This window comes from Sarcophilus harrisii, chromosome 2, assembly GCF_902635505.1.
Source record: "Sarcophilus harrisii chromosome 2, mSarHar1.11, whole genome shotgun sequence".
Lineage (NCBI taxonomy): Eukaryota > Metazoa > Chordata > Mammalia > Dasyuromorphia > Dasyuridae > Sarcophilus > Sarcophilus harrisii.
The window spans coordinates 462,290,080-462,362,168 of record NC_045427.1 but is presented as its reverse complement, the minus strand read 5'-3'; the positions used below and the strand labels follow the sequence as shown (position 1 = coordinate 462,362,168).

General features: G+C 34.8%; 1 protein-coding gene across 3 annotated transcripts; it reads left to right on the top strand.

The window, feature by feature from the left end:
• Positions 1 to 29,240: 29,240 nt before the first annotated feature.
• Positions 29,241 to 63,231, top strand: SHCBP1 (SHC binding and spindle associated 1). 3 transcript variants are annotated; one of them, XM_031954411.1, is made up of 13 exons: positions 29,241 to 29,416; positions 32,750 to 32,917; positions 33,382 to 33,497; positions 38,172 to 38,380; positions 41,203 to 41,295; positions 45,637 to 45,870; positions 45,950 to 46,115; positions 46,413 to 46,533; positions 52,629 to 52,760; positions 53,395 to 53,513; positions 59,460 to 59,546; positions 59,781 to 60,012; positions 62,864 to 63,231. In XM_031954411.1, the coding sequence occupies exons 1-13, from the start codon at positions 29,341 to 29,343 to the stop codon at positions 63,196 to 63,198; spliced, it is 2,088 nt and encodes a 695-aa protein (XP_031810271.1). In that variant the 5' UTR covers positions 29,241 to 29,340; the 3' UTR covers positions 63,199 to 63,231. The 3 variants fall into 3 exon arrangements, with proteins under 3 accessions (XP_031810271.1, XP_031810269.1, XP_031810270.1); XM_031954409.1 differs by having other exon boundaries at positions 29,247 to 29,416; positions 59,871 to 60,012; positions 62,864 to 63,198; XM_031954410.1 differs by lacking the exon at positions 29,241 to 29,416 and adding an exon at positions 29,618 to 30,022.
• Positions 63,232 to 72,089: the final 8,858 nt, after the last annotated feature.

Sequence of the window (72,089 nt, the reverse complement as noted above, 5' to 3'; positions counted from 1 at the left end):
CTTTGAAGAACAGTAGGGTAAGGAGAGTGGAATTTGTTCTCTCACTGGGGATTCAAGACAAGAGTCTCATTGGATAGATTTACAGAAAGCAATTCCTGGACTAAAATCAGCTGAAGTAGAAGTGTATAAAACTTCTAGTTCTGTTCCTGAGATCCAGAACCTCAATAATCTAGTCATCAAACTATCAAACTCCCTTTAGAGCACCTATATCTTACTTAGAAAGGGGCAAACAATAAGTGGTCAAAGTGATAGAGAAAATCAATTTAAGAGAAGACTCTACTATGCTGGTCTATGCAAAGATAGCTATCTGAGATAGATAGACCAATAGGTCAATAGAGATAGATCAAGAGGTAAGTAGTTAGATAGAGAGACAGACAAGGTAGGTGAATAGATGATAGATGAGGTATAATGAATATATAGATAGATGATAGATCTGTAGAATAGATCTACAGGTAAGATGGATAACTAGAACATTTATTAAGCACTTACTCTTTGCAAAAAACTGTGGGAATACCATTATAAACAAATAAAAACTCCCTCAAGGAGTAATGTTTTAGTGGACATTATGTTTTAGTAGAGGAAAATAACACACAAAAAAGTTGCTAAAAGAGAATGGGGAGAGGGTAGCAAGGTAGAGAAGTCTAGAGAGTCAGGAGTGATGCTCTGAGAGGAGTGTGACTGACTCAGGCACCTCCTCAAATGGAAGTTAAGGAATTTCATACTAAGTTACAGTATGGATTTGAAATGTTAATAATAGTGCATAATTCTATGTTTGCTTTAAGGTTCAAAAAGCACTTTTCTCAAAACAACCAAAAAATTAGAGATCAAGTATCATTTATTCTCATCTTACAGATAAGAAAGCTATAACTCAGGAAAGATAAGCAGTTTGCTCATAATCATCCAGCTATTAAAAGCTAGAGCCACCATTAAATTCAGATATTCAAACCCTTTGTTGTTATTTTTTAGTAATGTCCAACTCTTCATGACTTCATTTGGCAGAGATGCAGAGTGGTTTGCCATTTTCTTCTCCAGCTCATTTTTACACATGAGGGAACTTGTGCAAATAGGGGTAAGTGATTTGTTCAGAGTCATCCAGCTGTTAATTCAAGACTTCCTGACTCCAGGCCAGATGCTCTATCCACTGCACCATCTTGCCGCCCTTTTAAACTCTAATACCAGTGTTTTTTCTACCATACCCTGCTACCTTCAAATAAATCATTCATCTCCCAACTTGAATCTCAACCCTTTGAACTTCTACACCTCAGCCCCAGCAGTCTTCTTACCTATATTGTCTTCTGTCATATCTCACTCGTCTCATTTGAGTTCCTTGAGTCTAGCATGATACCTTGTACACAGTTCAACAAATGTTTGTTAAAGGTCTAAATGAAGAAACAACTATCTTTCCTTCAAACATTTTTTGCTTGTTACTCTGTCCTTTTTTTCCTTAAGCAATTCTATGAAATCAGAATCCCATAAACTCCCAGTCTCATGGATTTAGAGATGAAAGGGTTCCTAAGGGCTTTTTCATTCAACTTTCAAATGAGGAACCTGAAGCCCACTTAGCTCATATGATTTGCCCAAGTTCACACAGATAGCAAATGGCAGAACTCAGATTTGACTCTTCTTCTGACTCAGGGGTTAAATCTGACCCCTAATTTAACCTTTCCCCACCTTTTACTGTGCTACCTTTTTACTTTGCAGTAGTTTTTAGGTATTAAATGAATTCCCATTGAGTGAATGCCCATCATTTGGAGAATGGCTGAATAAGTTATGGTATATGAATGTTATAGAATATCATTATTCTGTAAGAAATGATCAGAAGGATGATTTCAGAAAGGCCTGATGCTAAATAAAGTGAATAGAACCAGGAGATCATTATATACAGCAACAACAAGATTATATGATGATCAATTCTAATGTACGTGGCTCTTTTCAACAATGAGGTGATTCAATCCAGTTCCAATGATCAGATGACTGAGAGAGCCATCTACACCCAGAGAGAGGCCTGGGGGAACTGAATGTGGAACTCAACATAGCATTTTCACTTCTTTTGTTGTTATTTGCTTGCATTTTGTTTTCTTTCTCATTTTTCCCTTTTTGATCTGGTTTTTCTTGTGCAGCCTGATAATTGTGAAAATATATATAGAAGAATTGCATATTTAACACATATTGGATTACTTGCCATCTTGGGGAGGCAGTAGGGAAAAGGGAGGAAGAAAAAAAAATTGAAACATAAGGTTTTGCGAGGGTGAATGATGAAAACTATCTATGCATATGTTTTGAAAACCAAAAGCTTTATAAAAAAGAAATTAGCTAATATAAAAAATGAATTCCCACTTTTACCCGAATTTCTGTCAAGTACTGACTTGAACTCAATAAGAAGGATGGTAACCAAAAAGAGATGATGAGGAAAGGAACCTCTTTTCTTTTTTTCTCACTTTATCTTAGTGGACATTTATAAAAGTTTTGCTTGTCAATGCTAGGGAATGAAAAGAAGAATCTAGCCCAGCTAGATTCTGGGACAGAAATGGGAGGATGCTGTAATGTGAGATGCTCAGTGATGCATGTTTACTGCCTAATATAATTTTAATCAGAGAATCAGGGAAATAAAGAGAAGCAGTCTGCATTTACATCTTGCCAGTTGCTTTTGGGCCAAATCTCAAGTACCTTGGACAACCTCAACAGTTTGCCAATGTTTTATGCTCAGAAGGTTTGCAAATGTGACACTGATGTCATTTTAGTTTCTTTGCTTGTTAGTCCTTGAGACTGTCAACTTTTAATTCCAGAAGAGAAATAGCAGTCAGACTTGGTTCAAATTTAGCTGAAGAAGGTGAACTTTGACACTCCAAACCTGTTAGAGGAAAAAGATAACATTTTCTTGATTTGGTGGGTTACCATAGAAACTATTGGATAATCACAGAACTAATTTGGTTGATAAATTGTCTAAACTATTGAGGATCCATAAAAAGATTCTTTTATTTTTACATTTTCAAATGATAAATGTAACCATTAAGAAAAATAAACACTCAAAATAACAAATAGAATTGTTAGCTGATATGCGGAAGAAGGATTTTCTAGCCATTGATTCCATGTTTTCTTTGGAATTACATCCTCACAAAGACAGTACCTGAGTTTGCAGCTTGTGTCATTGTAGGAGTTGTTGAAAAACACTGGGGAAATCTCATAAAGAACAAGACACAGGGTTGGAGAAGCAGAGGAGGTTGCCTGGAAAGGAAGGCAAGAAAATGGCAGCTGTATCATTTGCTCCACAATGCTGTGTAAACAGTAAGAGCTAAGATTCAGGGTTTCCAGGCTCATCTAGTTCCTGTACTAAGAAGCCAAGCATTTCCTAGTTTGATGTTCTTATGCTGAGAAGCTCTAAGGTCTTCAACCTACTGCTGAATTAGGTCTGCTACTGGATTAGGTATTTCTCTCTCTCTCTCTCTCTCTCTCTCTCTCTCTCTCTCTTTCTCTCTCTCTCTCTCTCTGACTCTCTCTCTCTCTCTGTCTCTCTCTTTGTCTCTCTTTCTCTCTGTCTCTGTCTCTCTTTCTCTCTCTTTTTAATTAAAATTTTTTATTTTTCAAAACATATGCATGGATAATTCTTCAACATTATCCCTTGCAAAATCCTGTGTTTCAATTTTCCTTCTCTTCCCCCACACTCTCCCCTAGATGGCCAGTAGTCCAATATATATTAAACATGGTAGAAATATATGTTAAATCCAATATATGCGTACATATGTATATAATTATTGTGCTGAACAAGAAAATTCAAATCAAACCTGTAAAAAAAAGCAGAATAAAATGCAAGCAAGCAACAACAAAAAAAAGTGAAAATGCTATGTTGTGAACCACACTCAGTTCCCACGGTTCTCTCTCTGAGTGTAGGTGGTTCTCTTCGTCACTGAACAAGTGGAACTGGTTTTAATCATCTCATTATTGAAGAGTTGATCATCATATAGTCTTGTTGTTGCCATGTACAATGATCTCCTGGTTCTGCTCATTTCTCTCAACATCAGTTCATGTAAGTCTCTCCAGGACTCTCTATAATCATCCTGCTGACCGTTTCTTACAGATCAATAATATTCCATAGCATTCATATACCATAATTTATGCAGGCATTCTTCAATTGATGGGCATCCACTCAGTTTCCAGTTCCTTGCCACTACAAAGAGACCTGCCACAAACATTTTTGCCCATGTGGGTCCCTTTTCATCCTTTAAGATTTCTTTGGGATATAAGCCCAGTAATAACACTGCTGGATCAAAAGGTATGCACAGTTTGATAACTTTTTGAACATAGTTCCAAATTGTTCTTCAGAATGGCTGGATGTATTCACAATTCCACCAACAATGTATCAGTGTACCCGTTTTCCCACATCCCCTCCAACATTCATCATTATCTTTTCTAAGATCTCTTCAAACTCAAAAATCTTAGGATTCTATGATATCTATGATATCCTTCCTAAAATTTTAAGATATTAGTTAATTTGATATGTGAAAGTGGAAGCCATTTGAAATGGGTCAAAGAATTTAATGCCTGTTGCAATTCTGTTATTGTCTTGTTATTCTATTTAATTTGTCATAGTTATTGAAAAGTCATCTAGTTCAATTCTTTCATTTTGGAGAAAAGGCTATCGAGGCTTGAAAAATTAAGTGATTTGCTTAGGGTGATATTAAACATCTTTGTTTTGAATTTGTAGTTATTTTTTGGTGTGACCTAGGAAAATAATCATGACTGAAGAGTTCAGAGGTATGGAACCAAATGAACAAATAGAACAGCTGTACCATAGACCTGAGTATAGTTTAATGGGCTCCGAGGGCTATATATAGGACATTTTAACAAAGAAGAACCAGATTTTAAAAAATTTTCCTTTTTGGTCCCTTAGAATCCAGCCTATAATCTCAACTACCTGGGAAGATGAGGCTGTTGGATCTCTTAGTGTGGGACTTTTGACGTGCATTAGGGTAAGCCTATTGACTGTCTGTACTAAGTCTGCCACCAGTATGATGGCAGGATGGTCCTAAATTTCTCTCAGGAGGGGCAAATTGGCCCAGATTAGAAATAGCAGAACAAAACTCACATGCTGATCAGCAGTGAGTGAGATCTACTCACCAGAATTCTGATTTTAATGAGCAAGCAAAAACCAATAAAAGCAGGGAATAGAATGTGAAATTTCTCTTTTGTCCCAGAATAGTCTTTTCATAATTCTCTCCAATTTCAAGTGGATCTATACATCATTTTAACACATTTTCTTTCTCCTTTTTTCCTCCCCTCTCCCTCCAAATACTTTCTTTGTGTTTCTCTCTCTCTCTCTCTCTCTCTCTCTCTCTCTCTCTCTCTCTCTTTCTTTCTCTCTCTCTTCTCTCTCTCTCTCTCTCTCTCTCTCTCTCTCTTTCTCTCTCTCTCTCTCTCTCTCTCTCTCTCTCTCTCTCCTTTCTTTCTCTCCCTCTTTTTGTCTCTCTCTCTCTCGATCTCAGTCTCTCTGTCTCTGTCTGTCTGTCTTCTGTCTGTCTCTCTCTCTTTTATGTCTTATTTCCCTGTTCTAGTGTTTCTAAAAGGTAGGAGAAGAAAGGAAAGTTTGCAGAAGAGGTAATAGCAGTAGAGTAAATAACTTGGAGACATGTATTTAATTCTATGCTTCAGCACTTATTAACTCTAGAACCAAGGACAATTCCATTCATCTTACTGGACTTGATTTGTAAAATAGGGACTATTTGTGATAGATACTTATTATACTGATGATAACATTTCTTTGAGAAATGAAAAGGTTGAATTGGAAATGGCTAGGAATTTTCTGGAGGAGATGACTAGGAATTTCCTGCAGAGATGCTCTTAGCTCACATGCTGGGGTTTGGGTAGCAAAGGTCTTTCAATAGAAGAGTAATTACATAACATGGTGGCTTCTGGTTGTTTTTTCAACAACAAATATATTTTATCTATTGCTAGTTGATCACATTATACAAACATAGTTGCCCACTATTTTTTCTAAAATAAAATTTTATTAATATCTTTTAAAATTTTCTCTAGATTTCCCCTTGTGTCTTTTCCTTTTCCCCTTCAACTCATATAATTAGGAATATTTTTTAAAAAGAAAGAGTAAAAACAAGAAGTAAAATTAATCAAAATAAGAAAAATCTGCAAATATGCACAATATTCCATACCCATGGATTTCCTATCCCTACAAAGAATTGGGGAGCAGTATGTTCTCATATGACTTCTATGAGGACCATGGGTTTTTTTTTTATGATTTTTCATCATATTGTTTTGTGATCATTGTCTTTTCACTTATCATTTTGTTCTCATTGTATATATTGTTTTCTCAGCTTTGGTTAGTTTGTTATTCATTAAGTCAAGTAAATCTTTCCATTCTTCTTCGTATTAGTCATATTTGTCATTTCTTACAACTATAATATTTCATTGCATTTGCAGATCATGATTTGTTTAGCCATTCCCTAATTGATAGGCATTGTACTTGATCAATAGATCCTTAATTAAAAAGTAAGCATCAGGGATTACTAGATTATGTGACAAAAAAGATAGAAAACTAAACACTTTCTTTGATTCCCACAACTTCTCAAATTTTATCAAAAAAAAAAAAAAGGTGTAAAAGATAAAGTAACTTCAGCTGCCTCCATGGTCTTGAACCCTGGAACCCAAACAGAGGATCAAAAAAAAGCATAAACTGACATGTATCTCAAGTTCATATAGCATCCCCTTTCCAAATACCCATCGTGCTCTGGGCAGCCCCTGACGTACAACCCCTGAGAAAACCATGACTAGAGGGAATGGAATCAGAAGGAGAGCAAAAGAGTAAAATAAGGGGGAAAAATGATGTTACCAAAGATCTCAGGAAGAAGAAACTCAAATACTCTTGACCATAAGTCGAAAAATCAGTAGGGAAGACGTTAACAACAGAAAGAAATAGAACTTGCAGATCTAGTAGACTAGTTCAGGTGTCTATGAATAAATATTGAAAAATAAAGGGAAAAATTCATCACTTGATGACATAGAAGATTCTATGGAATTTGAGGTGAATATGGAATCACAATATGCTTAGTTTTTTAAAAAATGGAGGTTATGGGAATGGAAATTATGGTCGTCACCACCAAAATAATTAATAGAAAAAAACTAAAATCCATGGTGATAAATGTCACCAAAGAAACAAAAGAGAGAAAAATTGAGGACAGTTTCAAAGAAGAGAAGCAAAATCCAGTAGGCAAAAAAATTAAGCATTTTAGTACATACATAATTTAATAATATATATACTAAATAACAGGTCTGCCAGAGAGATCTGATACAAATTATTATCCAGATTTTACAAATAAGGAAACTTTGACTCAAGCCCAACGCTATCACATAACAATATGACTCAAAAAAACATAAACATCCTAAAACAAAAAACTCACAAGGAAAAACTGATCTATAGAATCCATTGAGATTTATCTGTTCAATTTGAATGAACAAAACCAATAAATTAATCAATAAACATTTATTAAGTGATTACTTTGTACCAGACACTGTGCTAAGTGCTAGGGATACAAGAGACAAAAGACAATTCTTATTGTCTTATCCTCAAAGAGCTTACAATCTAATGCAGGAGAAAGCACACAAATAAATGTATATAATGCAACTTATATACAAAATAAATAGAAAATAATTAACAGAGGAAAAGGATTAAAATTAAGAGGGGTTGAGGAAGGCTTCCAGTAAAAATTGGAATTTAGCTGGGACTTAAGGAAACTAAAGAGTTGGTGTAGAGGAAGGAGAATGTTCCATGATATAGGAGACAATTTAGAGAAAATGCCCAAAGTGGAGAGATGGAGTATCTTGTCTGTGGAACAGTCAGGAGGCCAGTGTCACTGGATCAAAGAGTACATGTTGGGGAGTAAGAGTAGACTGTGAAGATAGGCGAGGACTAGGCTATGAAGAACCTCAAACACCAAGTAGAGCATTTTATATTTAACCCTGGAGCCAATAGGGAGCTGCTTCAGTTTATTGAATTGGGGAAGGGGGAATGACACAGTCAGACATATATTTTAGTAAAATTACTTTAGTGTCCGAATAGGGAATGAATTGGAGTGGGGAGAAACCCATGAGCATGCTGATACAATAATACCTTAGGAATGAGGTATCAGGGTCAGAGGAGAGGAGGAGGCTTATTCAAGAGATGTTGAAAAAGTAAAATTGGCAAACCTTGACAACCAATTGGATATGGGGTGTGGGGGTGATGAGGTGTGAGAAAGTTGCAAGGTCTGAGGTACCCCAAGGCCAGCTGGCCAATCTGTTGGTCAGAAAGCTGTCAAACTCAATGATGGAAGCTACCCCACCCCTACCAGTCTTCAATTGTAACTCTAAACCATAATATTAGCAAATCAGCCTAATCTTTGTTTCTCTTTCCTATAAAATGATCTCCTTAATTCTGCCTCTTTGTTAGATTCCTTGGAACTTTAGCCTGCTTCATTTGGCATCATAATTATCTCCCTGATTCTGACTCTTCGCTAAAATTCTCTTGGAAATTAGCCCACTGCTGACAGTGTAATAAATCTTTGCTCCTTAACTTGAAGACTAAGTATATGAATCCTTTTGCCAAACCCACTCACTACCCTAACTGGGGGGACCCTAATCTTGGTGGAGTATCCTTCTCAACATTTTTAGTGCCTAATGTGGGCCCCCCAAATTTTATATCCTTGTTAAGGTAAGCCCTTTTCAGCCTGATCCTATAGTTGAGTTTCTAGGAAAGCTTGTCTGGGTCGTCTGAGCTCCAGGCTCTGCAAATTTTCCTTGACCAGGATTTCTTGGACTTGGAATCTCTTGCCATTTCTTGGTAAAGTTCCTTCTTGACTAAGGAACCTTTGCCACCTTTTTCAACCACCCTGGGATGCCAGAGGAGGGGAAGTGCTATAGAACTAGGAATTCTTAGGCTGTTAGCAAAACTGGGACAATTCACTTCTATCTTTAAACCTATTGAAGGGGAACTGAATACTGATCTCTTAGATGACTCCCTCTTTTCTACTCCCCCAGGGGCAAGAGATCCCCCATTTGTCCCCTCATGCAGGGGACCCAAGAATCCCTTTCTGGGAACATCCCCTTATCAAGATCTGAATCTTATATGCAGCAATATTTCTTCAACTCAGTACTCTTTCCTTGGACCCTCACCTCTTAAACCAGTTTCTGAAACCTCCTGGCCCCTCACTCCTTAGTCCCTCTCATACTAGGAGCAGGATCCCTTTTTCTCTCCCTCAGGATCCCTATTCAGCCACCTCTTTAAATTCTGTAGCTTTCTTTTTGTTGTTATTGTTGCCATTGTTAGCAGACTCTCAAGGTGGAATAGTCAGAGTACATGTGCCTTTTTCAATGTCATACCTTTCCCAAATTAAGGAAAAACTTGGCCTTGCCCTGAGGACTCCACTAGACATTGAAGATTTTAAAGCCATCTCCTTCCAAATTGATTTTACCTGGGGAGATGTTAACATCATTATCTTCTCTTTTGCACCATAGAGGAGAAAAAGAGAATCTGGGATCTAGCCCAGAAGTTTGGGGAAGATATAAGTCTCAGACATAGGATTGGATTATCAGAAAAGAAGCAGAGACACAAAGAGACTGGATTATTTTCTAATCTGCCTCATTGAAGGCATAAAGAAAGGAATTAAAAAGCAAACTAATTATGAAAAAAATTAAGGACGTTACCCAAAGAACTGAGGAAAATCTTGCTCTCTTTCAGGAGTGCCTTGTGGAGGCTCTAAAGGAATACACTAACCTGGATCCCACTTCTCCAGAGGGGACCACTGTCCACAGCATGCATTTCATTAGTCAGTCTGCCCCAGACATTCAGAGGAAGCTGCAGAAGTTAACCATGGGTCTTCATTACCAACAGATAAAACTGTTAGAAATAGCATCCTGCAGGGGTTCTCAGACTACAGCCTGTGGGCCAGATGTGGCAGCTGAGGACGTTTATCCCCCTCACCCAGGGCTATGAAGTTTCTTTATTTAAAATCCCACAAAACAAAGTTTTTGTTTTTACTATAGTCCGGCCCTCCAACAGTCTGAGGGACGGTGAACTGGCCCCCTATTTAAAAAGTTTGAGGACCCCTGAAGAGTCTTCAATAATAGGGATCAAGCTTAGGCAAAGAACAAAGGCAGAGTCAGGGTGAGGATCACAAAGAAATCTCAAATTTTAGTTGCTGCCATATCCAGGAACCATGGGGGCTCTTGCCTCAGATGCCATGGCCAGGATTATCGGTTTTACAGTTGTCCTCAGAGGAAACCCCCCAGACCCATACCCTAAGTGCTACTAGAAAGCACATAGAAGAGAGACTGCCCACAGTGGGGTCAACCCACCTCTACCCAATGCCATTCTCTGGTCTCCTTAGGACTAGGAGCAATGGTGCCCAGGGTTTGACCAGGCTCTCCCTCACTCCATCACAATGCCCGAGCCCAGGATAATTTTGGATGTGGCAGGTAAATCCATTGAATTTCTATTTGACTTTGTGGGAGGCTCATTTTTTTGTCCTGCCCTGGTACTCTAATTCTATCCACTCTGCTCCTTTCAAGGGATGGGAATTTAAGGAAACTCTTTTGAGACCTTCTCTCTACCTTGTCAGTTTGGGGGCCTGTTATTCACTCTTTTCTTATCATTTCTTCCTGTCCTGCCCCTTTTTTGGGTCATGGTAAAATTGAGGACCCAGCTTTCTCTTCTCAGACCTCTGGGTACATTTTTTGTGCTTCTTTCAAAGCCCTCCCATGCTCCATCTGAAAGCTGGGGGAAAGTAGATTCCTCGGAATCCCTGCTCCCCCAGCTCTAGTGTACCGCAGGGATCCCAGTGTGTTCCCTCAAAGGCTCCAGTACCCAGTTAAACCAGAGACCAGAGAGGGATTGAAACCCCGATTGAAAAAATTTCTTAAGCATCTCAGAGCTATAAATGAGACAGTTAACTTTCTAGACTCCCAAGATTTCTTTGTCTAAAGCCTACATTGCCTGGTAGTCTATTAAATATTTAGGCCATGAATTAATTCCCACTGCCTGTTCACTCTCAGAGGAGAGGAAGGATGAAATCTTGTCACTCTCTGAACCTGCCTCAAAGAAAGTTAAACTGACCTCTTCTCCAGCATTAGCCCTGCCTGATTTAAATGGGGAATGGAAGGCAGATTACTTTGTGGTGAGCCTCAATAGCACCTTGGAGGTTAAGCCACTCCCCCTCCCCCCAGGACCTCTGCCCAGAATGTATTGCCCTCACCAGAGATTTAGAATTGGGGAAAGAAATGGAAATGAACATCTATAATCACTCCAGATATGCCTTTTATGTCTTGCACACTTAGGGGGCTATATGGAAAGAAAAGGGATGTTTGACAACCAAACATTCCTCCATTAAGTATGTAGGGGAAATTCTATGATTACTGTTAACTGTCCATGAACTTAGAGAGGTTTCTGTTATGTTTTGTAAAGGACACCAGAAGGGGGATTCACTTCAGGTCGAGGGAAACAGGCTTGCAGAGTCAGCTGCCCAAGCTGCTATCTGGTAGTCTCAATGGCACCTTTGATTCCCCAACTCCTCGACTCCTACACTCCCCCATATAGCTCCCAAGCATAGGCATTTGCCTTTTATTTCTCCTTTTTTGGGGGGTTTCAAACAGTCTCAGGCCACCTTCTAGCCCCAGAGGTAAAGCAGTGGAAATTTCTTTTTGGTTTACAACAAACCACTCACTTGGGAAAGAATGTCTTCCAATCCCTTGGAATGGTCAAACAATTAGACAAGTCCACCTCATCTTAGCTTTCTTTTTTGTGGTAAGTGTTATTCTCCATTTTATTCAAGATAGTTGTTTTCTCTCCCACTACTAGTAAGCTTTGTATCTTCCAGACTCCAGGCCTTGAACTTCCCAACCTGAATACCACTGGTTACCTAATGCTAAGGCTCAACCCTGCCTAGATGCTGCCACCATCTCTAAGCCTCTCCTCCTCAGTCTGGACTCAGACATGCAGGCCAGCTCTACACCCCTTGTTAGCCTGAAGCAGCTTCAAAAGAGGAGCTCTCTGTCCTTTTGCCCCAAAAGAATTTGGGTTTTGATCACTCAGGGGGGAATGATGAAGTGTGAGAAAGTTTCAAGGCCTTAGACCCTAAGACCAGCTGGCCTTGAGAGTGTCACAAACAATGCTGGTCAGTTTGTTGGTTAGGAAACTTTAGAACTCAATGATGGGAACTGCTCCACCCTACTACTTTTCAATTGTACCTTTAAACCATAATATTAGCAAATCAATCCAATCTTTCTCTTTCCTATAAAATTATTTCCTTGATTCTGCCTCTTGGCTAGATTCCCTTGGGATTTTAGCTTGGGGAGAGGGGTAGAGCCAAGATGGCAGAGAGGACACACTTTTCTTTCTGACCTCTTCCTCCAACTCTCAAACTAATTAGCAAACCTAGCCTCTGAAGTAGTTCTGGACCAGAAGAATCCACAAATATTAGGATGCAACAAGTTACCAGCAGAAGATAATTTCGAAGATCCTCAAAAAAGGTCTGTTTCAATCGGGCATGGAGGGAGGTGGCCAAGCACAAGCAATGCACAGACCCGGGGTGATGTGGGCTCTGCATGTTGGAGAATCTGCGGGAAGGAATCTATAGCAATGCTGGCCACTCTGGCTGACTACAAGCCCATAGAGCAGCAGTTATAAAACATCCAACACAAACACAAAAGATCAATAGTGAACCTCAAAATGCCAGAATTTCATGAGACTTGGCCACATTCACCCAGCACTGGAAGTCAGTCAGTGCAGCCATTGACGCTTGTACTGGAAGCTTGGATAATCTCCCTTGCTCTAAAAGCAGATCTCAACTTTTTAAAAAAATCAAAAAGAACTCTGACCACAGATAGTTTTTATGGTGAAAGAAAAGAAGAGATTTCAAACCCTGAGGAGACTAAAAGCAGGTCGTCTCTACATGAAACCCCAAAGGGTGATATAAATTGGTCCCCATCATACAAGGCTCTCCTAAAAGAAAGTGAAAAATATCTTAAAAGAGAGCTAGAAGAAAAATGGGGAAAAGAAATGAGAATTTTGCAAGAGTGTTTGGAAAAGGAAACAGAAATTATCTGAAGAAATTCATTATAAAATATACTTAGTGAAATGGAAAAAACATACAATTCCTTTAAAAAAAATAAATCTGGCAAAGTGGAAAAAAAAATAACTCCCTGAAAAACAGAATTTGTGAAATGGAAAAAAAAATCCAAACAAAACAACTCATTTAAAATTTCAATTGGACAAATACAAAAAGAACTAAAAAAATAAAGTAAATGGAGAAAATAATTCACTAAAAATCAGAAGTGAGCAAATGAAAGTGTACTCAATGAAACATCAAGAATCAGTCAAGCAAAACCAAAAAAATGAAAAAATAGAAGAAAATGTAAAATACCTATTTGGGAAAACAAGTGACCTGGAAAATAGATGCAGGAGAGACAATCTAAGGATTATTGGACTTCCTGAAAACCATGATGAAAAAAATAGCTTAGACATTATTTTTCAGGAAATCATCAAAGAGAACTGCCCTGATGTCATAGAATCAGAACGTAAAATAGTCATTGAAAGAATTCACCAAACATCTCCTGAAAGAGACCCCAAAATTAAAACTTCAAGGAATATCATGGCTAAATTTCAGAACTAATAGAGTAAGGAAAAAATACTGCAAGTAGCCAGAAAAAAACAAACAAACAAACAATTCAAATACCAAGGAACCACAATAAAGATTACCCAGGACCTAGAAGTTTCCACCTTAAAGGATCAAAGAGCCTGGAATCTGATATTCTGAAAGACAAAGGAACTTGGAATGCAGCCAAAACCAAACTATTCTGCTAAACCGAACATTTTCTTTTTGAGAAGAAGATGGACATTTAATGTAACAGGCGAATTCCATTTATTTCTGATGAAAAGACCACAGCTGAACAAAAAATTTGGCCTCCAAATATAGAACTCAAGAGAAGCATGAAAAGGTAAAAAGAAAGAACTTTTGAGAACTGTATCTCTATTATGGGTATACATAGAGAGTGCATGTATAATTTGATTTTGCTGTTATAATATAAAAAGAAACTAGAGGTAGAGAGGGATTTATATCAGAAAAAGGAGAAAGTGGAGGTAAAACAAAGGAAATTACATCTCATGAACAGGCAAAGAAAACCTTTTATAATTGAAGGGAAGAAGAGAGGGAGATGAACATTGTGTGAATCTTAACTCCCACCAGATTTGGCTCAAAGAGAAAATATTAGATATGATGGGTTTCACAAAGAGAAACTTCTCTCATCTTATAGGAAAGTGGGAGAGAAATGGGGAAAAGGGAAGGGATAGGCTAATAGAAAGAATTTTAGCCTGTTTCAATCAGCATCACAATTATTTTTCTTGATTCTGACTTTGTTAAAATTCCCTTGGAAATTAGCCTGCTGTGAAGCAGCATAATAAATCTTTACTCTTTCTTTAACTTGAAGAGTAAGTGTTCAAATTCTTTTGCCAAACCCAGAACACTACCAGGGATTATTGGGGTATTTTTCTCTTCCACAGGGGAGTGAGATATAGTGAGGAGAGTAGGATAATTCCTAGATTGCAACCTTGAGGGACTGGGAGGATGATATTACTGTCTATGGTAATTGGAAAGGTGGGAGGGGAAGATTTGGGGGAAAGACAATGAGTTTTATTTTGGACATATTAAGTTTAAGATGTCTACTGGACATCTGGTTTGAGATGTCTGAAGGTAGTTAGAGGTGTGAATTTGGAGATCAGCAGAGAAATTGGGTCAGAAAAGGTAGGTTTGAGAATTATAAATAGACATGGTTATTAAATCCATAGTAGCTGATGAGATCACCAAGTGGAGAAGAAGAGAAGAGAAGGGGACCCAGAAGAGAATCCCAAGGGATATCCAGGAATAGACAATAAAAAATTAGCAAAGGGGACAGAGAAGGAACAGTCAGGTAGGAGGAGAATGAAGATGAAAATAAGTGAAAGAATTTGAATGACAGAAAGAGGGACAATCTGTGGAGGAGACCTAATATAATGGGATCACTTAAAAAGTAGAGGGGTTAGGCTTGGCAAGGAGTAAGGCCATTTCATTGTTTGAGATGGATGGGAAGAAAAAGTGACAGAAGGCATCTGAGTGATGAGTAATGAGCAAGAATGGAAAATAGGAAGCTCTTGGTGAGTAGCCTTATTTCTCCCTCTCCTCCCTATCCCCCCCTTCTCCCCTCCCCCCCAATAAAGTAGAAGGCAAATCTCAGTAGGGAGGATGGGGGTGAGTGACCTATGTAATGTTTGAAGAAAATGAAAAGTTTTGAAAGACTCACTATGGAAAGTAAGCCATTTTGAAATTTTTGAAAAATATTAAGGAAATAATATTTTCCTGAACCTGAAATTTATCAGACTTTTCCTTTTAGAAAAGTGAATAGGGAAAAAAGGCCTACAATTCCAATAGACTTATGATGGAGAGAACCATTTGCACCCAGAGAGAAGACTCTGGGGATTGAATGTAATTTACAACATAGTATTTTTCACCTTTTGTTGTTGTTGTTTGCTTGCTTTTTGTTTTCTTTTCCATTTTTTCCCTTTTTGATCTGACTTTTCTTATGTAGCATGGATAAATGTGGAAATATATATAAAACAAAAAGAGAGAAATGAAAAAAAGACCTAGTTCCCCGAAAACGAATCAAGGTGGGATAACTAAGCTTACTTCTTCCCTTTTCAACTCCCTAAAATGATTGATGCCCTGACCCTTCTGTAGGCAGTGTCTTCTTGTTCATTTAGAGTAATGATATTGATTATAAACAGGAATAAAGTCCTTTTGATCTTTGAGGTGAGTGAACAAGGAGGTAATCCAGTAGTAACATGTTAACCTTAAACTGTATTTTCATATATAATGATCTTTTCTTTATTCAAAATTCCTATAAATATTACCTCATATCATCTTGGGGTAGGGAGATAATCTGAGAACCCCAGGGTGCTATGCCTATCTGTACATTTCCCTTTTAGATTTTTAATGCTTGGGTTTAGAACAATGCTAAAAAAATAATTTTTTTTCCTGGTAGATTTGTGCCTAAAACACATTACAATATTTAATATTTGTTTTTTTCCCCTTAAACATGTTTTAGACACCATTCCAGACTCTGGAGATAAAAAGACCAAAATCTGGAAAGTTTCTGTTCTTTGGAAGGATGCAAAATGGTCTCAGATAAATACATACAAACTATATATAAAATAACTGGATATTGTGTAGTGCAGTGCAATAGAAAGAAAACTGAATTTGTTGTCAGAGACTTTAGGTTCCAATCTAGGGCAACCCTTATCTGCAAGGGTTAAGTCTAGATGTCTCTAAATTTAAGATGTTAAAGTGGATAGAGCATTAGACTTGAAATCAGGAAGACTCATCTTCCTGAGTTAAAATCCAGCCTCAAACCACTAGCTGTGTGATCCTGGGCAAGTCACTTAACCCTATCTGCCTCAATTTTTTCATCTATAAAATGATCTAGAGAAGGAAAGAAAAAAACCACTCCAGGATCTTTGCAAGAAAACCCTAAATGGGGTCATGAAGAATATATATAATTGTAATGACCAACTAACAATAGAAAATAATTTTAAGAAAGAAAAAAACAAAATACAAAGCTCGTTCCATATAATATCTCATTCTTTAGCTCTCAACTTGCCCTTCTGTAAATTGAGGGAGCTAATTTAGATGATCTTTAAAGAGCCTTCCAGTTCCAGCTACTAATCTAAAGCTAACTATTAGACATCTATGGACAAAATGAGTAGAGAGCTGTGTTTGGAATAATGTAGATCTGAGTTCAAATTTCACTTCAGATACTATTTGTGTGACTAAAGTCATTCAACTTTTGTCTGCTTCTATTTCCCCATCTGTAAATGGAGAGGAAAAATAGCTAAATGTTATTGTTGTTAAAATTTTCATTCCAGTAAACAAACGTATTAATAACCTGCTACAAGAAAGACTCTCTGCTAAACATTTGCTTTGTGGAGTTGAAAGAAGGAAAAACTAAAGATTCAGAATAGAGTGAGCTGAGTCCAGTTTTGGCTCCCTGTAAAAGGAAGGCAGTGAGAGGAATTTGGTATTTCTTCATCTAATCAGAAAGGAGAGGAGACCAAGAAAGATGCAGTCAATCAGACTTGAGTTAGCAGCAGAGTAGTGAATTTAGAAGTGATAATCTTATTGGGGAAGAGGCATCTTGTCATGTGGAGCTGAAACCAGGCGAAGCAGCAGATGCAAAGTTGACTAAGTCTCAGAGAAGGGAAATAATTTATTTAAGTAAATGCTATAGTCAGGTTTCAACTCTAATTCTTCTGTATAATAAATATTTAATTATTGATCAATTGATTCTCACTTCAAGACCAAGCAGGGGAGATAGGACACAGACCAAATAAGAAAATACAAATTTGAATCAAACCCTAGAATTCCAAAAAAAAAAAAAAAACCAAAAAAAACCAGATCAAATAGGTGCAATTTTTTATATGGGTATAGCTTGTTTTATGCAGTAGCCAGGGTCCTGAAAAAAAATTATATTATAAATGTATCTGTTAAATTCACCATCTAAAGTAACCTTGCAAGAAATTGTTTTGTAAGAGAAGAATCAATTTGAATTGTGAAAAATAAATCCCCTTCTAATTTATATGTAATGGATCTTTTACTTTTTGGTTTATCAGTCTATTCAGAACCATAATTTAAACCTCCACCAATCCATCTCTAGGTCAGACCACACTAGGTGATGCTTAAGTTCCAAAGCAAAAGGAATTTGCCCCTATCACTCCATGACTGGACTATTGTAATAACTTTGAGGCTGGCCTTTCTGTCTCTTTCCATTCTAGTCTATCTTCTATTCAGCTTTCAAAGTGATCTCCTTAAAGCATAAAACTATGTCACTACTTGGTCCTTTAATGGCTCCCTGTTACTTCTAGGATCAAATATAAAATCCTCTTTGGCTATTAAAGCCCTTCATAACCTTAGAGTCTATTCAGACATCAAAGATGCCAAAGTGATCCACTGTATTGGGGCCATCACCAGTCATTTTGACTTTTGTCCTGCCACTGGGCTTTGATGATGAAGGGAAGAGTTTGAGAACTTTGTACAACTTTGCCTCACTTAAATCCAATTCATGAGCAGTCAAAACATCAGTCCATAATGTCACGAATTCTCTTCAAACAACAATTATTAGACTATGGGTTCCTTGAGAGAAAGGACAGTAATTTTTTGTATTTTTCTTTTACTCCATTACTAACCACTATGCCTGGCACATATTAGGTGCTTTAAAAATGTTTCTCCCTCCCCCCATCCCCCCTGACAATTTGGCAATAACCACAACATAATAGAAAGCACAATCATTTCCAATTGCTGACACCATTTAGGAGTTTAGTGTCCAAAGCTGTTTTACTTAGCAACTTCCTGTCTAATCTTAGCAAAGCAGGTTAGAGAGTAATAATGAACAGTCTATTCACACAGCTTTTACAGTAATCCTTATTGTTTTTATTGCCTTCATGTCCAGGCCAATAGTATTTACTTTCTCTCAATGTATCTCTCTCTGTTTTTTAAAACTTTTTTTTGTTTTTGTTTTTGTTTTCTTTTTTTTTTTTAAATTAAAGCTTTTTATTTTCAAAATATATTCATGGATAATTTTTCAACATTAATCCTTGCAATGTCCATCAATTGGAGAATGGTTGGGTAAATTGTGGTATATGAATGTTATGGAATATTATTGTTCTGTAAGAAATGACCAATAGGATGAATATAGAGAGGCTTGGAGAGAATTACATGAACTGATGCTAAGTGAAATGAGCAGAACCAAGAGATCATTATATACGTCAACAATGATACTGTATGAAGACGTAATCTGATGGAAGTGGGTTTCTTTGACAAAGAGACCTAATTCAGTTTCAATTGATCAATGATGGACAGAAGCAGCTACACCCAAAGAAAAAACACTGGGAAATGAATGTAAACTGTTTGCATTTTTGTTTTTCTTCCCGGGTTATTTTTACCTTCTGAATCCAATTCTCCCTGTGCAACAAGAAAACTGTTTGGATCTGCACACATACATTGTATCTAGGATATACTACGACATTATCAACATATATAGGACTGCTTGCCATCTAGGGGAGGGGGTGGAGGGTGGGAGGGAAAAATCGGAACAGAAGTGAGTGCAGGGGATAATGTTGTAAAAAAATTACCCTGGCATGGGTTCTGTCAATAAAAAGTTACTATAATAAAAACAAAACAAAACAAAACAAAACAAAACAAAAACACATTAATCCTTGCAAAACTTTGTGCTCCAGTTTTCCCTCTCCTCCCCCCACTCTCTCCTCTAGATAGTAATATCCAGGATATGTTAAACATGGTACAAATATATGTTAAATCCAATATAGGCATACATATTTAAATAATTATCTTTCTGCACAAGAAAGATCAAATCTAACAGGAAAAAAATGGGAAAGAAAATAAAATGCAAACAAACAACAAAAACAATGAAAATACTATGTTGTGAACCACACTCAGTTCCCACAGCCCTCTCGCTGGGTGTAGATGGCTCTCTTCATCATAAGACCATTGGAACTCATTATTGAAGAGAGCCACGTACATCAGAATTGATTATCAAACAATCTTGTTGCTGACATGTACAATGATCTCCTGTGTACCTCTTTTTTTTCCCTCACTCCCATTATTGCTATTGCCAGAATCTCTGCATCAGTGTCCCTGACCTTTTATTCAGATTTGCTCATGTTCTTTACTCAGTGCATTTTAAAAATTCCAGGGTTTCAAAATCTCTCTATTTATGGTGATGTCACTAAACATAAAGCCTTCTTGATCTCTTCTAGGAAATAATTCAAGAAATGTCCATGAAGTTCTGAGTAAGGTTCTCTTAGCCCTAAGGACTGTGGAAAATGGAATCCACAAACACATCCCTATTGATGTGTTCAAAGTCTGAATCCCATTTTCTTAAGGTAATGCTTACCTAACTTTAATGCAAAACAACATTGTTGAGCAGATATCTAGTGATTGAAACCTAATTTGTTGTAAATCTATATTACAGGAAGTATTACTTTAGTTCTATTTTAATTTGTATAGCAATCAAACCCCTTTTCCTTCCTCAAGAATTTCATACATATGTAATATGCATAATAAAAAATGTAATATTTCAAAAGTTTTGTTTTTATTGTTGGGAGTAGGGCTCTTTCCACTTGCTCAGGTCATGACCTTTGATAGATGCAAAACCAACAATTTTCCCTAGTGGGCAGCTTTCAGATGATTGTTTTCTCCAAACATTCCTAGATTGTTCTTTGAAAATCAGACACACAATCCTTTGTAAGGTCCATATTGAAAGTCATACTAACTTGGTATGATCTTCCAGAATTTGGTCCTCCAATGGTATAATCTCCATGAACTGAGGACCAAAGTCATGATGAGGAATTGGAGAAGGACTTTAATCAAGATAATATGTAATGAATATCTAATATATTAAGTTCAGAGAAGTAGCTGAACTAAATTAGTAAAAGAAGTTTCCTCCTTGGCTAGCTCTCTGCATTAATAAATGGTATGACCTATTTATTATGCCTTTGTAACACACACACACACACACACACACACACACATATATATATATTATGCCTATGTAACACACATGTATATGTGTATGCATATATATTATAGCTATTTGTGGATATATTGTATATATATGTTTGTTTTGTGTGTAACTAAGAGGCATGCTACACATAAACTTTTTATTATTTATTTATTTATGCTATTATATTATTTTCACTAAATGGAACCTTTATTAAATAAATCAAAATATGATTTATTGAATGTTTTCAGAAACCTATTTGATGAATGAAATAAGATATTTGTGTTTAATAATTTACACCTATTTAATCTGTTTCTTGATAAATCTAATCTATGTATATTTGTGAATACTTATACAAATGGATATGTGACACCTACATAATAGTATGCTAATATTTCTCAAAATTGTATCCTTGGTTGAAAATGATATTGTATTTGAGTGATATCTCAATCAATCAATCAGTATTTATTTAGTGTCTATTTTATGTCAGATAAGGTGCTAAGTACAGGATATTCTGATATAAAGAACGAAATAATCTCTATTAGGATGCAAGTAGGTTACATTCTAATAGGGAACACATTAAGTACATATAAGAAATACAGCATAAATATAAAATGAATAAATACAAATATGTACAAAGTGAGCAAATACTAGCTAATTTGGGAAGGAGGGAACTAGCGTTTAGGGGAGTCAGGAAGGTTTCATGAAAAAGATTGCTGTTGAACTGCATCTTAAAGGAAGAGAAAGATTCTGTGGTAGAGTCACCACATTGCAGACATGTGGGGCCACTGAGATGGGAGATGGAGTATTCCTATGTGAGGAACAGAGTTTGCCTCAATCTAGAGTTCAGGAGGGGCTGCAATATTCAATGAATCTGTTAAGTTAGATTGGAGCCAGTTTGTTTGGGTTTTAAAAGCTATAGAGAAGAATTTATCTTATAGGCAATAAGAAAATTATTTGAGTTGATTAAGGAGATTTGTGGTCAGCTGTGTGTTTAAGGACAATTACATGGATGGGAGTAAGGTTGAATGTGAGAATAGGGCAAATACACAGACATCTAAATGGAGGATCAGTTTAAACTATAAATTTAGGATACTTTTGCTTATGAAATGCTAGCACGCCCCCATGTGGTTCTAAAACATAAAACATACTTTTTTTTTTTTTAAAGTATTATTGGCAACATAATGATGATTCTATTTCCACAGAATCATTTTTATTTTATTTTTATGGAATCAGGAACTTTCCCTCAAATAACTATAAAGAAAACAGTTATAGTCTTCTGCAGAAAAAATGGCAATGGTGCCATTAGAATTTATTAATAATTGTGCTAACTTTTTTGTATCAATTTCACTTCTTATTAATATGCCTTTCCTTTTTTCTTGGTCTAAACTATTTCCTCGTAATCCCACCAAATTCCTGTATCTATCACTTAAAGCCTCTTTTTTTCATGAATGGTCAATTCAGGTATTATCTCCTCAACTAGTCAAATTCTAGAGAAAATACATCCTGGGGTTGGCATCAAAGCTATAATAAAAGTAGTTTATTTATTAGTTTTACTAAAACCAGAATTTTCTTTCGAATGTCTAAGAAGCAGATGATATCACCCATGAAAAAATTTGTTCAGTTTAGAAAATGAGCCAAATCTAATGAGATGAAATTTAGGACTTCTAGTCAACATGGTTGACCAAAGGAGAGGGAGGTTGCCGGACTCCCCTACATCTACACCAGCAAATTACAGAATTTCATGCCAGACAAAATAATAATAAAAAAAATACAATGAGAAACTACATAAGTAGTGTATTTCACCTCAGAATTGTCCCTCCCTGCCCAAAAAAAAGACAGTTGAAATCCCCAAAGACAATAAGAAAAGGATCTCTCCAGCAAAGGAAGTATCAGCACCACAAGATGGGGCGGATCCATGTAGTTTGTCAGATTCTTTACCTATCAGGGGACGTCACTGATCAAGATGCTGACTGGAACTCAGACTGGGACAGTCCTGGTCCAAGGGCTCTGAGGTTTCCTAATATTCTTTTCTGGAACACCAGAGAGGACTCTGAAGATCTAGTGCTCACTCTCTATTTCTTTTTTTTTTTTTTTCTTCTGCTTTTCTTTCTTTTTTAATTTTATTTTTTTATTATAGCTTTTTATATACAAAACAAATGCATGGGTAATTTTTCAACATTGACTCTTGTAAAACCTTCTGTTCCAGCTTTCCTCCCCTCTTCCCTCCACCCCCTCCCCAGATGGCAGGTAGTCCCATACATGTTAAATATGTTAAAGTATATGTTAAATACATTATATGATACATATTTATACAGTTATCTTTTTGCACAGAAAAGATTGGATTTAGAAAGAAGGTAAAAATAACCTGAGAAGAAAAAAACAAAAATGCAAGCAAACAGTAACAGAAAGAGTGGAAATGTTATGTTGCAGTCCATACTCATTTCCTAGTGTTCTTTCTCTGGGTGCTGGGTGCTGGGGTAAAGCTGGTTCTACATTACAAATCAATTGGAACTGATTTGGATCCTCTCATTGTTGAAGAGAGCCATGTCTATCAGAATTGATCATCATGTAGGATTGTTGTTGAAGTGTATAGCTCACTCTCTATTTCAAAGAATAAGAATAAAAGTGGGGAGGAGACTTGAGGAGGTGGAGGTCAGTATAAGAACAAAAGGAACAAGAGTGAGATTAAGCAGGTCAGACCCAGTACTCAGAAGTGTAGGAGGGGATAGAAGTGTAGGATGGCTCTGATACAATGCTTTAATTTGGGAACTAAAGCTAGGTAGATGAATAAATCAAAGAAAATATTAATTAGTATCAAACATTATTGCAAATCATATGCCATGACGACTGTAAATAGAGACCTAAAGGAAAAAAATGGATTTTCTATAAGCGCTGCAAGAATACCTGAAGGAAATAAAAGATAAAAAAAAAAAAAAAAAGAAATATCTCTTTAGAAAAGAATAAGTAGGTCAAAAAAAATAATGGCCAATCTATCCAAAAAATAGATTTTTTTGACAACAAGAATAGACCAAATAGAAATCAACGACAACATAAGACAACAATAAATACTAGACTAAGATAAAAATCAAAAGATTTTTTAAAACTCTCAAAAATGTAAAATATCTCATATAAAGAAACAACTGATCTACGAAACTGATTAAGGAGAGATAATTTAAGAATCACTGGACTTCTTGAAAAACACAATTTTGAAAACACCTAGACATTATATTTCAAGAAATTTAAAAAGCAAATTGCCTATATCAGAGCCAGAGAACAAAGTAAAAATGAAACGAATTACTTGTATGACTTTACTTTTGATCCTTTATCTCTTATCATTTCTTCTGGTTCTTCTTTAGAGTTCGTCATTAGTTATGCTGCACTCTGCCCACATCCTCCATTTATTTCTTCATTGCCCACTGTGTGATATTCATCTTCAGCTTTTCAGAGTCAGTGCTATTCCATGTCTAACTGACATATAGCAACACCAATAACACATTAACATTGAAAAGATGGGCCTCATTTAAGGAATCTTGAAGTCAATAATACAATTAAAGTAATTCCAATTCTCAAATAATTTACATTCTATAAATGGATGAATAAAGCATTTATTAAACCCTTACAATATTCAAATCTTTGTGGTAAACATTGGGTATATAAACAGAAAAGTAATATCTACCCTGCCCTCAAAAAGCTCATATTCTAATGGAGACGAAACTGTAGTTAATAGATTCAGCAGTAAAGGAGATGTTAATGTTTCTTCTTTAATGTCATTTCCACTGATAAAATGATACCAGTTTCTTATGTTAAATGTTTTCATGGCATCAAGGACAATGGTAACAAAAATTTTCTTTTCTGGGTTTTTCAAGTAACTGTGACTATGACACCATAGGAGCAGTTGCTAGATTGCTTTTTCTTCATACACATTCAAGTGTATATGGATTTTTGGGCACTTAGGTAGCACAGTGGATAGAACACTGGCCCTGGAGTCAGCAAGACCTTTGTTCAAATCCAATCTCAGACACTTAACATGTACTAGCTGTGCGATCCTGGGCAAGTCATTTCACCTGAATTTCCATACCAAAAAAAAAAAAAAAAAAAAAAAAAGGAAAAAATATGTATGGAATAAATATGAGCAGGAAAATTAAAAAAAATGCAAGGTAATGAAGGAAGGAAGGTACAATCGGTTGAGGGGTAAGGAAGAGCAGAAAATGTTTTGTGTAGGTGGTACTTAAATGAAGAACTTCTCTAATGTGAAAGTGAAAAATTCATCTTCCACATAGGAAGTTCAGTGCAAAAATGAGACAAGACAGTGTGAGAAACAGAAAAAGGGCTAGTATGGTTAGATTGTACAATGCAGGAAGTAGAATAATGAGAGGCCAGAAAAATAAATTGGGGTCAAGTTGTGAAAAACTTTAAAGGAAAAACAGAAGAATTTATATTTTATCCTAGAGGCAACTGGAATTCATTGAATAGAGAAGTGACATCAGCTCTTAAATAAAGGAAAATAAATTCAAGTAACATTTTTATTCAATATTACAGCAAGATTTTTATATACTTTAGTGGTTTTGATACTGGGGCTTTTGAACATAGGTTTAAAAAAATCCATAAAAAGTTTATATGTTAAAGAAATGTAAACAAGAAAACAACAAACATCTAGATGTTTGAGGCTCTTGCACTCAAAGAATGGTTTTTGGTGGCTGTAATTAGTGCTTTAGATGAAACATGTAACTTTGTGTTTATCAGCTAAAATTCTGAAGTTCTTCTGCTCATTCATCCCCATACAATTCACATAAATGTATAAAGGTTGTTTTTTAAAAACATATTTGAAAAAAGAAAATTTATCCCCTTGAAACCCATAACAAGACAAAAGTTCAAATTCACAATTGTGTTTTGCCATTTTTACTGATCAGGGCCATTAGTGGAAAATAGTGATTATATGAAGATCTCTTTAGCAATCTTGTATAGGATACATTGAAATGGAGAGAACAGGTAAATGTATTAGAATCTACTGTACCAGTCCTGGTGAAGTGCCTACTCTGTTACGTTCTGGGGATATAAAGATCAAAAACTGACATGGTCCCAAATGTTTAAGGTCTGTACTATCAAGATGTATAAAGGAAGGCTTCCTAGAGAAGGTGGCATTTCAGTGATCCTTTAAACATTAGGTTGAAATTTACTAAGCAAAGAAGAAAAAAACCCGATTTTCTAGGTGTAGGGAATAGTTGGAGAAAAAGCTTGAAGAGAGAATCCAGACACATTAATAGCATAGAACACACAGTTTAGGGGCAAGGTACAATGTATATAAGAGGGAGAAAAACATGATTGAAATCTGGGTATGCAGGCTGCTGCCAGACTGATGGACCTTTAATGTTAGCTGGAAATGTGAACTTTATTTGGAAATCAAGAGTGTGGTACTGAAAACTTTTAAGCAGAGAAGAAACCTGACCAGACTGATGTGTAAGTCATTAAAATTTATGTTCAGTGCCCCAGTCTCTTTGTTTTGTAGCTATTTCCTCTACTCCATTGATATTTTCTCCTTGGGGACCCAGAGTTTTCCTTCTCTTTCTCTAGAAAATTTTCTCTCAAGACTTGTTTGAAAGGCATTCAGAGTAACTGTAATCTCTGGAGGAGAGATCTTAGTGAAACAGATGTTACATTTATTTAACAAGTGGGCCCCTGAAGTCTCTAAAAATGCTAGCTCTGGAGCCCTTGGTTACTTTTCCTGTTTTGAGTAATCAGTTATACAAATCATGGCTCAAAGTCTTTTCTAAGTATAACTGTTGGTAAGCAGACCGTGAAAGAAATGTCAATTTAATATTAAAAGCAGTTAATTAAGACATGAAAGCTGTGAAAATTGTAAGAGGAAATCAAATTATAGAGTCACTTTAGTGCATATATATATCTCTATCTCTTTTTCTATCACTATCTCTATCTATCTGTCATCCCATTATCTTTAGAGGTGGTTGAAAGTGAGAAGAAATCTCTTGGGGAAAACTTATGGTGGTTGGGAAACTGTCCTTCATTTTATAGGCAGATGGAATGAGGAAATTGTCATTCTTTATGGAAGGTTTATAGTATCAACCATGCTACTTACCTACTTGGGGGAGGCTGAAATCTCCTGAAGCTCAGCAGACATCAGGATTCTACAAGGACTTTTGGAGTCACCATGATACTACTCTCCTATGCATTCCCCTTCCACTCTGACTCTAACCCACAGCTTGCTTCTTTGTTTCCACTCTTGGTAGCTCAGGAACATCACAGCATTTTTCTTGACATGCTTACTTATCAATTTTACCTGTTGCTTTACCAAGTAATTCTACCCTCCCTCTTTTTATTTTTTCAAATTTCTTGCCTGTTTTTATACCCAAGAGGGAATCCAATGATTTAGACTTTTGTGAACACAAAACTTTTTTTGGAATGTTTCCTTTAAAAATAGGTAATCCCTATCCATACTGATTGAATTAATGAAAAAGGATATAAAAACAATGAAATTTTAAACATTAATTTAAAAAAATGTTGGGTTCCAAATTCTCTTTTCTTCCAGCCCTTCCCCCACTCATTGAGAAGGCAAGCAATATGACCGTTATACATGTGAAATCATGCAAAACATATTTCCATATTAGCCATGTTGCTAAAAAAAAAGTGAAAGGAAATAAAGTAAAAAATAAGTATTCTTTAATCTGCACTAAGAATTTATCAATTCTCTTTCTGAAGATGAAAAAGCACTTATTAAATTCTGATCACGTTACAAGCATTGTGTACATGCTGGGATACAAATACTAAAGTGAGATAGTCCTTATTTTCAAGAAGCTCATGCTCTAATATGAGGAGGGGAAGAGCAATAAAACATAGCTTTATTATATGATATCATATCTTTGTATGGAAGATAGAAAGTGATTGAAAGTCACTTAGAGCTTAGTATAATATAATAGATATGGTACTGATCTTGGAGTCAGGGAAACCTGAATTGAAATATTGGCTCTGTTAATACAAAACAAATTCAAGATTATGGGGAGAGTTGTAATGCTGAAGAGACTGAGCAAGACAGAGATCAGAGACCAATTCAATAACTTATTAAATGGAGAGAAATACTGGGACCAATGCATCCATGTTGATCCCAAGGCGAGAGGAGACTATCATCTCAAAGAGTCTAGCCCCCAGTTATGGAATAACAAGAACAATGACATTACTGATATTCTAATGACATCTGAAATGGATAAACCTTTATCTCGTCAAACATTAAGGAATGTCCTTAATAAAACCTTTATCTCAAACTTTAAAAGGGGACGGTTATAATCTAAGGCAGAGGAACGAAATAGGATAATTGGAGGAACTGGTCACCCCATTAAAAGGAAACTTTGGCATAACAGTGAGTAGAGGGAGTCAGTATAAATTGGAAGGAGAAAGAAAAATTTCATGTAGGAAGCAGCCTTTGAACTGAGCCTTGAAAGAAGGTAGGAGATTCCAACCTCCCCCCAAAAGAGTGACAATTTCCCTCACTCCATCAGCCCTTATAATGGGGGACAGTTTCCCAAGCACCATCCATCACACATCCATAAGTTTCCCCCAAGAGATTTCTTTTCACCTTCAACCACTTCTAAGGGTGATGGGATGATATTTACACATTAGACAACGACTCCACAATTTGATTTCCTCTTAAATTTTCTCAGCTTTCCTCTCTTAACTTTCTTAAATATCAGATCGGTGCCTCTTTCGTGGCCTGCTAATGGCTATAGTAAGAAGAGATTCTCAGCTATGATTTGTATAACTGATTACTCAAAGATGTGTCTTCTGCTTAGAGGTAAAAAGGGAGTGAAAGGCAGGGAGAGTGGAAGTGGAAATTCCCGGCCGAGTAAGGACACACTGGCAATTTTGGCAGGAAACTGAGTACTTGAATCATCTCTGATATTTATGTAGCATTTTAAGATTTATAAAGCGCTTTACCTACTATCTAATATAATCTTTATAACAAGTTAGTGTGGTAGCAATTATACAGATTAATGCCCCCATTTTACAGATGAGGAAAATGAGGTCCTGAGGGCACAACCGGCTTTCTGGAAATTTCATAGCTTCTTATTTTCCACCAGTTACACATATGGACCTTCTTTGGCTTCCCCTCCCCCCCAAGCTATCCAGACTTCTTTGGGCTTCTCCCGATGAATCTGCGCCTTTTTGGCTTTTCTTGGACGTCGCCGTCCTCCCTTCCAGCGCGCATGCCCCCCCCCTCCCCCCCCGCGCGGGCTACTTTTCGCTGGGCGGGCCCTGGGGAAACAAAAATCCCGACGGGAAGAGTTTCCGCGCTCGGGGAGGATACAAATAAGGAAAAACAAACTGCGCGTGGTTCCGGGGGGAAAGGGCCGGGACAGGGGTTGCGCAATTCCTTCCTTCGTCAGGCGTTTACCAGCAGGAGTAACTCGACCTTACACTAGGCAAGGCGTTTAACCTCCCAGGTTTTCAGTTTGTAAAAACAAAGCAAAACAAAAACGCGGGTTGGTTAGAGGGCCTCTGACAGCACTTCCAGAGCTAAAACTAAAAATCGCACCAGCTCAAGTAGATGCCTTTTTGACACCGCAGCCTCGCCTCCCAGCCAGGAGGGGGAGACATAGCGGGGTCTCGCTAGCTTGCCTTCCTTAAGAGCGAACGTAAGCAAGCCTTCCTCTGATTGGGCCTCTGGGTTCCTGGCTACTTTCCAACCAGCGGCCTCCGGCGGGCCTACGTCACGGCGTCCCACAGTGCAGCCCGCGGAAATTTGAAATGGCTGAAGGGTTGGGGACTGCGGCTCCGGCCCCGGATTCCAGGCCGTCTGGGGTGTCTTCGGGCGTGCAACACGGTGCGCATCCCCCGTTCCCCGGGTCGGGGCGGGCGGGCGGGCGGAGGCCGCGGCTGCCGTCCGCCCCTTGCCCTTGCCCTTTCAGCCCGGCGGGGCCCGAGCGCTTCGCTCCTTGGCGGGCGTCTTTGGCTCCCTGGGGCTCCCGCGGGAGGGGGCCTAACTGTGTGGCGGAGGGCAGAGCCGGGGGGCGGGAGCACGCGCAAGCTGGCTTTGAGTGTGTCGCGCTTTCTGATCCCTTCCGTCGCCGTGACTCCGATCCCGTCCCTTGGCTTCTCGCGGCCGAATTGCCTTTCCCTGGCCCGTAAAAGGGGCTGGGCCGAGACTCCCTGCTGGGAGGCCCGGCCTGAGGAAAACCACCCGGGAAGGCGGTTTGTTTTGCGAAAGAAGATCGGGGCGGGGGCGAGGGGAGCGCGGCTGCTCTGCTAGTCCCAAGCGCGTCACGGGCTTTGGGAGAGGGCAGAAGCAGGAGCAAAGGAGGAGGCGCGTTCGGGCTGGTGCTTGGGAAGAGCCTTTGATTGTTCAAGGTGTCCCAGGGTGCTGCGGGAAGCAGCGAGTTCCCCGTCGGTGGAGATTGTCTTTATTTTATTATAGCTTTTTATTTACAAGGTGGGGATTTTCGAAGTCGCCTTTTGATCGTGATTCAGGGATGTTGTAGAAGCGGTTAGTGTTGGGGTAGCCTCTGAGGTCCTTCCGGACAGTGAAGTACTCGCGCCTGGAGAGGAGAGAGGGCAAAGGTTGAACGGTGCGCCTGCCCTCGAGAGACGTGGAGCCTATACGTGGGGTCTCGCGCAAATGCGAATGTATTGAGTGGTTATTGAATTGGATGGCAGATGTAGTTCTTTACTGCTAATCCTCAGAAATTTAGAACTAGCTGGATGCTCCTTTTCAACCTTTGCAAATCCGGCTAGTTCTACCACTGAAGGCTTGAGAGCTCTGTGGTTGCAAAAGCTCATTGCTAATAAAGATAGCTATCGATTTTATAGTGCCTAAAGGTTTGCAAAAGCTCTTTTCAAGTGCTGCCTCATTTTATCCTCAGCGTAAGTCTATGAAGTATAATAATAATATATTAATTAATATCAATCAATTAATTATTACATACAATAATTATATGTGATATATACTAATTAGTTAATAATAATATATTAATATTAATAAATATAATAATAAATCTTGACCGCTCCAAGTTCAGACATCACCCCTTGAGCACTGGTCCTACTTCTTCAGTCTCCAAAGTCATGGGAGTAGGGTGGGGGCTTGAATCCCGTCTTGTCATTGATACATAATCACAAATCCTTGAAATATTAAGTCATTATACAGTAAGAGGCTGGGTGATCTAGGTTAAGGCCTAAGACCCATTTTCATGAGAAAGTAGTAAACTTGGAATTTAGATTTAGCTTCCTCTTGTTTCTGACTTCAGGCAAATATTCCTTCTGTGGGCTTCATTTTCTTTCTCTATAATGTAAACTATTGGACCTTTCCAGCTCTGATCTGTAGCCCAGGTTGAATTGTTGACCACAGGTGAGTCACTTATTTATGAGTTTGAGAGTAAAATTTTTTTTCCTACCCATTTTACCTGGGTCTTTCCTAAGCTATCTATCTCTGTACACATTGTATCCTTCTATTTAGAAAATAAATTCCTTGAGGGTGGGGTCATATTTTTCCCCCTGCTATTCTATCACTTATTTCAGTTGCAAAGTAGTCATTAATAAATATTTCTCAAATTGAACTAAATCTGAGCTTCTTTGTAATATGGAAAAATAAAATACTTTTTCTATAGGAAATCTTCCCTTAATTTCAGTGCCTTCCATGTGCCGATTATTTTCTACTTATCCTAATTATAGCTTGTTTTATATATATTTGTTTGCTTGTCATCTCCCCTATCAGATTGTCAGCATTTTAAGGGCTGGGATTGTCCTTTGTATCTTTTTTTTTTTTTTTTTTTTTTGTATTCTAAGCACTTAGCACAGTACCTGTCACATATTATTGGTTGATTCTTGTGAGTAAAGTCCTTTGTAAGCCTTAAGCTCTATGTAAATCTGAGTTATCACCTTTCACACAGAGTCCTTATGAAGAAAATACTTTGTCAAATATAAAGGATTATACAAGTAAGTTATTGTTATTATTTTAGGAATAAATCCTAAAGGATTTATTATTTCCTTCCTAAAATTGTAAGCCTCCATTGCTGTACTATAGGGCTAAGTAAAGCCAAGTGCAGGCCACTAGGGCAGTTCTAACACTTGGAGTAGAGTCTAGGAAAGCAGTAATAATGAGAAGTAAGAGAAATTAATATTAATATTAATTTGCTTTGAAACACTTAGTGATGCCATTGTCAATCATAAATCCACCTGTTGAATGCTACCATAAACATTGATGATGATCAGTTGTTTTCAGTCATGTCTGACATAGTTACTTCATTTGAGATTTTGACAAAGATAGTGGAGTGGTTTGCAGTTTCCTCAGTTTATTTTACAGATGAGGAACTGAAGAAAACAAGCCTAAGTGACTTAACCAAGGTGACGTTGATCTGTATTATTGTTGCCGTTATGACATGGATTGTTATATAGAATAATGTGTGGGAAATGGGTAAAATTGGGAAATGAGCATGGAAAATAAGTTATGCATTGTTACTCAGCTATTAGGAGTGGCAACAGGTAAACTATAGAAACTGCAAATAGTAAATAATTGATATAATTATAATTAGTCATATTCTTATCATTGAGGGACAGCTTATTGGAAGAGGGGAGAGTTTGGACCATTTTTTTTTTTTAAGTGGTAAGGTCTTAAATGAGGAATCCCACAGCCTACATAAAATGAAAATAAAGCTTTTTCTATTAAAGATTATTTTATCACTATATATGGAATGAGCATTGTAAACTTGAAATTGTACTAGAAAAAAAGTGAGTCTCCTAGTTCTCTAAAAGTGCTAGTCATTAGAGAAGGAAGAGTCATCCTTTTCCCTATTTGCCAGGAAATTTATAATAATGTTATAAGGGAAATATATGATCATAAAATGTTGAGTAAATGGAAAGTGCCAAGTCATAGTAAAGAATTAAAGGTGTCTTTAGAAGAAAAGAAAGCATCTTTTGATGTAAAAATTTAAACTTACAAAAAAACTCTTAGGATTTTGAAAGAGCACTTTTAATTTGACATGTTTTTAGGCTTTCTTGGATAAACTATAGTTCCTTCTGACAAGGGGAGAGGTAAATAAACTATGATACCTGAATGCTCATTTGTGCTTCTTTGTTGTTTTAATGAGTAAGTGTTTTAATTTTTGGGTAATTGAAAGACGTTGGAAGTATTTAGGAAGTTGAATGTTCTTTTTTACTCTTTTAGACTTATTCCAAGATGAAGATACAGTCAATGATTATGGCAGTCATAATAAACCAGGGACTATTTTGCAAAGGTTTGTGCCAGAAGGGAATATACCTTTTCCAGACATTTTCCAAACAAATCAGCTTTTGTTCTATGAGCGATTCAGAGCTTATCAAGATTATATTCTAGGTAAGTATTCACTTTGTATGTAAGATGGGCTTTTTTGCTTCTTATATTTTCAGTGTCTTTGTAATTTGATGGGAATATGGTATCTTTTTACAGCACTGCTGTACCCTAGAATCTGCTGTTAGAATTACTGTGTAAATAGAGCTGCTGTTTCTTCTGAGACAGGGCATAGAGTCTTTTTTTCCCTGCCATTCATTGGCTGTGGGACGTTGGGCAAGCAATCCAAACTCTCTAAACCTCAGTTTCCTCATCTGTAATATGAGGATGGTAATATTTTTACTACTTCAAAGAGTAGTTAATACAAATAAATGCACATTATAGTTAATGCATTTGAAAACAGACTTGTCAGTCTGGCTGCAATGTCGTATTGAGAATGGCGTGCACATATCAAATGGTTGGGTGGACAGTAGCTTCTTTCTGCTTTATGTAGTATAAATTCTTATTTCAAGTATTTAATTTGTTTGTAGCTGATTGCAAGGCTTCCGAGGTAAGGGAATTCACAGCTGAGTACTTGGAGAAGGTCCTTGAACCATCTGGATGGCAGGCAATCTGGCGCACTAATGTGTTCGAGGTGCTGGTTGAGGTAAATTTAATTCAGTTGTTAAGACATTTGTCTCTAGCTAAAAGCACTTTACTTCAGACTGTTATAGCCAAAGTACTTATTTTTAATTAAAGTTTATGAGCTGATTGAAAATAACATGTTTTCCACATCTAATTGCCATGGTGGATAAAGCATTCAAGCAAATTTTAAAAGCAACTGAAGGAAAGCTATTTGAAAATCTCAGTTGTTTAAGTTTCAATGTCCTCCTGATAAAGGGAAGTTGACTATGAAGTGTAGGTGCTCTGAACTTGTTTAAAAAAAGGTCTAGTTATAAGTCAACAGCAGTTTCAATTAATTTTTTGTCGTCTTAATTGTAGCACATTAAATAGCTCAAACCAAATAGGCAATACAAGACAGCCCATTTTTTGCTTAACAAATCTGTAGTTATGTGGTTAATCTCTTGGTAATGTGCCCCATTCCAGAAAGTAAAACAATCTTATTTTTCAATTGACTGGGTCTTTCCCATTAAATTTGCACTCTAATTACAGCTGTGAATTTTCTCAGTGTTTGTTAACTGGACCACAAAAAACCTTGCTAAACTGTAATGTTAAACCGACAAGTGTGAATACAAGTAGTTATACTACAACTCCTTTAGAAACAATGTCATTTACTGCAGTGCTTATGTACAGGGCAGTGAATCATAGATGTTGCTTGTGAATTTTTTATCTTAATTCTAGATTTCTATGTTAACTTGGAATAAAGTTCATACTTAGAAATCTTCATTAAGATAGTACTTTGAGACTTCTGAAATAATTTTTTTAATTTTTAAGATGAGTATTTTTAAATATTTCATATTTGATCAAGACATTTTTATTTTTTCTTGCTCAATTCATATGGGATCAAGGATATCTTCTGTTGTCTGATAACATCTTGATACAGATTGACTTTATAGTGGAATGTGTCTATTCTACTAAAATTATTATTATTTACCTTAAAAAATCCATAATTGCATCAGTGTGGTACTCCCTCAGTACTATAATAGTTCTATAAGTTACGTTGGCCAGCTAAATGTATCAGTTGGTGATTGGTTAATGCCCTAGTAGCAAACCTATCTGTTCTTAATTTTGCTGGTGCTCAGATGATAGTTTGTTCCTGGGCCAATATTTGAAGCAGTTTCAGCTTGATAGAACTTTAGAAGCTTAACATAACTTTTAGACTTGATGTTATCTCTTTACTATGGTGATGCATTGAAGCAGGACTTAATTGGAGCCATTTTTTTCCATGCATTGAAAAAGATTCTAGATAGATAAGGGTATAAATTTATTTTCAAAATTTATTTTTTAAATTCTAAGCTTCAACACAGAAAAAGCATTTATACCATATGGTAAAATACAAAAAGAAGATTCAATATAAAACTATGAATCTCCATGTTACACTACCTACTTTTTATATTAAACATTTTTGCAATAAATTCTACTTCTTTTAAAACTGTCATTTAGGTCAGGCTTCTTAAAATTCTTCCACTTGTAATTTCCTTTTTGCTTGAGAAATTTTGATGAGACCCTACCTGTACAGGTATATAAAATAAATATTCAAATGAAACATTTACTGATAATAAATCATAATTTCATGACCTCCACAGTCAGTTACACAACCCCATAGGGTTCATGACCCAGAGTTTTAAAAGCTTTGCTTTAGATGAGGATTTTTAAAGAAAGAGCATTCAGAAAAATAGCCATAAGTTGAAGAATTAATTGTATTTGCGGTGAAGAGAAACTAACAAAATTTTTCTCCACATGTTTACTTTGCCATGTTCTCTCAATGTAATTTTTTTTCTTTACTATTTGGTACTAAAGACGTTGCTTTCCATGAAATTTGAAAATTTCAAAAGTCTTTAAGACTTTTATTATTGGTCTGGTACTATCAGGCTACAGAATTGTGACTTTATTAAATATATTCTTTCTGTTGAAATTCTGCAGTATTAAAAGGGATGATATTCACAGTAAGATGTTTATGCTTTCAGAATCAAATATGGATATTTGTTATTTAACTTTAAAGTCTCAGTCTAACCTTGGTTTGTTCTGTTTGTTAAGCAGTACACTAATTATGTTACAACTTGCATGAATCCGTACGTTAGAGATAATGTTGGTTGGGTATTCCTGTAATATTTTAATGGTTAGTAATCTCATTGGTGTGGGTAGTCTCATTGATACAAAATCAAATACTTATCCATACCTTCTCATCTTTTCTTTCTTGTCCTGGTCTTTCTGTAAATCCTCCATAGTGGATTTACTCAACGTGTTAGAAGCTTTCTTCTAGTACTTTTATTTATTTATTTTTTAAAGGTTTATTTATTTACTTATTTTTAATAACTTTTTATTGACAGAACCCATGCCAGGGTAATTTTTTACAACATTATCCCTTGCACTCACTTCTGTTCCAATTTTTCCCCTCCCTCCCTCCACCCTCTCCCCCAGATGGCAAGCAGTCCTGTACATGTTAAATAGGTTACCTTCTAGTACTTTTAATAGTTATGAGTAACAATGCAATTTGTAGGCCATCAATTGAGAGCTAGAATGGAGCTTAAAGGCCACCTGCTACAAACCTCTCATTTTGCAGATAGGGCAGCTGAGGCTGGGAATATAGCGACTTGCCTTTGGCCACCCAAGTGGTTGGCAGAGATATGATTTGAACCCAAGTCTTCTGATTACAAATCCAGTCCTCTTTTTTTTTTTTTTTTTTCATTGTACTGGCAGCTAGAGTAGAGAAGAATGATAGATTTGGAGTTAGAAAACTTGAATTCTAATTTTATTTTTGCCATTTTATTTCTTGAGTGACTTTGGCTAAGTCACTTAACCTGTCTTAGCCTTACTTGATTCATCTGTAGAAGAAATACTGCTAAGATACCTTCTAGCTCTAAATCTGTTTATCCTGTGATCTCTAATTCTTGAGCAGTTATCGCTCTCACTTGCTGCATGACTGACTTATCTTCTTTTTGGCTGTGATAACTGTTCTTGCTGCATCTGATAATGTATTTCATTGTTAGTAAGAGGCTGCTCCTGAACTTTCTTACCCAGTTTAAAGTGAAACTCCAAATTCTACATTAAACTACAAAAATCATAAAATTATTTATCTGAAAATTCAGCTGTTGGCAGTATTTGATAGGAAGGCAAATGAAGTTTCTAAGATTATTTGGAACTATGGTCTTAGGCATTTCAGGTGATCAAGAATTATTTATTAAAAGTGTTCCACATGCCAGGATCTGTGCTAGATAATAAGGATACAAAGACTGAAATGAAACATTTTTATGTCTCTGAGGTACTTACCTCAGAGGTAAGGTACTATGTATATCTTTGCAAAATATATAAGAAAATGTAAGGCAATTTTTTTTGAGGGGTGGGGGTTTTAGGGGATCAGGAAACACTTAATGTAGCACTTGTGCTAAGTTTGTGAAGGAAATGATATTGTGAAAGGCAAAGGTGAAGGAGTCCATTCAGGCATGGGGGATAATCAGTTGTACAAAGGTGGGAGAGATGGGAGGATGAAATTTGTTTGAAGAACAGAGAAGATCAGTTTGGCTGGACCATTGCATGTTTTGAAAGGAGTGTTATGTATAATGAGACTGGAAGGGTAAGTTGAGGCTGAGTCATGAAAGGTTATAAATGATGATAAATAGGATCTAGAGATAATCTAGAGATAATAAGCAGCCAGTGGAGTTTATTGAATAAAGGAGTAACCTGGTCAGAGTTAGGAAAATCATTTTGGCATTTGTGGAAAATAGATTGGGGAGAAGAGAGACTTGAGGAAGAGAGATTAAGAACGAGTTAACTCCTCTTTATTATATATGTTAAAGTTTATATATTTTCTGAAGCCTCAGACAGTAGTATCTTTTTATTTTTTAACTTCTGAATTGTTAAATTTTCATTAATTTTTTTATATCTTAAAATGAAATAGAAAACATACCTACACATTCTTTCAAAGAATTCCATAGACTGAGTTGGAAGAAATGTTGGAGGCCATTTACACTAACTCCTAACTGAACTGGAATCTTACCATCATTCCTTGCAAGTGATCTTGCATCTTCCTTAGAAACATCCCACTTTTGCCTACTGAGGTCAAGCAGAACAAAACTAATTTCTCTTTCATATGACAGCCTATCACATAACTGAAGGCAGCTGTTCTTTCAGTTCCCAAATCTTTTCTTTTCTTTAGGTTAAACATCTGTAATTCCTTGATTTGTACTTCACATGGTGTGGTTGCTGGTTCCATTGCCATTCTTTTCTGGATGTTCTCTACTTGTCAAAGTAGATCTTAAAATGTGGCTTGCAGAGCTAAATAGAGTGTTCCAGATGTGCATTGACTGAAGCAGGATGCAACGGGACCACCATATTCTTATGTCTCTTAATGCAATGCTAAGATTGATTTAGCTTCTTTGACATGGAAATTTTGAATTCTCGTGAACTGTTATTTAACTATGCCTCCTCCATCTTTCATTTGGGAGGTTTTTGGCTTTTTTTCTTTTTTTTTAATTGAAATGTATGACCTTGTATTTATTCCTATTAAATAGTATCTTTTATTTGATCCATTGTTTTAGACTGATCTTTGAGATCCTACTTTATTACCGAATGTATTTGTCCATCCCTCCTAGCTTTGTATTACTTGTCCAGTTGATAAGAAAACCATCTTATCACATGGTCATATTATTTTAAATTTCAGGTCACAAATGTGGATTTTTCATCTCTGAAAGCAGAGGTGAAGCTTACTCATCCTTACCTTTGCGAATCTCGAGTTAGTACCTTTACTTTGGAATGCATGAAAGAATTGCTAGAACTGAAAGAAAACCAGTTGCCTCTTCAAGAACTGTGGGTGGTGTTTGATGATTCAGGCGAGTTTGACCAGACAGCACTTGCAATTGAACATGTCAGGTAAGAAGAGAAATATATAAAAATGGTCTTTTATCTAGAAATATTGGATGAAACTGAGGTAATGAAGATCCCAAAACTAAGGTATCAAACCAGCTATTGTGTCTTTATTTTAAAATACTTAAAGGTGGAGGTTTTTTCTTTAATTGTATACTTGCAGAAGCAATGATGTTCAAAAATAAAGCATTTGGAAAAAGGACTTTTTCTTTAGTGTTTTTGTAGGAGATGAGTTATTTGGAAATTATTGCTAGAGAATTTTTAAGGTTCTGGGAAGCTGGGGCTTATGGGAAATATCTATGAATTTAAGGGAAAATAAATGTTACATGTTCTGAGAGAGTCCCAAGACTGAAGAACTGACTTTTAACAAGTTGGTAGAGAATTACTGTTGCTAGTAAAACTTGCCCTAATTTTTCCATCTATTTTAGCATTTTCTTTTTTGTCACTTTCTGGGCTAATGCTGATTAAATGAAATCTTTTGTTTCTTCCTGTAGTTTTTCAGGGAAAATTCAGTTTTGATCAGTACTTTTTGGCATAACTGATTTTAGCTTTGCATATTTACTATTAACTTATTTCTATATTTCAAATGAGATTAAAATAAAGCAGAGACTATTTGTATTAAGCTGTGTTTTCCTGGGTTTTGAAAAAACTTTAAAAATAGGATCACTTACATCTTAACTCTCGTTTATCTTACATAGCTAAATTTTTGTATTTTTAACTGATTAACTTAGGAGTGTGATTGGATGTTCCATTTCACTAAAAATGCTTACTTTTTTTTTTTTAAGGCTTAATTTGGTTATTTAAGGATAAAGTACATTGTTGTTCCTTCTTAATTTTACCTAGAAACTGGGAAATAGTCCTCATGTGATTAATAAACTCTCCATAGCCATTATTTTATTTTAAGAACTGGGCCCAGGTTTTATAGATTGAAAATATTTCTCCTTGTCATCTTCTTCAGTCCCAGGTTGTAAGTAACATTTCTTGACAGCGTACAAAAAAATTTAGCACAAAACACCAACAGTGATTCTATGCTAAGTATATTTATTGCTTTTTTGGGGCAGTACTTTATGGCTTCAAAATACTTTACCTCATGTTATCTTAGTTGATCCTCCTTGACTTATTCAAGATTATATGTAGGAAAACTGGGTCTTGAATCCAGATTTTGTTATTTCAACTCTTATTCTTCACTGTAACATATATTGCCTCTTCATGTCCAAGAAACTGTTCAACATTAGAAAAGTGAAGTAGTCATCCTGGTTCTATCTTTGTTTATAATAAATAATGAAAACAGTTAGAGATAAAGGAAAATTGCTTGTATTTTATGGAAATTATGAATAATAGTGTGTGTGAGTAAGAAACTCTTTGGATTTGTGGTTTTCTCAAAAGCGAGTAAGACAAATCCAATTAAAATATTCTTGTTTGTTCTACCAGTAAGGTTTTTTTTTTTTTGATTGTAACATTAACTTTTTAGGGAAAATTGTGTGATCATTTTAAGATTTTTCTTTGCTACTATTTTGCATAAGAAGCTGAAGTATATTTAGGAGCATTATAATTTTCTTATACCTTTCTGGGTTTAAATTTTTAGATTACAATAAGATATTGTTAATCAGATATCTCATATCTTTGACCATACTATGTCATTTCATGGTAATTTATTAGTTTCAGTTGAGATGACACAAGTCTGATATTTAGAATTCCTTATTATGAATCATCTGAAAGTTTATATTTATGGTAGATTTAAAGGGGAAATTTAGGTGCTTTTTCTGATGTAGAATATGTGAATGTGTGCACATTTAGATGTGTACTCACATATATATATATATATATATATATATATTTTTTTTTTTTACATATATATGTCATTTATATACACATAAGCATATAGTATTGATTATAGAATTGTTCTTATAGCCATGAAGACCTGGTTTCCAGTCCTACATGTGACACATGCTGGCTGTGTGATCCTGAATCAAGTCACTTAACCTCTTATTACTCTAGGCAATTCTCTAAAACTATAAAGTTACTCTAAAACTATAAGTTACAGAGAAGATAGAAAAGAATTTCCTTATTCAGGAATTCCCTGTACCAATGAACTCATGAATTCAGTCCTTAAGCCCACAGTCATCCCAGTTTTGAATTCATAATACTTATTTTAATACTAAGCATTTGAAACCAGGTGCTAATTGTAGTGTTGTTTTATTTTAACTTTTCATGCATATTTGTGTTCTGCCTCCCCATGTAGGTTAATTGTTTAATCATCTTGGCAAAGATACTGGGGTGGTTTCCTTTTCTAGTTTATTTTACAGATGAGGAAATTAAAGCAAACAGTTTTAAATGACTTGTCCAGGGTCACACAGCTGGTAGCTGGTAAGTGTCAGAGGTCAGATTTGAATTCAGGAAGCCTTTCTAACAGGTTTGGGGCACTATCTACTGTAACACCTAGCTGCAGTAGCTAATTGTTACCTAAAGTGAAAGAACCATACTATAATGCTCTTAGCATTTATTATAATGTCTTTATTTATATTTGTTTTTGGGTGAAAAAAGAAACTGAAAGAATCAATGATTCTGGAAAAACTCCACAATTAGGTAGGTAGAAGGAATGTTTATACTTACTTCACGATTCTGAATTTTTAATTAGGATCTGAAGGAGTGTTTTATGTTTGGGATATTCTTGTTGATATAAATCAACTGCTTTGATTTGCAAGTGCAAATTCAGTTTTTGTCTACAAGAATTTTTACATTTTGAATTAGTGACTAATTTTTAATGTTTTATATATATATATATATATATATTTTTTTATTTATTTATTTATTTATTTATTTTTTAGGTTTTTCTACCAAAATATTTGGAGGAGTTGGGATGAAGAGGAGGAGGATGAATATGATTATTTTGTCAGATGTGTTGAACCTCGATTGCGTTTGTAAGTGTATGTCATTACTGTTCTCATACTGGTTTATTTCTTTGTGCCTGCAGTGCTTTTAACTAGCTTTTATTTTTATCAAATCATATAAAAATAGAGCTCATACAGAAACAGCATCCTTTGCAAAGTCCAAACTTACCTGCCAGTCACTTGAGGGCACTACCTATGGGGTGGTGAAGGAGACAGTGGGTTCTTGATTCAGAGCTTACATAAATTTAAGAAAATAACTGAAAAAAATTCATGTTCAAACAGTTATCTAAGCAATATCATTCAGTGGAAAGGGTGCTGGGTTTGGAGTTTGAAGGTTTAAGATCAAACTTTGGGTCTGCAAGTTACTTGCTGGGAAATCTAAGGTAGATCTGTTCTGGCTGTTCTGGGCCCTGATTTCTTATATGTATAATGAAAGACTGCTAATAAAGTCTCTTCTAACTTTGAATCTGTAATCCATTGAATTGCACTTTAAAAAAAAAAAAAATTCAAGGTAACTAAAACATTTTGTTAATAAAATCACAGAATTTGAGAATTGGAGGGGACCTCAGTGTCTTTCTAGTTTCAATACCTACACCAAAGGAGTCCTCATCACAAATCAAATCAACAAACACTGATTAAGCTGAACTGTATGCCAGGCCCTGTACTTAGCCGTGAAAATATATGAACAAAAAGAGAGTACCTGACTTCAAGGAACTTATGTTTTAATTGAGGAACACAGTAAAGAAAACTGAAAAGGAACGGCAGGGAGAAGGTCTCCAATGCAGACAAAGTCCACAAGGTCAGAGATACATCCTGGAGAGAAATGAAGACATGGGTAGCCTGGGTTCCATGCCTTAGATGGGATTTTTGGCTCAACTATTCAATAAAGGGAAGAGACCATAGGGATAGAGTGAATTTCTGAAGTGTGAGGTCAGGATTCAGTGAACTTCCAGGGAAAGAAGGCTGATAGAACTAGGAGTAGAGCATGGAGAAGAAGGGAGATAGTTGGCCTAGTCACTTTCTTTCTAATGGAGATTATAAAAATAATCAGAAGAGGGGTAATGGGGAGAAACCTAAACTTCTAGGTGAGAAGGCTACTGTGGCATGTTGGAGAAAAGTCTGAGAGTTGACAGTAGAACCCTAATAGAAATGAAGCTTACTCACTCTATCTAAATCTACAACAGATTTGGACTAATAGTACTATTGAAAAATAGCAAAAATCATTTGAATAATAGAATATTTTTCAGTAAATGTAGTTTTAGTCCAAGTTAAGATGGTAATTTAAACTGGACTAACGAAATATTGTCAGAATGAGTTATAAAGTAGAAATCTTTGTATTTGTCAAAATTACTGTATAAGAATATTATTTAACAATGACTAAAATAACTAAATTGCGAATATAGGTTCACAAATGCTTAAATATAATTTTTATTAAGTAGGCCAAATAATGTCCTAATTATGCTATTTACATAATTTACATTGAAATCCTTTTTTAAGGAAAATTTGAGTTCAAGACATCCTTATTGCTTTACTAGCTTCGACTCTGAGCAAGTTACCTAACCTTGATATGCCTTCATTTTCTATAAAATGTGGATGATGATATTATAACACCTACTTCTCCAGGCTGTTGTGAGGATAAAATAATATAATATTTGTAAAGTGCTTTGTAAACTTTAACCCAATTAAATGCTACCTATTCAAAGATAAGTGTATCTTTTTACTGTTTTATGGTCTGTTATTGAATTCTAAAACATTTAAGTTTCAATGAGTTTTGAATCAACAGTTTTGGATTACTTACAAACTACATATTTTTCTGTACAGTTACATGCCTTTTCCCAATTACTTTCTTAAAGGTTTAAAACAAATTTCTCAATAGATCGTTCTGCACTACTTTAGGATTGCTTAGATAATGCATGACTTTGAGACTTCCATTAGATGGTGCTACAAAACCAGATAACTTTTTATGAATTCCAAATGAGTGACTAAGTAGGGAGTGTTAAAATGTGAATAAAGCTAGAACTTGTACTTTGGAAAATTTTTGAAAGTTTTTCAATGGAAGGTGCTTTGGTTGTATTTATTAATATACTAACCCTATTAATTTTTATAGAGCCTTCATTGCTCAAGGAATGATCTGTTGATCTAATTAGCCAAACATTTGAATAATAACATAAAAAGAGAGACTTAGTTTATTGTAATGTTTAATTTATTTTTTCATAAATCAGCCAAGATTTTTATCTCCTTTCCTTCTTATTTTCTAAGATATGTGCTTGGCATGTCAGAATTTCAGCCAGCCAGAAAATTCTCAAGAATAATATAATTTAAAGAATAATGATTTATTTTGACTTAAATGAAATTTAATGATAGCTGAATACTATTTGTACTGGAGAATTTCATCTTTACTCTTAAAACTGTATTCAGATTTCATACTTTTTTTTGGTAGTCATTTGGTAGTCAAATGATTTATACACATTTTACAAAGCACCCTCAGCTGATAAGGCTGAAGGAAGGAAAGAACTATTTTCAAAAGTTGAGAAGAATCTTTGTTATTGATGAAGTCTTGAATGTTATCGTAAATAAGAATACCATAGAGCATCAGCCTTGAAGTCAGGAGGACCTGAGTTCAAAATTTGGCCTCAGACACTTAACACTTCCTAGCTGTGTGATCTAGGCAAGTCACTTAACCCCAATCACCCCAGCAAAACAAATAAAACAAATAAATAAGGGAATTCTTTAAGAAAGTCTCAAATGAGAGTAGAACTGGAGGTATAACTCAAAAAAAGCACATTACACCATTTTGGTATTATAGTACATAGTAGATATTTTTTATTTTCACTTTAAAACATCATGCTTTAAAGCTTGTTGATCTAAATTAAATTACATAGATGATTTTTTTTTCTTGTCCATACAAGTTGGATTTTGGAGATTCAATATAAAGAATAAAATGATGGCTTGACTTGGGGCATCAGAAATATTAGGATTCTTATTTTTGGATTCTAACTTCAATTTTTCACAACTTTATTATGCTTTTGGCTGAATAATTAGTGTTTTGTTTCTCCATTTCTCTTTGTAAAGCAAATTTTTAGAATGGCTTTAAATATTCATACTTTAATCAATACAGATAAAGAACGTTCTTTCCAAGATTCATCTGATGTATTTATTTGAAAAGAAATTAGCTATTTATATTCTTTTAAAGTATCATTTGTTTTCATCATTGGGTACCAATTTATTTAGGATTTGGGTTTTGATTTTTTTCTCTATGTTGGGACTTAAACTGAGGTTTTTCTAACTTTGATAATAAAATTATTATTTTGAAACTGTTTTGACAGTGTTCTTTCTCTTCAGATGGTAATGATTTTACATCTTTAAGTCAATAGTTTGAACTCTAGTATATAAACAAAAATTATTTTGTTGACCTAAAAGAGATAAAATTTTTTAGTTCTCTGTGATACTTTTGAGTAGATGGCTAAGCTAATAGCATAAGTATAAAGTAGATTTATAGAATTGTCCAGAAAAATCTTTATTCTTCCTTTTTAGTGTTTCTTTAATTTAGTGATGATTTTCTACTTAGAATCTGAAATTTTTCTAAATTGTTTAATCATCTTCCTAAGTGAAGATTCAGCGTAATCAGGGATAGTACCGCTAAAAGGCAAAAGGAAGACTTGAATTTCTTGTAAATCCTGATGTGTTTTTTTGTTTTGCGTGTGTGTGTGTTTTTTTTTTTGTTTTTTTTTTTTAAGACCTCTGGCAAACACATTTGTAAAGTTTTGGAGTTACTTTTCCTTCCCTTTTCTTGAGACTCGTTTTTCGTTTTTTCCCTTATTTTGCATTCTTTTCCTCTGTTTTATGTTCAGCCAGTCATTTTTTTTCAATTTTACATATAGAAGAAGAAAGGTTACTTTTATCTAATTTTTTTATTTTTTGCTGAGGCAGTTGGGGTTAAGTGACTTGTCCAGGGTCACACAGCTGGAAGTGTTAAGTGTCTGAGGCCAGACTTGAATTCAGGTCCTCCAGAATTAAGGGCTGGTGCTCCATTCATTGTGCTATATAGCTGCCCCAGAAAGGTTACTTTTAAAATGATAATTTATCATTGGTGTATAGTAAAGAAATAACATCTTTTCCTGATGGACTTTTTAGTATTAGAGAAATATCCTGGTCTAAAGGGAAAAAATGAAATCAACTTTTCAAAATACTTAATGAACTTAAAATGATTTTCCTTTCTCATCTGTCTTCTGGTAGGTAGTCTTTCATGCAATTAGAATTAGAATACATTTGATAATATACAGTTAAAACAAATCACTTTCGACGTCTTTAGGAAAGGTGGATCTCGTCCCCTGAAAGGCTGTGATTTTAACTGTGTTTTTAAACTTACAGGCATTATGACATTCTTGAAGGACGGGTCCCTTCAGGTCTCATTATTGACTACCACAAACTACTTTCTGAGTGTGAAGAAATTTATAGGAAGTTTTTAAATCTGAGGAGCAGTATATCAAATGGTGACGCAGACACTGAATTAGAAAATGTTTCCATGGCTGAAGGGTTAAGGCTATATTCTGAAATAGAACAACTGAAACAGAAGTTAAAACTCATTGAGAACCCTCTTCTAAGGTAGTGTATTACTCTTAGAATGATAATGTTTACCACATGGCTCTTGTTGAGAATTGACAGATGTATTTGTACCTTTAAGATACGTATTCGGTTATCAGAAACATACTGGCATTCAAGCAAAGGGAATTCGTCCAACTGGTAAAAAGATCACCCATGTTGTATCAACTTCCATGATGGCTAGTTTGTTGCATTCTCTGCTCAGAGACAAGCTTTATCAGGAGTCTCATGAAGAAATGGAAATTCAGGTATGTCCAAGTAGAAGAAATACTTCAGATTTATCCTGAAAAAAACTTGAGATAATTTCGTAGAATTAGTGATATATACATAGTAAGATCTTGATGTTTATTGAACAAATTAAAAACTAACAAGTAAGTGAAGAGAAAAGATTGCCAAAATTGTACATTCTTTCATCATCAATGGCCATTAACTTATTTTTGGTGCCATATGTGTCAAGCATATGTATTTATTATGTATTAGATTTTCCAAGTTGCAGTAACTTTTTCATTTTGTTTTGAGTTAATTTAAATTTTTTTCTTTTTTAGTTTCATAATGACCCATTGTCAGCTATAAATGCTTGTTATGAAGGAGACACTGTTATTATTTGTCCTGGTCATTATCTGGTAAATGGCATGTTTTCTATTGCTGACTCTATTGAATTAGAAGGTATGTATTAAAAAATCACTTAACCAATTGCCATGCATTGAATGCTTAAGAGAAGCCAATTACTAACCTGGGTTAGACTTTGAGAACATAAATTTAGTGTTGAATGATTTCTGTGAAAATTTCTAAGTGAGTTGTCTTGAAATCTATCTTGGGCTGAAAATTGGGGATGCTGAGTAGTTTATTCTTCATAGTCCCTATTTTTATGGTATATTTGTGTTTTGGAAATAATTTGCGGACACAAGATGCAAAAATGAAAAAAAAATTTTAAAGAAACATCTCAAACATTTTCTCAGCAATTGTGCATATTGAGATTTCATTTTTAGAATATATAATTGAAGTGCTTTTAAACTTAAGAGTTTCCCTTGGTCTTATGTCTTGCTCTTTTATACATATTTCAGTCATTCTTGTTGTAAATTCAACTTATTTCCATGAAAGAAAGATGGTATCATATTTTGAGAGTTGGCATAAAGCAAATTATTGTTTTTAGTTTAATTCTTTAAAAGCTTGGTGACACATTACAAATTATTTATTTTATACCTTGACTGATGTATTCTTTCTTTAAAGATTTTTTAACACTGAAAGAGCCTATTAAAAAAAAAAAAAAAAAAAAGAACAACAACTTAATACCATTCAGTCTTAGCATACATTTAGAGTGACTTCTAAATTTGGATTATTTTACAGTCCTTTAACTTTGTTCAGTATATTTCTATAATATGTCAAATATATATACACATACCTATTCTACTATTTACCAAAACAGCTTCAAGTTAGCAATAAAGCTTGTAATGCAAGAAACCATATATCATTTTGGTGTTTCTGCAGCTGTTCACATACTGCTTAAGCTGTATTCTTTGTCTTTATCTTGTCAAAACTTCTTAATGGAAAGAAGGCTGGGAGTTTAATTTCCTGCTGTTCACCACTACATCATCTTAGCCCCCTTTTTATTTTATGTGTACAATTTTCATTCTCTTCGTCCTTTCCTACATTTGATTTATAGAGATGTGTGTGTATAAATAACACATCTGCAAAATAAATCATTGCAGGAAAAATACCTTTTTCTTTAGCATAGTGAAAACAATATTGTTATCATGGATTGTGTGGTAGATGAGAGGATTTCTTGAATTGGTGCGGAAATTATAGCATAATTGCTAGAGCATAATAAATGGCTATATAGAATTCCAATAAAACCTTTTAGAGAATGATTGTTGGTAGTTCATTTACTAATAATGTGAATTTTCAGAATTTTGTAGTTTATGTGACTTGTTTTTTTGATATGAAGTGAATAGAAATTGTAAGTACTTAAGTTTTGCATTCTACTAGGAAGAAATTGAATAGCTACTGACTTATAAGAGGAAGTTTTTTTTTTTTTTTGAGAGGAAGAATTGTTTCATTTCTGATCTTTGTATTTCTTTTACCTAGTACAGTACTTGCCACATAGTAAATGTTTAACAAATACTTTTGGATTGATTTTTAATGTATAGATCTGACTGTAGCCTTCATGAATTCTCCATTTTATATATAGGATAAAATATGAACTACTAAGGCTGGCTTTCAAAACACTACATATTTTGGTAACAGTCTGTCATTGCAGTCTTCTTTCATACCAATCCATGTTGATTATTCTATGTTTTAGCCAGATAGTTCTCTCCTGACTTTGCCCTGCCCTCTTCAACCTCCAAAAATTAGCTCTCACTATTCCTCCCTACTTAGAATGAATTCCTTCTACATCTTTTGCTCCCTTTTATGAAATCCTTAATTTTCCTTCAAGGTCTAGCACAAACTACCTTTTCTTTGTCCCATTCCCCTCCTCCAGCCTCCCTTTCTTCATCTCTCCCAGAATTAGATGTAAGGTAATTTTTTATCTGATTGATGTCCTATACACTTAATATATCCTAACTTGCATGGTTATTTGTACATGCGTTGTTCTTTCTGGGCAGCTAGATGGGGTCTGGAGTCAGGAAGACTCCTCTTCTTGAGTTCACATCTGGCTTCAGACACAAGCTGTGTGACCCCGGACAAGTCAATTAACCCTGTTTGTCTTAGCTTCCTCATCTGTAAAATGAGCTAGAAAAGGAAATGATAAACTACTCTCATATCTTTGCCACGAGAACCCCAAATGAAGTCATGAAGAATTGGACATAATTGGAATGACTGAATGACAGCAACATTCTTTCTTTTAGACTAAAGCCCTAGGCTATGTAATTTTTCTTTTTTATCTCTTTAGTTCATCATACACTGCTGTGTGTATGGTAGATACTTAATGTTTGTAGAGTCTAGCCAATGCTGGCTATTGAGAAAGGTGTACTCTCTTCTCATAATTTATTTTGTAAAAAATTATTTATGTTAATACACAAATTTATGTATTAGCTGGATCTGAGTAATGAGTAGTATGTTCTTCAAGTACCTCAGGAGTAGTTGACCAGGTGGGACATCTATTCTGAGTGGTCTGATTCAGGGTCAGACCAGCACAGGTTTAGGGTCCAGGGATCCTTGGTTAGACCTGTTTCTGCTGTACATGGTTTCCGGTTCTAGGTTTCCCTAGATTTTGGTTCAATCTTGGTTTGTGAGCTAGAAAATTCTCTACTCTCTGTTTAGGGTCTAGGCTGCTGTCTGGATCTGTTCTCTATGGTCTATAAGCCTCTGGCTCTTTGGAACTGTGTTGATAAAATGTTCTTACTATGATTTCTTCTTGAATTTCCCCTTTTCATTTTCAGCCTGGTGTTTTTTTTTTTGTTTTTTTTTTTTTTTTTTTTAATTCTTGTTGGAGTAGTTTTGAGAGAGTTGAGCTGTTCCACTTCCATGCACCCTATCATATTGAAAGATGGCTCCTTCTTTTTATCTTTACATCGTGCTTATTTCCTTTCCCTCCTCTGCCCAGATTGTACCTATTTAGTAACAATAACAAAAAAAAAAAAAAATCAAGTTAAAGTAGAAGTATTCACTCGTCTCTTCTGCTCTGAGGTTTGAGGGATGTTTGTTTATTTCTCAAAACAATCATTAGTTTTTGCATTACTCAGAAAGTAGTTTCCTTTTCATGATCTTTTCATTAATGTTGTAGTTATTATCTATATTCTTTAAGGTCTGCTTATTTTGCTTTAGTTTGCATGAATATTCCTTTTTTTTTTAAATAGTTTTTTATTTACAAATTATATGTATGGGTAATTTTACAGCATTGACAATTGCCAAACCTTTTGTTCCACTTTTTCCCCTTCTTCCCCCCACCCCTCCCCTAGTAGGCAGGATGACCAGTAGATGTTAAATATATTAAAGTGTAAATTAGATACACAATAAGTATACATGACCAAACCGTTATTTTACTGTACAAAAAGAATCGGACTCTGAAATATTGTACAACTAGCCTGTGAAGGAAATCAAAAATGCAGGCAGGCAAAAATATAGGGATTGGGAATTCAATGTAGTGGTTCTTAGTCATCTCCCAGAGTTCTTTCTCTGGGTGTAGCTTGTTCAGTTCATTACTACTCCATTGGAACTGATTTGGTTCATCTCATTGCTGAGGATGGCCAGGTCCATAAGAATTGATCATCATAAAGTATTGTTGTTGAAGTATATAATGATCTCCTGGCCCTGCTCGTTTCACTCAGCATCAATTTGTGTAAGTCTCTCCAGGCCTTTCTGAAATCATCCTGTTGGTCATTTCTTACCGAACAATAATATTCCATAATATTCATATACTACAATTTATTCAGCCATTCTCCAATTGATGGACATCTGTTCAGTTTCCAGTTTCTGGCCACTACAAAGAGGGCTGCCACAAACATTCAAGTTTGCATGAATATTCCATATTTCTCTGAATTTCTCATGCTCTTCATTTTATATAGCACAATAATATTCCATTCATATACCATCAGTTCTTTTTTCTTTCAATTATTAATAAGCACCCATGTTGATTCCAATTCTTTATGGCAAGGAATGCTCTTGAATATGTTCTGAGATATATGGGGCCTTTTTTTCTGTCTTTGTCTTCCTGAAGGTATATGCTTAGGAGTTGGATTTCTGGATGCAAGGGCATGGATAGTTATTTGTTAGTTTTCTTGTATGTTCCAAAGTCATAATCAAAATGAGGAAGCAGCTCTGACATCTGTTGTTGGTGCTTTGCTTCAGCCTCTTCGGTAATGACTCTTCCTATAATTTTCATTTTTTGTTAATTTTTTTGGAGTTAGGTGAAAACTCAAGAGTTTTGCAATTTGCATGAATCATACTATTAATGATTTGGAATATAAAATCCCATTTATAATTTGCTAGTCTTTCTTTGAAATATTGTTTATCTATTGGGAAATGGCTCTTGGTGTTATTTTTTTTTTTCCAGTACTACCTTGCATATTTTATATATCAGGCTTTTTATTGTTAATAATTGCTGCAGATATTTTCCCTGATTCTCCTATTTTTAATCTATTTCAATTAATTTGTTCCTTATATATTTTGTTGTAAAAATTGTGTTTTATTTTTTGATATTCTATTATTTGATTCTCAAATGTTCCCAGAACATTTATTTCTTTCTCTCCAATATGTCCTACCTTATATTATGCTTTTCTGCATGTGTCTTTATGTCAGCAGTAGAACATAAGCTTCATTTTTATTCTTTGTATCCCCAGTTCCTAGAACAATCCTTTGTTTATGGCAATCATTTAATATTTGAATTGAAATGGAGTGATTGATCAATCTTTCATATTAAATCAAGGAAATAAGTACTGGTATAGAGCCTTGCAAATAGTACTAAGTTCTACTGATCCTTTGATGCCTCAGTGTAGAATAAAGATGACTCTGGATATTTAAAAACCATTACTTTAGAATGTATACTACCAAGGTGGAATAGCTTGGATAAGTTCAAAAGCAAATCATCAAAAGGTTGACCACAAGGTGAAAACATTATTTATCTATACCAGCTCATGAAGATATTTACTAAGGTATGGATGTGTTATCTGCATCAGTGAAAATAGTATCTATTGAAATTACAGATGTTTTGTATTATTTGTAGTAATGTCTCAGTGGTTCCAAGTAAGATAACCTTTATCAAGACTTGTTTCATTAAAATGCAACTTAAAGTTTACCTACATAAAATTACAAATTTGGATGTCTGGTATATACAGAAACACTTTCATATGTATTTAGCACATATAATGTATTTTTACTTATAATCATTGAATTGAAGAGTTAAGACATACGTAATGCTTTTGACTTGCTTTGGATCTCTTTTGAAATGAAAAAAACAATGAAATTAGTGCCAGGTACAGAACACCTTTTTTTCATAATAGATAGTTCAAAGACCTTGGTATGTTTTCTATTTTTTGATTGGGCTTATGGATATCTCCATTATAATCTTTTTACCTATATAGCAACATAGGAAAGAGAAGACTTTTTAAATATTTGAAAATTGAATAGTTGGATTATGACCCTTAGCAAGGGAATATGCTAATTTTTTCTGCTGTGAACAGTATTCTTTGAGTGCCATAACCATTGAAAATGTTGTGTCCACATATTATGCTTTTCTTTCATATAGAATGGAATTAGAAAATGTTCTTTTGACATCTGTTAGCATTTTAAAGGTAAAACATCCAGTATAGTGTCTTGCATATAGTAGATATTCAATAATAAAGTTGAAATTTTTTTTCAACAATGAACCTATATGGTTCTTATTAAATGCAGTAATGTGATTTAATATTTTGAGAGGCTCAGGTTTGCCTTTTCAACCTAATTTAGACTGGTTACTATAGCCTTTTGATTCAGTTTTGTACATTTAAGACTTAAAAAAATTTTATGACAAGGCTTGTTAGTGATATTGATTGTTTCTAATCCTATTTTCTAGCAAATACTTAGATTGATGTAGCTGAAAGTCACATGGAATAGGTTAGGGAAAATCTTAGTGACATTAAGTATCAAAAGGGAAACTTTACAGTGAAGAATCAGTGAACTGTTATCAACTCTTTGCCCAAACTGAACAAATTGTTTTATCTAAATTCTTGCTGTATTGACTAGTTTTATAACTATGATTTGAAGTTCAGTGAATCACAGAAACACATTTTTCAGATTGAGTTTATATTTTTTCCAATTCATCTTAACTTTTTTTTTTTTGATAGGATATGGTCTGCCAGATGACATTGTAATAGAAAAGAGGGGGAAAGGAGACAATTTTGTAGATTGTACAGGTGCCAATGTTAAAATCTCAAATGTGAAATTTGTTCAGCATGATGCTGTGGAAGGAATCTTGAGTAAGTATCTGAATTTGTTGGACTTTTAAGTTTTGAAGAAAAACTTGGTGTTTCTTTATCAGAGTAATTAATATAAACAAATCCTTAAGTTCTCATCACCTTTTAGTGAATGGATGGACTGATTATTTTTGTATTTAGAATGTACAAGGTAGGAAGTTTCCCAAAAAGTGTTTGAAAAGAGTTCATAATAAATTGCTTTTGTGTACTTGTACATTTGGCCAAGATTTCCATAATGCCTTTTAGAATTCTAATGCTTTTTTCCTCCCATGATCTGTAGCCTCTTTGTAAAATTTGTGGCTTGATTCTTTATTTAGCATTCTCTACAATAAAGGTTAATATCCACTAATGAAATTCAAAAATTGTATTTTGTCCTTTTATGGCTATGAAAATCCCTGTGTGTGTGTGTCTTCATGTTAGAGAGCAAATCAAGACATTGTCATTTACTTAATTGATAATGTTAGAATTGTGTTGTATGAAGCATTGTTACCATCAATTCACAATTAGTTTTGGGGGATTTACCTTGTGGAGACTTTAATTGTCAGCTCTCTAAAAATACCTAGTTCATATATTAATGTTTGAAAAGGCAAGATAACTTCTAATGCAGCTAACACTAACTGAGCATTTTTCATTACAGGCATTCATTGTGGCAAGACCACATTGGAAAACTGTGTGTTGCAATGTGAGACTACAGGAGTAACAGTTCGAACATCAGCAGAATTACTGATGAAAAATTCTGATTTATATGGGGCCAAGGTATGGTACATAAAACTATTTACTTTTTATAAAGCATCCCAGTTCATTATTGTTATTTTTTTTTAACAAAACAACAAAACCAAATTATGAAAGTTAAATAATCTTATTAAAGCATTTTTGAAGTTCAGGGAAAGAGAAAAAATAAATCCCAAAGTTGAGGAAGTCAACTTGAAGAAAAACAGTCTTTTAAAATAATATTTCTTAGTTAACTAGCTCTTATTAGTCAAATATAAATCGTTCAAAGTGCTGAGTTTCTCTTTTCCTTCATGATGTTTCACACCTGTTTCTCCTACTTTCTAAGGGATTGGTTAGTATAATTGATTTATAGCAATTTGATGATAAAGACCAAGTTTGCCTATTTGATCTCCACTCAATCTACTGTGTTCTGTTGCATGTCCATAGACTACATAACTACTTCTAGGCTGATATTTGCCACAAGTCAAGAGGGGGAAGACCATTCAAAAGTGAATGACCTCTCCTAAGAGGTTATTACTAGTAGAAAAATAGCTTGATGTAATGGTCATCGATGAAGCACTGGTTGGGAGTGTGGTTTAGAATGTGAAAAACTTACAAAGGCATTCTTAAATGTAATGCAATGTTATTGTGCTATCAGAAATAGCAGACCAGGGATGGCTTGTATAAATTGATATAGCGTCTGAATAATTTATACTATAACATCAATATTGTAAAAACAATTCTGAAAGAAATAAGGACTGATCAATAAAACAATAGACCATGATTCCTCTTCATCAAAGAACTAATGAAGAATGATGCTCCGCCTCATGAGAGGGAAATAATAGACTAATATACTGAATGAACAGCAAATGTGGGAATTGCTTTGCTTTACCATTACATTCATAGAACATGATTCTTAAGTCATCTCCAATTTATGAGAATCCTGATAATTTCCAGTTCTTTGCCTCTACAAAAAGAGTTGCTATAAATATTTTTGTACCTATTGATCCTTTTCCTCTTTTTTGATTTCTTTGGGATATGGACTCTGTTCAAAGTGTGCCACTGTATCATCTGCAAAAAATAAATTTTGTTTCTTTTTTACCTATACTTATTCTTAAAATTTCTTCAATTTTTTCCCCCTTGATAACTGCCTGTTCATATCCTTAGGTCATTTACCAATAGGGGAATGCTACTTATTTTTATAAATCTGAATCAGTTACTTACATGTCTTGGGAATGAGATATATCAGGAAAATGTGATGCAAAAATTTTTTTTTTCCTCATCTAACTTATTCTTCTAATCTTAACTGTATTAGACTTTTGTGCAAAAATTTTCAAATTTTATGTAATCAAAATTGTCTATTTTATTTTCTGTGATGCTCTGGATCCCCCATTTAGTTGTGAACTCTTCCCCTATCCATATATCTGAAAGGTAATTTCTTTCTTGTTTCTTTAATTTGTTAATCTGTGATTTTTTAATATCTGTATCACACATCCGTTTATTTAGAACTTATCTTGACATGAGGTGTAAAGTGTTGTTTTAAACTTAATTTCTACTATGTTGTCCCTTAAGAAATGTTGGTTGATATTGTTTAGTAGTTTCTCAGCAGCTTTTATGAACTAGTAAATTTTTATCCTAGTAGGTGGGGTATTTGGACTTATTAAACACTAGGCTGCTAGATTTGTTTGCCTCTCTAATTTGTTCCACTGATCCATCTTTCTATTTATAATCAGTATCAAATTGTTTTGACAATTATCATTTTGTATATATTTTGAGATCTAGCATTGTTGACTTTCTTCCCACTTTTTTTTTTCATTATTTCCTTGGAGATTCTTGACTTCTTGTACCTCCATATAAATTTTGATTGTCTCCTCCCCTCCCCCCCGTTTTCTAATCCTTTGATAGTTTGATATTATATTGAATACATAAGTTAGTTTAGATTGTATTATCATTGTTTTTATATTGATTCAGCAGACCCCTGAGCAATTATTATTTTTTCTAGTTATTTAGGTCTGTCTTATTTTTGTTAACAGTGTTTTGTAATTGGTTTATTTATGTAGTACTTGTGTATATCTTGGTAGGTAGACTACCAAATATTTCACAGATTTTGTAGTTATTTTAAATGGAATTTCTCTATTTTTTCCTCCTAGTTTTTATTGACAATATAGAGACATATTTGGGATTTATGTAGCTTCATTTAAACCCTGTAAGTTTTCCAAAGCTTATTAGTTCAATTATTTTTATTTGAGACTCTGTAAAAAATATATTTTGTTTCTTCTTTATCTGTGGTTATTTTCACAATTTTCCTTTTGTCTTAATGCTACAACTAGCATATATAGCATTATTTTAAATAGGAGTTGTGACAAAGAACTATTGGCTTATCGCCAGTAATGCTAGCTCTTAGTTTTATATTTGTACTTTTTGCCATTTTTTAAAGGAAATTATTACTTATTTTTATCATTTTAAAAAATTTTGAGTTCCAAATTCTCCCTCTCCTTCTAGTTCCTCTCCTGTCTGTTACGCCCCTATGGACTATTCTAACCCGGTAGCTCCTCTTTGAGCTACTCTTAATGCCCATTCGTCAACGGCACGGCTAGGCCACACTTACCCATCTTCGGGCACCAACCCGGATCCCATAGAGACAGACCACCAGGAGATGTAGGGGTGAAGCGAAAGAGAACTTTATTCTTAGATAGCACATATTTATATCCCCCTGAGGTTCTGGGGGAAGGGGAGGTCTTCTAGGAACCTGGCAGAATGGGATTGTCCCAAGAAGGAGGAGGGAGGCGTGCTAGGCTTTGAGAGCACTAAGGAGGGAGACATGGTACCTAGGGTCAGACACCACCTCCTGGGGCTATGCCCCACCTCCACGTAGAACTGCCTGCCCCTCAGAACTTCTCATCCCTCAGGTCCTCCCACAGGCCTTGAGCCACATTCCTTCCTCCCAGAGGCGTTTTAACCCTTACACTGTCCAATGAGAGTCAAGTAATATGATATCATACATGTAAAGTGATGCAAATAATATTTCCATATTATCCATGTTGCCCCAGAAAGCACAAGGTAAAAAAATGATTTAATCTACAAACCAGAATTCATCAGTTCTCTCTTGAGTTGAATAGCGTTTTTCATCATGAGTCTCTTAGAATTGTTTGAGATCATTGTCTTGATCACAGTAGCTAAGTTTTTAACAGTTAAATATTGTGGTATTACTTTTATTGTGAAAATGTCCTTCTGGTTTTGCTTTTCATTTCATTTTGAATCAATTCATATAAGTCTTCTCAGGTTTTTTTGAAACCATCCTTCTTGTCATTTCTTATAGCACAATAGCATTCTGTCAAAATTACATACCACGACTTGTTCAGCCATTCAGTCATTTTTATTTTAAAATGAAAATAGTGGAGTAAAGCTGTTCATGTCTAAAACGACCTTCATTGGAAGGAAAACAGGAGCCCATATAAATCAAAAGAACAAATTTAAAAGTCTGAATGAACTGCCCTGCCTCCCTAGAGGACAGAGCAAAAGACAGAATTTAGACAGAGGATATAGGGAAAGTACAATCAGAAACAAGGGTCATACAGTCCTTTACTTCAGTCAAGTATTTTACAGTCAAGTATAACAATAGCCATTTCCTAATTGAGGGCCTCCCTTACAGTTCTTTGCTTCTATGAAAAGAGATACTATAAATATTTTTGTACATCTAGATCCTTTCAACTTTAATATCTTTGGGATACAAACTTAATAGTGATATTGCTGCTGGGTGAAAGGCTATGTAAAATTTTATAGCCCTTTGGGCTTAGTAAAGAATTGCTCTTCAGAATAGTTGGGACCAGTTCATAGCTCCAGCAATTGTGCATTAGTGTCCCTATTTTTTAACATTCTCTCCAGCATTTATAGTTTTCTTTTTCTATTATGTTAGTCATCTATCATATATGTGAGGTGCTTCAGAGTGGTTTTAATTGGCATTTTTCATGTGACAATAATTAGCTTAGATTTCTTTTTCTAAAAATTACATGTTCGAGGCAGCTATGTGGCACAGTGAATAGAGCACAAGCCTTGAAATCAGGAGGACCTGAGTTCAAATCTGGCCTCAAACATTTGACACTTCTTAGCTGTGTGACTCGGCGCAAGTCAGTTAACCCCAGTTGCCTCAGCAAAAACAAAGTACAAAACAAAACAAAACAAAATGACTACTTTTATATTGGACTACCTGCCATCTAGGGGAGAGGGTGGGGGGAAGGAGGGGAAAAGTTGGAACAGAAGGTTTTGATAGGGTCATTGTTGAAAAATTACCCATGCATGTTTTGTAAATAAAAAGCTATAATAAAAAAAAACGAAAATTATATGTTCATGTCTTTTGACTATTTATCAATTGGCAAATGGCTCTTTATAAATTTGGCTAAGTTCTCTATATATTTAAGAAATGAAGCCTGTATTAGAAAAAATTACTATAAATTTCTTTTCCTGAGTTTTTGCTCTTCTCATTTTGGCTACTTTGGTTTCATTTGTACAAATTCTACATATTTTTCACATTTTTAATTTCACATATTTAAATAGTCTACTATATTTGCTGTGATCCTCTTTATCTTCTTGTTTGGTCATAAATTTCCTTTTCCCATAGATCTGACAGGTAAAATTTCTTTAATTTGTTTGTAATGTCACTCTTTATATCTAAATCATGTACCTATTTTTTGACCTTGTCTTGGTATGTGATGTGAAGTCTAGGTCTATATCTAGTTTCTATCAAAGTGATTTCCAGTTTTACCAGCAATTTTTGTGAAATAGTAAATTCTTACCTCCAAACCTTGGATCTTGAGGTTTTCCAAAAGTACATTACTAAAAGGAAAATAATTAAAGAAAAGGCTAAACTTTATTTAGGACCCAGCAGAAAAGTACTATTCCAAAAGTCATTTACTATTGTACTATTTACCATGTTAAGGAGAGGTTTATTTAGCAGAGATGGACATTGTATTTTATCACAGGTTTTTTCTGCATCTAATGATAAAAATCACAGGATAGTATATATGTGTAATTATGTGTTTACATATATGCATATACATATGCATATACATATGCATATACATATGCATATGTGTTTGTACAACACATGCACACAGGCCCATACACTTCATAGGTAAGGAAACAGGCTTCGAGAAATAAAATAACTCACTGAAAGTTCTAAGACCAGCACTGGGCAGAATTAACGATTCCTGTAAGCTCCCTTTGCCATTTTCTGCCGTTCCACTGCTATCATTGTAGGATAGGTTCTGGGTTATTTTTGCTTTTTTAAAAATGGATATAGCCAAAGATATTTTGTCACCCATGGCTAGCTTTTTGGTTAAAAACTTTTGTAAGTATCCAGGATGGTCCTTGACCCTTGATTTATCTGTTGCCTAATATATATTTGGCTGGCATAGATTTTGAGAATGAAACATTAAATGTCATGACCTAGGTTTGAATTTTGACTGTTATTTTTAGCTGTTGAGCTTAGATAGTTCCCTGTCTTGGCCACATTTTCTCTATTTTTAAAGTGCTTTCTCAGTATTCTTCTATAGTCATTTGAACACCACAATTACCTACCAAAATGTGGCATCAGAGGGACAACAATGTTTTATAAAAAATTTCGCTCACTTATTTTGGTTACCTCTTAATTGGTTCTGTAGGAGAAGAATGGTCATTTTGAATTAGTTTTGTCTCTTTGAAGAAAATTATTAAATAATTAATACCTTTTGAAGAATCAGAAAATTGATCTGCCCTGAATGAAAGTAGCCAAAAACAGAAATGAAGTGTTTGAAACTCTAAGGTTCTCATGCAACCTGGTGAAAATAGAACAAATGGAAATGTTGGTAGGAATGCTTAATAAAATTGATTTGTAAAGTTTATTTGAGTATTTTTAAGAGACTAATTTTAATGATAATAAATTTAGTCTTATATTTCTGCCTTTTTTCACTTACTTTTAAAAACTGATGACTAATATCTCAAATTAATTTATAGGGTGCAGGTATAGAAATATATCCAGGGAGTAAATGTACTTTGAGTGACAATGGGATACATCATTGCAAGGAAGGCATACTAATTAAGGTGAGTGCAAACTGAACTATGTTCTTTTACAAGGTTAGATTGAGATTATTTATTTGCAATGTATGGATTTCAGTAATATCAATAATTGGTGATTGGAAGTTTTCTGTCTCTTATAGGAAATGTTTTTCCTTTCCCTATATCTCTAGATAATTGAAGAGAAAATGTTGTATGTCATTCAGGATTCAGTCTGTGCTGTAACATATTAATAAGCTTAGCTTTTTACTTTATTTTTAGACTAGCCTGGAAAAAAGTGAGGAGAAGATTTTAAAATCAGGCAGTGTTGGATGTGACAGTTCCTTAAAACATTTGTTTTCAATGTCACAGGACTTCTTAGATGAGCATTATGACATTCCCAAAATAACTATGGTGAATAATGTCATACATAATAATGAAGGCTATGGTGTTGTCTTGGTGAAACCTAAAATTTTTTCTGACCTCCAAGAAAATGCTCAAGATGGATCTGAAGGTACACTATTTTTATGAATTCTTATTACAAAAATATGAACCTAGTTTAATTTGTTTGAGCTAATAGAGCTAAGACTTTGATTCTATGTCCTTCTCTTGGGGGGGAAAAGTCCTTTCCCATGATCAGGTGATTGGGTATGGTTGTAGAGCTGTGGCAGTATTCCAACTGTGTTATTCCTCTCATAATACCTGAGGCTGGGTGGAAAAAATGGGTTCTTTATCTGACTATATGTCACATCCTCCTCTTTTAAATTGTTTGCTTCTTTAGAGTAGGAACTATCTTTTTTAATTTTTGTATATCCTTAGCACAATCCATAGTAGGCCCTTAATGTTTGTTTTGATATGGAAGGGATATATTAATTATTCCAGGAAAACAAAATTGTTATTAATCAACAAGCATTTGTTAAGCTCCTACTTTGTGCTAGACATTGTGGTAGAGACTGGGGATTCAAGTTCAGAGAATTAAGAAATCTCCACTCATAGGAAGCATTCTAGTGGGGAGGATAAGTATATCTATATCTATCTATCTATAAAATAAATATAAAGAGGAATGATACATATAAATACAAAGTGGTTAAGCACAAAGTTGAGAGAAGAGTAGGTACTAGGATTTGGGAGAATTGGGGAACAAAACTTCATGGTGAAGATGATATCTCAGATGCATCTTAAATGAAGAAAGGTTTTCTGGGCTATAGGGAGAAAGGACAGTTGCTAGTCCAAAGACACCAAAATAAGAGATGGAATGAAGCGTAATAAGAACTAATTCTCCCAAAGAAGAAGTGTAATGTCCTTTGAGGCTAAAAAAGATAACTTGAAGCCAGGCTTAGCTTTGAAAGCTAAGCAAAGAAGTGTATATTTTATTTGTGAGGCAATGGGAAATCATTGGAATTAAGGGAGTCACACTATCATCTCTTAAGGAAAATCACTCTGGAAGCATTGTGAAGGATAAGTTGGGAGTGGTGAGAGACTTGAGGCAAGAGACCACTTTAAGAGGCTCTTGCAATAATCTTTGGGACAGTAGTTCCTAGTGCTTTTTGTCCCTTGAACCTCTTTTAACAACATAAAGGAATGTGTTGTGAATCTGCAGGGTAATTTAATATACTCCTTATGATCTTCTTTGCAGTTAACACTCCTTAAAACACCATTAAATAATTTTTAGCATAAAGTCTTTGGATAATTATTGGGCACTTCAGTGAGAACTACTAATTGAGGCATTTTGGTAATGAGAGTTCACATTAAAGTGATGGCTATACATTCTGAGGGAAGGGGTGTTGTAGAGGAAGAAACATCACGATTTGGCACCTACTTGGATCTGTGAATGAAAGAGGAGGAGAAACTCAAGTTTATTGTATTATAATTGCAAAAATGCAATTATGAACTTGGGAAAATAGAAGGAACAGAATTTCTTTTTTTTTTTAACTTTTTATTTACAAGATAATATGCATGGGTAATCTTTTAGCATTGACAGTTGCAAAACCTTTTGTTCCAGTTTTTCCCCTTCCTCCCACCCCCTCCCCCAGATGGCAGGTAGATCAATACATGTTAAATATGTTAAAGTATATGTTAAATACAATATATATATATATATATACATGTCCATATAGTTATTTTGTTGCACAAAAACAATCAGACTTTGAAATAGTGTACAATTAACCTGTGAAGGAAATCAAAAATGCAGGCAGACAAAAATAGAGGGATTGGGAATTCTATGTAGTGGTTCACACTCATCTCCCAGAGTTCTTTCGCTGGGTGTAGCTGGTTCAATTCATTACTGTTCTATTAGAACTGATTTGTTTCATCTCACTATTGAAGAGGGCCACGTCCATCAGAATTGATCATTATATATTGTTGTTGAAGTATATAATGATCTCCTGGTCCTGCTCATTTCACTCAACATCAGTTCATGTAAGTCTCTCCAGACCTTTCTGAAATCATCCTGATGGTCATTTCTTACAGAACAATAATATTCCATAACATTCATATATTACAATTTATTTAGCCATTCTTCAATTGAGGGGCATCCACTCAGTTTCAAGTTTCTGGCCACTACAAAGAGGACTGCCACAAACATTCTTGCACGTACAGGTCCCTTTCGAAGGAACAGAATTTCAACGGAAATAGTGATGTTTGTAAGAAGGAAGAGTTTGGGGTGAAAGATAGTTAGAAAGTAGGGTCAGGAAGACTTAGGAGAGAGTATCAGGGAGGAAAAGAGCAGATAGTGTTAAACTAGATACAGGACAGCAGGATTTAGTGTAAGAGGATTTTAGAAATCTAGTTTAACTATTTTCTGCATATGAGGAAACTGAGATCTAAGGGTTGAAGGGACTTGCTGAGAGGGATAGTGAGTCTGGAGTAGGTTAAGTGGAAGCATAGCTAGTCACTAGCTCCCTACTTGCAAAGAATTCTTTCCTTAGTTTTTTCCATTTTTCTTAGATTGCAAAGCTAGAGTTTACACAATGATATTGGACAATTCACCTAATATATCAGGGCCTCATGGCCTGAATCAATCTAATGTTTATTCTTAAATGCTAGAGAAAGTTTAGACATTGAGTGGATGTGTGTGAATTTGTTTTGGCTTTTTTGTAGAGCAGAAGATTCAAAGAATCAAGGCACAGTTATGTTCATGAATAAAAAGAAAAGGAGTGAGAGCCTAGTTGCATTGGGAAGGCAAAGAAATCTTATTGATAGAAAATATAATTGGGGAAATTTAAAATTCTTTTGTTAGATGCGAGAAGAGATCTTGTCAGAAAACAATTGGAAGTTATATTAGATGATCATGTTGAAATATTTTCAATTTAGTTGATTTTGTTTGTGTACAACCTGATTTCTGTTAATTTGTTCCTTTTCCCTAGGAAATAAAATACTTAAAGTTCAAGAAAATGAAGAAGTAGGTGCAAGGGAGAAAATGGGACAAGAAGAGCAAATGCAGTATACATCTGGTGAACTGGGGCCGTATGCAAGACCTGAGTTTTATGACCAAACTGACCAAATGGAAGGCAACTGTGAAATTGTCAATGAACTAGTGGCTGCTTCCACGAGGAAAGGCCAAATGAAAAAGAAAAGGTTGAGTGGCCTGGGCATCATTGAAGCTGATGATAACCTAATGTCCCAGGAGATGTTTGTTTCTATTGTGGGCAATCAGTTCAAATGGAATGGAAAAGGCCGTTTTGGTAGTTTTCTTTTCTGATGGAAATTTATGTTTAAAAATGTTGTATTTGCACATGCTACTGTAGTAATCACTGCTTTTCTCATAAGTAGCTTGCTTCTTGTCTGATATTGTATATTTGTTATTCCTTTTATATTTGAATGAAATGCAACAATATTTATTCTTTTCTGCAAATGTTGCACAGAAATTATTCTCCTTTTATAAGAAAGGTGAAAAATAAAGAATTTTTTAAAAATGAGCCTTTGTAGGGACTAGAGTTGGGGCCAGGATTATTCGCCCAGAAGCTTTGCTTTCTTTTTATTGTAATTGACTTATATTGAGTACATTAAGTAAGTTTTTAGTATAAAAATCTAGTTTTGTAGTACTTTAAATCTAGTTATTGAGGGAGGGGCCTGGAATTAAGGGGCACATGACCAATAGAGCAATAGGACATTTCTCATTCTTTTGGTTTCTCAGTCCTGATTGTGATCTGATTTCTGTGCAGTAGATGCTGTGTTAGAATAAAAGCCTTTATGATTAGGAAGTTGCTCACATAATCAAACTGATTTTTAAGAGTAGGATTCCTTTTGGGGGGGCAAACTGCAATCATCAAAATATCCATAAATGATGTACTCACTTTGAAACAGAACTAAAAGTGTCATTAAGAGTATGTATAGAACTCTTCCACTATTGCTGAATATGAAAAACTCAAAAGTAGTGCTTTTTCTTTTACCATGACAGTATTCCGATCAATTTTTTTCATTCATCTTTTCCAAGATGAAATAATTTACTATATCCTTTTGGGGTTCACCTTAATATGATATAAAACTTTAAAAAAACCACCTTGAATTTATATTGTTTTTTTTAGTATGCCAATCAATTAAAATCATAAAGAGATTATATTGAACTTGAACCAGTCATATGTCTTCAAACTCCTTCAGGCAGTAAGGACGCTAGCATTATTTGTGTTCTAAAAAAAGAATAGTAAAATTTAAAAAATTTGTTTTATACCTTTTTCTTGCAGTCATTATCCTAGTCATTATAATTTTTCAGATTTCCTTACAAAAAAAGAATTTTTGTCATTGAAAGATGATTTTTTTTTTCCTATGGCTAAATAGTTTTTGAATTATGGTCAATTAACAGAGTAATGCCGATTAATTTCACATTAACTTCACCCAAATACTGATTTAAAACCATCTGTTTGATTAATTTTTATCAAATTGGTTTTCCAATTATAGTTCTCCTTTCATGTGGAATCTTGGTTTCTTTTTACTTCATGTAGTTTATACTTATGAGAGAATTTTGTGTAAACTGTAACATTCTAAAACCTTTTTGTTTCTGTGCAACATAGTATAGCAGAAAAAGCACTAGGAGTTGTTTGATATCTGGGGTCAGAGGCCACTTTAGACATTAACTAACTATGAAATCTTTGGCAAATCATAAAAATTTTCAAAATCAGTTTTCTAATCTGCAAAATAGAGATATTTTTATTTTCTACTACTAATTTTGTAAAGTGTTGTGTAAAACTTAAACACTATATAAATGAGTGGTAGTTATTTTGTATAAGAATGTTTTAGATTTTAATTTATTACACTTCAGCTTAAACTGAAGTTTAACTGTTTTTCCAAGTGGTCCGATATCCAACCCACAGGCCAAACTTATTTTTAAGAGAATGATAGTAAAGTAAATCATAAAAAACTGAACATTTCTGTTAGCAGTCAGTCATCAAGCATTTCTTAAGCACCTGTTATGTGCCAGGCACTGCCCTAGATTTTGAAAATACAGCAAAAAACAAATTCTGCCCTTAAAGAACTCACGATTTAATAGGAAAGATAGCATTCAAACAACTATATATAATAAACAAGATATATGCAGGATAATTTGCTTATAAACTTAGAAGGAGTGCACTAAGATTTAGGAAGCCTGGGAAAACCTTTTTTTTCTTTTTAATCAAACTTTTTTTGATGAGGCAGTTGGGGTTAAGTGACTTTCTCAGGGTCACACAACTAGGAAGTGTTAAGTGTTTGAGGCTGGATTTGAACTTAGATCCTCCTGACTTCGTGGCCAGTACACTATGCACTGAACCATCTAGCTGCCCTGTGAGAAAAGCTTCATGCAGAAAGTGGGACTTTAGCTGAGATTTGAAGAGTCTGAGAAGCCAGGAGGCAGAAGGGAGAAAAGAGAGTTCCCCATTGAAGGGATGCTAATGATAATAGATAGTGCTGTAATCAGGAAATGGAGCTTTGTATAGGAACAGCTAATGTCACTGAGTATACATATGTGATGGGGGGAGGAAAGTATAAGAAATCTGGAAAGGGCACTGGGTAATGAAGAGATCTAAATGACCAAATAGAATTGTGTAGTAGAGGGAGCACTGTATGTGTATTTAACATTTGTGTTGAATGACTGAGATATGAGGGAAAAAATAATGCATCCCCCTAACTTTTGTTAGCATTTTCTTTTTCCTTAGGAGTCAACCTTTGGCACACTTGTAGTTTTGTGATATTCTCAAATTTACTCATGCTCTGAAACTTTATTCATATGGAATTGTTACTTTTTCATCATTGTTCTATGATAACCAGAAAAATTGCCTTAGCCAGGTAAAGCACTTATATTTGTTATTAGACATGTTTTATTCTTCATCATAGTCTCTTATCAGCTATCTTTTTTGATCTAAATGAAAAAGTTTAGTGTTAAGGTTAAGTGTATTCAACTGCCATTTGACATTGTTTTTGATTTTGTAACAGTTTGAGAAGCTAACTTTCTAAGAGCATGTCTTTATTATTAAATTATGACAGCAGGTGATGGGAGAATGCTTTTTAACCATCTAGTTGTAGACTAATTCTTCATATACTTGTCATTCTTTCTGTGAATAGGAATTATCTGAACATAGTGGTGCATATTCCATATTATCAATTTTTCTGAAATGTAGAAAACAGTCATATGGAAATAGCTCCCACTTCCTGAATTTTGTAGAGATGAAGAAGAAAGTTATGTAGCTTTAAATGTTTACTACTTCCTAATCCATCTGTGTTTCCTTTGACTTCAACTCACAACAGACTTATTCTGGGTGAAATTATCTATAGGTTTTAACTGGAATTAAGTTAAAATAAAAAATATAGTATCAGAACCTTCATGCTACTTGATAAATACAGATACATTTGTGAAAAGTGGGGGAAATATTTGCTAATTGGCAGCCAAGCAAGACTGCATAATACTTAACCATCTAGGTCATTTTTATATTGGGGAATAAAATAGCAAAATATTCAAAAACATTGTAATAAAAACAGTGTTGAAAATATACTATTTTGTATAGTTAAAATACTTTTAGCTTAACTGATTTCTGTTCTAGCTATTGAAATTCCAGCTAACTGACTGCCTGATGCCCTAAATTAAAATTTTTTTGAATACTCTCTTAATCATAATTCTTGATTAAAACTGGTCAGCAAATCAGATTCTTATCTTCTTTATAAATATATGCATGCATGTATACATGGCTAAGAGCTTTGGACTATCTAAGATATCTGCTTTTTATTTTAATATTGGCATCTTTTGTACTTTTAAAGAACAGCTGAATAAGAGTGTCTAATTATTCTATTAACAATCTGTCATATTTTAATAAGAGGCTAAAGACATTGCTTGTACCAGTGAATATTTCTATAAAGGCAAGTATTCTTAATATGTTGTCAGCCTTTAAGCTACTTTCTAAATGACAGCTAGTGACATTTTCCATATAAATTTTTTTTTAAAATTTACTTGCTATATGTTTTTAGATCTTAAAAAAATTTCCAAGGGTGCCATGAGTAAGTATACTGTATAACACTGGTTATATGGTAAGCTAATAAAGAAGTCCTGCATTTCCATTACTTCAGTGCCTACACAGTACCAAATGAACAGCAGGGAAGATGAGCAGTTTAACACTTTCTGAAGTAACATTAAGCTTTACAGCACTTGAAATCTATTTAATTCCCTGTCATTGCTTCAAAAATGCATTTCAAATCTGTTGTCATTGCTAAAATGTTCAGTCATTGGAAACATTTTTATAGAATGGAAAGACAGAAGCATGAATTTATTAATTCCTCTATTTGCTGGCCACTATATTAAATAACTGGGGATAAAAATTCAAGCAAAAAAAGTCAGTCTTGCCCCAAAGAGCTTACATTCTAAAAGGGAAGATAACACACAGAGGGGAAATGAAAAGCAGAGGGAGAAGAGGGGAATGAAGACATGGATTTGAAGTTAGGAAGTCAAGAACTGGGTGAAAGTGGGAATCTATGACAATCTGGGCATCTTCATATAAAACAGAAGCCCCAGGAGTAACTCAGCAATGGGAGAAAGGGGCAGATCTTTCAGAAGGATATTTCAAGTTGACAAAGCCACTGATATGATTGGGTATTCCAGTGCAATGGGGAGGAAACTCAGGCCTAGAGTCAATTTCAGGAGAAGAGAGACAGGCTTGGGTTGTAAAGTATGGCAATGAGGAACAGGGATTGGAGGGGAATTTTGACTTTGAGTTTTTGAATTTCTGTTGAAATTGCCAATGAAATAAATCTTATCTGTCACTGGAGGAATTAACATTTTTGTTTTTTCACCATATTATTAATTCCCCTAGGTTTAAGACCTACAGTTTCTTCGGGTATTTCAGTCTGAAGAGTTTAAGCTAATATTATATACTTCCTGTTTGTGGCCACTAAAATGAGTATTTCAAATATATTTTCCTCTAAATTAAATGCAATTGTTTCTTAAAATAATCATCTTGTGAAGCGAATGTTCTATAATTTATGTTGTCCCTTAATTTAAAAAAATGAATCGACGACTATAATTCTTTTTTTTTAATCGATGTAAAATGCTTATGTCCAGATTATAATTGACTATTCAGCAACTGATAGGGGGAGTGTTTCAGTAGACTGGTGAATAAAACTTCTAATTTTCCTATAGTATTAAGCTGATGATGGGAGGAGGAAAGAAAATGTGCTCTGGAGAACACTATAACTTAAAAGCTTTTCTGGAGGGGAACCTGATGTGAATTGATAATGCCAGACAAATGCTCATGTTGAAATTGACTAGAATGTCAAAATGGCAATGAGGTTGAAGGCTGGAAAGGATTGAGAATATTAAGGCATATTGATAATAAGGCTTAAATATTTTTTTCTGCCAGAATGTAGGAATTTTTTAAAACCATATTTACCCACAGTTGTGAATTATAGGCAATTTATTTTGAGAGGAGAAATCTGTTCTTTTAAATATTAGTTCAGTTGTCTTAGCAGAAAGTGTAGAATAAGCTATTTAAGGTCATAATTCCATTTGGGCCTTTTCCTCCTTAAATGCTTGAAGTTAAGAAAGTAATAATGAAATAAAAGTTTTGTAGGGTTTTTAGAAATAAAGATGTTTAAAAAAATCATTTTAGTCTATGATTCCTATCAATAATTGGGGAATAGGTACTAAACATCACAGTGGAATCAGACAAATCATTTTTCTTATGGCTCCTTTTATGATGCTTGTCCATAACATTGCTATGGAAATTCCTGAAGTTATGTACCTGGTTAATAGTACTAAGCTTAGTAAGATTTGGATGGGGAATTTTCTTTTGTATTTCTGTTCCAACTTCATACAATCCCATGCAGTTTTAGAAATGAAAATATGAAACTTAATAGTAGCCTTTTTCAGACTTCCTTAAATCAAAATAGAAGATCATGAGTTATGTTAAGTACCCTTACTCTTATCATGTGTTATAGTTTGATAAACCTAGAATCTTCCTTTATACAGATGTTTCATGAATCAACCTATTATCTAATGTGACTCCACATTCGTTTATTAATTATATTGATGAAGCATTGATAAAAACATGTTTTTGTGAAAAGACAGTGCCAGAGGAAAGATTGAAAAGATTGTGAAGGATATAGAATTTCAGACTAAAATTACACTTCTGCTCCCTTATCTCTTAGTCACCTGATTACTGATGAATTTTGGTTTCTGATTCACTCTATTAAAAATAAGAGTCTCCAATGTTACCGATTGTCTTTTAAATCTACTGGCTATTTCTCAATTCTTTTTTTTTTTTTTTTTTTTAAAGTAATAGCTTTTTATTTTGCTAAATGCGTGTAAAGATATTTTCCAACATTTACCCTTGAAAAACCTTGTGGTCCAAATTTTTCTCTCTTCCCCCTCCCAGACAGTAAGTAATCCAAATCTTCTAACCATATTTGTCATGCTGTGCAAGAGAAATCAGATCAAAAGGGGGGGGAAAAAAAGGAAAGAAAAACCGATCAAACAATAAAAAAGGTGAAAATACTATGCTTTTATGCACACTCCGTCACCATAGTTCTCTTTCTGGATGTGGATGGTTCTTTACATCACAAGTCTATTAGAATTGTCTTGAATTACCTCATTGTTGAAAAGAGCCAAGTCCTTCACAGTTGATCATCACATAATCTTGCTGTAGTGCACAATGTTCTCTTAGTTCTACTGACTTCACTCAGCATGTAAGTTTTTCCAGGCTTTTCTAAAATCAACCTGCTCATCATTTTGTAAAGAACAGTATTATTCTGTTACATTCATATACCATAACTTATTTAGTCATTTTCCAATTGATGGGCAACCCTCAGTTTCTAGTTCCTTGCCACTATAAACATTTTTGCACATGTGGGTACTTTTCCTTTTTTTATGATCTCTTTGGGATACAGACCCAGTGGACACATTGATGGATCAAAGAGTGTGTACAATTTGATAGCCCTTTGGGTACAGTTCCAAATTGTTTCTAGAATGGTTGGATCAGTTCACATCAGTTCCTCATTCTTAAGGGCATTAAAAATATTGATACTGTTGACAAATTTCTCGACACTTGGCTTCTGTGATGCTTTTCAATTCTACTTAATTTTTCCATCTCAAGTTTCCTTTTCTGCATCATCCATCTCTCCTACATTCTGTGTCTAAGGGATCCTTCCTCCAAGTTAGTCCTGTTCTCTCTATATTTTCTCCAGTGATTTTGGTTTTATTGTTTTTATCATCATATACATTATATATATAATGTGTATATATATATATATATATACATATATATATATATATATATGCATATAACTTCCACATTTATATATCTAGCTCTAATCTCTCTCCAGTTGCCTGTTGGTCATCTCTATATTGCTATCCCCCAGGCATCTAAATCTCAACATATCTAAGATGGAACTTATTTCCCCATTTTAAACTTTTGAATCATTTTGGATTGTAACCTTCAAATCATCATTGACATTTCTCTTTAAATCCAGTTATTAAATCTTTGCTCTTTTTCAAAATAGCTGCTGCAGCATGTCACCTTTGATCTTCCTTCAGGTGTAGGGAAGCCACCAAATATTATGAAGAGAATAATAACAGGAAAGTATTATCTGTCATATGTTACATTATTTCTACCTCCTGGCCACTTGTAACCTTCAGTTACTCCCTATTATTCACTAAATAATAATAATAAATAAGTGTGTCCACAGTTAAACTGAAACCTCTTCAAGACCTTGGTTGAAAAAGAATAAAGTCTCCCACTGCATCTAGGGCCATCTCCAGGCCTCCTGATTTATATCTGGCCACTGGATCCAGATGGCTCTGGAGGAGAAAGTGAGCGCTGCCCTTTCTCATTTAAATCTAATTCATTTGTATATTGTGGTATCTCACCTCCCTGATGTCATGGTCCTCTTCGAAGAACAAAGGACAAACAATAGTTATTTCTAGAATAAAATATAAAATCCTCTGTTTGGTTTTTAAAACCCTTCATAACCTGACCCTGTCCTACATTACTCTTTCCGAGTAATCTGTAGTCCAATGACGCCAGTCTTGATGCTCCTGGTCTTGGCTCAAGTCCAGTCTTCCTTAATCTTAGCTCCCTTCTTATATGACCATTTTCAATTTATCTTATATATATCTTATTTGTACATAGTTTGCATGTTTGCTTTTCCCATTAGGCTGCCTTGAGAACAGATAATTTTTTTTTTTTTAATCTTTGTATCGTTGTACACAGTGTCTGGCATTTGGTAGGTGCTCAATAAAATAGTTGACTAATTAGACTGAGTAGAAATATTTGTCTGGCAGCAGTATGATTGTGGTTTGGAGGAAGAAGAGATGAGTTGGGGAGTGGGGTAAGGATTTTACTGTATTTTTCCTTTAGCTAGTTATGTCAGAACTTGTCAAGAATTTTCAATTTTAATCAATGGTTGACTTTTTATCCTTTCCTAATAATCTTGATGACATTGATTTACAAGTTTGTAAACAGTGTTTTAAGATTAATGGCAAAGATGATGTACCAAAGATCCACACTCTTAAGAAGAGAAGTGTTAATAGATTATGTGATAGTTCTTCAATAAATTATACTTTATTAAATATCAATACATTTGAATTTGTTCTACTTTAAAATTAATTTTAGGACAACTGGGATGGAAACGAGATTTGTAGCCACATTTTTGGTTTTAGGAATAAGCTAAAGTGTGATATGATTGGCAGTTTGTTGTCTGTCAGTCACTAAAGACAGAAATCTTTAAAGCATAATGCTGGTTTATGAAGTGCTTTGGATTTGGTATTTGAAAGAAGTATATATAAACTGAATTTCATTGTATTTAACATGCTCTGAGTATTTGCTTTCCAAACTGCCTCCCAGTTAATATTCTCTTCCCTGAAAATGCTCAATTACATCAATCCTTGAGAATGATTGTTCTAACATACTTTCTCTTCTCCCTTCCTGCCATCACTCTCCCAAAACTGAACCCAAAACAACAAACTCCTAATTCCTATGCTTCTGTTTCTATTGATACTACTGTCATCTTCACAGTCATCCAAACTTGAAATCTTGGAGTCATTGTTGACTCTTGCTTTTCTTGGACAGCCCCCTTTCCCTTCACACCTCTTCTTCCATTCCAATCTTTTGCCAAATCCTGCCAAGACTCCCCGGCAAT

Excerpts from the sequence above, each read along its gene's own strand:
- SHCBP1 (XM_031954411.1), top strand. The coding sequence starts at position 29,341 with ATGGCTGAAGGGTTGGGGACTGCGGCTCCGGCCCCGGATTCCAGGCCG. Across the intron at positions 29,417-32,749 it reads GTCTTCGGGCGTGCAACACG|ACTTATTCCAAGATGAAGAT; the intron begins GTGCGCATCCCC and ends TTACTCTTTTAG. Across the intron at positions 32,918-33,381 it reads TTATCAAGATTATATTCTAG|CTGATTGCAAGGCTTCCGAG; the intron begins GTAAGTATTCAC and ends ATTTGTTTGTAG.